The 72,089-nt window shown below is 45.3% G+C and overlaps 3 pseudogenes; all 3 read left to right on the top strand.

The window, feature by feature from the left end:
* Positions 1–30,652: 30,652 nt before the first annotated feature.
* LOC123935970 lies at positions 30,653–30,771 on the top strand (annotated as a pseudogene).
* Positions 30,772–32,760: 1,989 nt separating this feature from the next.
* On the top strand, positions 32,761–32,879 carry LOC123935952 (annotated as a pseudogene).
* A 1,874-nt stretch (positions 32,880–34,753) lies between these two features.
* On the top strand, positions 34,754–34,872 carry LOC123935961 (annotated as a pseudogene).
* The last annotated feature ends 37,217 nt before the right edge of the window (positions 34,873–72,089 follow it).

The raw sequence follows: 72,089 nt of genomic DNA on the forward strand, positions 1-72,089 counted from the left end.
ATATATATATATATCAAGCATCAGTCTCAACTAGATGTAGTTAACCCTGCTGAAGTGGTTGCACATATCCTAGATAGCCTCCTTGAGTTGAACCCTGGTAACTGGTGAAAATATTCATCCTGGCTGTTACCCGGACTTCTCCGTGTGTTCCTTACTCTTGTGTTCATATGGTGCATTGTACAGGTTTGTGCAGGACAGCAATGACTACGTGCCCAAACACAAATATATTTATCTTGACTTAGTTAAAAAGGAAGGGGGAGCTGTGGGAGGCCACGATAAGGCTTGAGGCGAGGACCAAACCAGACCCTGACTTGTGTCTCTTTTAGAGTCCGAAGAGCCTCACCAATTATTTAGGATGGAAAATTGGAGTAGCACTAAGACAGTGTCTGTGCTTTGAGTTGTGCGCTTGCCAACGTGACTTCCCACATGTTTCCTAGTTAGATGAGAGCCAGTTGGTGGGGGTCAAAAGCTGTTATGGTCCTTGCTGTTCCAGCACAGCTCCTAAATCACTCTCAGGTTTTACTTCTTATGAGACGATTGGACTAAAATCAGCCATTGCCTACAGGTGTTGATCTGAAGTGGGCAACACAGGCCTGGTTTGGAGGGCTTTTGTGCATGTAGCCAAGTCTTTTGTAACCAGCTGAAGAGCGTTCCTGTTGGCTATAGAATGCCTCACTGCCCTGAATCAAGTCGGCACTGTGGGACATCTTCCTCAGTGCTCCTCCTGCCCCCATCTCTATTCTGAGTTTTGTCATTTGCAATGGTTTTAATGATTTTGTACGATGAAGATTATACAGAAGAAATGAAAATTATAGCTACCTTGAAGGAAGGAGCGCTCTCCTTGCTACCTCGAATCCCCATTGCGCAAAATTAATTATCATGCCGTGGATGGAGACCAAGAACCCAGCTCTGAAAGGCACGAGAGGAACCAGAGGTTGTGGCTCTCCTGACGTATGTTGGGCCCAATTCATTTCTGCAGATAAACATTACTTGACTCGGATCATTCAGGGCTGAGCCTTTCTCGGGTTAGTCGACACAGGAGCGGATGTTTCAGTGATTGCTTCCCAATGCTGGCCTAAACATTGGCCTCTTGTGGATTCAGATACTTCTATTCGGGGCATGGGACAAGTTGGAGGCTCCTAGGCTAAGTGCTGATTGCTTCAATTGGCCCAGTGCTGAGCGCCATCAGGGAGTATTTCAGCCGTTCATGTTCCAAGTTGACCTAATCTGTGGGGCTGGGATGTTTTTACCGATATGGCTGCTTTCTTTCACGACAGCCCCTATTCCCAGGCCCAAACCATGTTTGTCGTCGCCATGGCCCTTATGGAAGTATTGAGATGCAAACGGGCCAAGGGTTTAGGGAAGGATTTACAGGGAGAACCCAATCCGCTCCAGAGACAATCGCAGCATTCCAAGGCTGGTTTGGGTTTTCCACAGGGCCAATGAAATCCCCTCATGCACTGCCTATCAAAGGGAAATCTAATGACCCTGTATGGGTGGATCAGTGGCCCTTGCCTGCAGAGAAATTGGCAGCAGCAGTGACTCGAATGGAAGATCAGCTTATTTGGGGTCATCTAAAGGAATCTTTTAGACCTTGGAATGCTCCTATCTTTGTAACTGATGAGAAATCAGGAAAATGGAGACTTTTGCAGGGTCTAAGGGCAGGAAATGCCACCATGCAACCGATGAGGGCCCTTCAACCTGGACTACCTCCACCATCGGCTATCCTTCTTCAACACTAATGAATTATCTTCGATGTAAAGCATTGATTGATTGATTGATTGATTTTTTTAACATTCCTTTAGCTGCCCCAAGACTGAACGATTTACCTTTACCATTCCTGGACTCCATCCACCATCGCCAATCATCTTCAATAGTAATGAATTATCTTCGTTGTAAAGCATTGATTGATTGATTGATTGATTGATTGATTTTAACATTCCTTTAGCTTGATTTAACAGTCCTTTATCTCCCCCATGACTGTGAACGATTTGCCTACTCCTTTCCCAGTTCTAACCCTAAAGAACATGCTAAACGGTATCAATGGTAGGTTGGACCTCAAAGTCTGGCTAATAGTCCCACTCTGTGCCAGGAGTTTGGTTCTCCTGCAATTTCTCCATTTCCAGCACAATTTGAACCCATGGTCTATTGCATACACTGTATGGATGATATCCTATGAACAGCTGAAACGGAGCAGATTTTACAATGATCCTCTCCCTATTTCATTACTCAATTACAACAATAAAATTGGGTAGTCTCCCCTGAAAAGGTGCAGAAATTGGAACCTTGTGAATCACTGGGATATGTCATTGAGAATCCAAGAATCCGTCCTCCAAAAGTTTCCTTACGGACACAATCTTTGCACCCCCTGAACGATTTTCAACAATTATGAGGAGATATGCACTGAATTAGACCCTATTTACATCGAACGACTGCTGCCATGAAGCCCTTGTTTGATATCCTACAAGGGGATCGTTCCCCATTCTCTCCTGGAACTTTGAACCAGAGCACTAAAACAGCATTACAACTAGTCCATGATAAACTATCACAAGCCTAGCTCTGTCAGTATGATCCTGCCATGACAAGATATCGAATCTTATTAATGCCATTCAGATGACCTTTAGCAGCGATAGGGCAAGTTCCTTGGCCTTTGGAGTGGATTCATTTAGCTTGACACCGACTCCTTCTCATCACTGGGCAGGTAGAGTTATTAACACAACTAATTCCACGGGCTCGGCAGAGGATTATTCATAGTACGGGAAAGGAAACTGAATTCTTGGTCCTACCCATGCAAACAACTGAGGGTGTGCAAACGTTATTTACGTCTCAAGGTTTTCAAACATTTGGCGCTACCTTTCGAAATGCGCACTCTACAAGTATTGCATATAACACTCAGGGAAAGTCCATCGTTGAGTATGGAAATAATAGTCTTAAATCTTACCTTAAAAGATTACAAGAGGGGGAGATACTAGAGAGAATAGTTAAATGTTCCCCGCAGATGCATTTGAATTTAAGCTTCTAGGTTTTAAATTTTCTTGAAAGATTTTATTTATTTCTTTGACAGATGAGATCACAGGTAGGCAGAGAGGCAGCCAGAGAAAGAGGACGGGAAGCAGTCTCCCCACTGAGGAGAGAGCCAGATGCCGGTCTCGATCTCAGGACCCTGGGATCATGATCTGAGCTGAAAGCAGAGGCTTTAACCCACTGAGATACCCAGGTGCCCCTATGTTTTAAATGTACTGTATGTTGATGAAGTAGGTCGCACACCATCTGAATGCTTTGGCGTCCAGACTTCTCTTCTCTCCCTTACGCTAGGTGGAGGGACCCCATGACGGGCACTTGGAAGGTCCTGATCCTATCCTTCGCTGAGTGTGCAGTTTGGTTTGGGTTTTTCCTCAGGATGAAGATACACTGTGCTGGCTCCCAGAAAGGTGGTGCCAACTCCTTGCCTCTCCACCAGAGGATGGCTCACCTCACGTTGAACCACAAGAACAGACGGAGAAGAAGAAGACACCTTCCCCCCTTACAGCCCCATTTGGACAGAAGGTCTCCAAGAAAAGCCCTTGATCATCTCTCCTCATGGCGTCCCTGATTTCTCTATGACTGACTGGTCAATGAAGGATAGAGAAGAACCTCTGCCAGATCTTGCCTTCCCTCCTAGCTTCCCAATGTATCATGTTACCATTCCACGAGGGATCTTCTCTATGGCTGGAGGAATGTTCCATAGAGAACTTTGGAAGCTGGTTGCTGCCCTGGGACCATTTGGAGTGTCAATAGCTAAGAGCGGTTAGACTACCACAACAGACTTCAACCTAACCTCATGGGCCTGTGTTCCTAGACATTTTGGATGGGTAGTGGGCTCGGGAACAAGAGTTCTCACCTCTTTTCCGTGGGAACACCTAGTATATAACTTCCATTGTAATTACGGTGTGCAACTAATTGTTATCATACTTATGTCAGCCTTGATTTAGTGGATCTACAAAAGGATATATGAAGCATCAGTCAGTCTTGAGTGGAAGCATAAAGGCCTTTGCCTGTACTTAACTCAGAGTTTCCAACCTACCTTGAGTCTGTCCTTGGTGAAACTTCTTTCTTCAACTGGGAAAACATTGCCATTTATGAGTGTTCACCTTAAGAGCGTTTATAGGTTTTGGAAGCATAAGACCCTTGGTGTGCACTTATTTCAGAGTATCCAACCTGCCAAGAGTCCGTCCTTGTTCTAACTTCTTTCCTCAACTGGTAAAACGCTGTCATTTATGGGTGTTTGCATTAAGCAGGATTATAAGCAAATATAAGTTTTGGGAGCATAAGGGCCTTGCATGAGCTTAACTCAGATTATCCAACATGCATATAGTCCACCTTTGTTCTAAGTTCTTTCCATTGCCACTTATGAGTGTCTGCCTTAAATACCATTATACGTTTTGGAAGCATAAGGGTCTTGGCTTGCACTTAGCTCAGAGTTTCCAACCTGCATAGAGTCCGTCCTTCTAATTTCTTTCCGGGAACACACTGCCACTTATGGGTGTCTGCCTGAATTGCCATTCTACATTGTGGAAGCATAAACGTTTTGGCAAGCACTTATCTCAGAGTATCCAATCAGCCTAGAGTCCATCCTTGTTCTAACTTCTTTCTTCAGCTTGGATGTCACTGCTAATTATGAATATTTGCCTTGAAAGCCATTATATGTTTTGGAAGCAGAAGGGCATTGACGTGCACTTATCTCAGATTTTCCAGCCAGCATAGAATCCGTGCTTCTTCTAAGTTCTTTCCTCAACTGGGAATACACTGCCACTTAAGAGTGTCTGCCTTAAGTGGGATTATAAGTTTTGGAAGACTAAGGGCCTTGGCATGCACTTAACTCAGAGTATTCAACCTGACTCGAGTCCCTCCTTGTATCTTCTTTCCTCAACTGGGAACACACTGCCACATATGGGTGTCTGCCTGAATTGCCATTCCACGTTGTGGAAGCATAAACACTTTGGCAGGATCTTATCTCAGAGTTTCCCATCTGCCTAGCGTCCGTCCTTGTTCTAACTTCGTTCCTCAACTGGAAAGACAATGCCACTTATGAGTGTCCGCCTAGAGAGCAATTATATGTTTTGGAAGTATAAGGCCTTGTGGTGCAATTAACTCAGAGTATCCAACATGCTTATAGTCTGCCCTTGTTGTAAGTTCTTTCCTCAACTGGGAATACACTGCCAATTATGAGTGTTCATTCGCCTTAAGTGGGTTTATAAGTTTTGGAAGCATAAGGGTCTTGCCGTGCACATAACTCAGAGTTTCCAACCTGCCTAGATTCTGTCCTTGTTCTATCCTCTTTCCTCAACTGGGAACACTCTGCCCATTATGGGTGTCCGCCTGAATTGCCATTCCACGTTGTGAAAGCAGAAGGGCTGTGGCAGCCGCTTATCTCAGAGTATCCAATCAGCCTAGCGGCCGTCCTTTTTCTTCTTTCCTCAACTGGGATCACTCTGCCCCTTATGAGTATCCACCTTAAGAGCGAATATAAGTTGTGGAAGCATAAGGGCCTTGGCGTGCACTTTTACTTAGAGTATCCAACATGCTTATAGTCCGCCCTTGTTCTAAGTTCTTTCCTCAACTGGGAATACACTGCCACTTATAAGTGTCTGCCTTAAATGTCATTATACGTTTTGGAAGCATAAGGGCCTTGGTGTGCACTGAGCTCAGAATTTCCAACCTGTGTAGAGTCCATCCTTCTTGTTTTTTTTTTTTTTTTAGAAAAGATAGAAGTTTTTTTTTCTGCTCACATAAGTGTAGGCAGCTCCCTAGTCATAAGGGGCCCATTTCCTCCGTACCTCATTCTGACTTGAAATTTCCACCTCAGTGTCCAGGATTAATGTATCTGGCTGCAGCCATCATGTAAATATGCCATCTGATAACAAAGGCAAATAGGGAAAGAAGAAAAAGATACTTTCCAAAATTTCCCATACTATTGTCAATCTTCTACTGGCAAGAATCTAATTATACGACCTTAAAGGAAAGGCTGGGAAGTTCAGGTTTTGTTTTGTTTTTTTTTTAACTTTTATTTATTTGTATATTTTTTAATTTGTTTATTTTCAGCGTAACAATATTCATTGTTTTTACACCATACACAGTCCTCCATGCAATATGTACCATTTCTATTACCCACCACCTGATTCCCTAACCTCCCACCCCCCGCCCCTTCAAAACCCTCAGGTTGTTTTTCAGAGGACATAGTCTCTCATGGTTCATCTCCCCTTCCAATTTCTCTCAACTCCCTTCTCCTCTCCATCTCCCCATGTCCTCCATGTTTGTTATTTTGCTCCACAAATAAGTGAAACCATATGATACTTGACTCTCTCTGCTTGACTTCTTTTGTTCAGCATAATCTCTTCCTGTCCCGTCCATGTTGCTACAAAGGTAGGGTATTCATCCTTTCTGATGGAGGTATAATACTCCATCATGTATATGTACCACATCTTCCTTATCCATTCATCCGTTGAAGGGCATCTTGGTTCTTTCCACACTTTGGTGACCGTGGCCATTGCTGCGATGAACATTGGAGTAGAGATGGCTCTTATTTTCACGACGTCTGTATCTTTGGGGTAAATACCCAGCAGTGCAATTGCAGGGTCATAGGGAAGCTCTATTTTTAAATTCTTGAGGAATCTCCACACTGTTCTCCAAAGTGGCTGCACCAACTTTCATTCCCACCAAAAGTGTAAGACGGTTCCTCTTTCTCCACATCCTCTCCAACACACGTTGTTTCCTGTCTTGCTAATTTTGGCCATTCTAACTGGTGAAAGGTTGTATCTCAATGTGGTTTTACTTTGAATCTCCCTGATGGCTAGTGATGATGAGCATTTTTTCATGTGTCTAATAGCCATTTGTATGTCTTCATTGGAGAAGTGTCTGTTCATATCTTCTGCCCATTTTTTGAAATGATTATCTGTTTGTGTGTGTGTGTGTGTGTTGAGTTTGAGGAGTTCTTTATAAATCCTGGATATCAACCTTTTGTCTGTACTGTCATTTGCAAATATCTTCTCCCATTCCGTGGGTTGCCTCTTTGTTTTGTTGACTGTTTCCTTTGCTGTGCAGAAGCTTTTGATCTTGATGAAGTCCCAAAAGTTCATTTTTGCTTTTGTTTCCTTGGCCTTTGGAGACATATCTTGAAAGAAGTTGCTGTGGCTGATATCGAAGAGGTTACTGCCTATGTTCTCCTCTAGGATTCTGATTTATTCCTGTCTTATGTTGAGATCTTTTATCCATTTCGAGTTTATATTTGTGTGCGGTGTAAGAGAATGGTTGAGTTTCATTCTTCTACATATCGCTGCCCAGTTTTCCCAATACTATTTATTGAAGAGACTCTCTCTTTTCCATTGTATATTTTTTCCTGTTTTGTCGAAGATTATTTCACCATAGAGTTGAGGGTCCATGTCTCTCCTCTCCACTCTGTTCCACTAGTCAATGTGTCTGTTTTTATGCCAGTACCATGCTGACTTGGTGATCACAGCTTTGCAGTAAAACTTGAAATCAGGTAACGTGATGCCGCCAGTTTTGTTTTAGTTTTTCAACATTTCCTGAGCAATTCGGGGTCTCTTCTGATTCCATACAAATTGTAGGATTATTTGCTCTAGTTCTTTGAAAGATACCTGTGGAATTTTGATCGGAATGGCATTAAAAGCATAGATTGCTCTAGGCAGTATAGACATTTTAACAATGTTTAATCTTCCGATCCAAGAGCATGGAACAGTCTTCCATCTTTTCGTGTCTTCTTCAATTTCTTTCAGGACTGTTCCATAGTTCCTTGAGTACAGGTCCTTTACCTCTTTAGTTAGGTTTATTCCCAGGTATCTGATGGATCTTGGTGCTATAATAAATGGAATCGATTCTCTAATTTCCCTTTCTGTATTTTCATTGTTAGTATATAAGAAAGCCACTGATTTCTGTACATTGACTTTGTATCCTGCCACGTTACTGAATTGCTGTATGAGTTCTAGAAGTTTGGGGGTGGAGTCTTTGGGGTATTTCATATAAAGAATCATGTCATCTGCAAAGGGAGAGAGTTTGACTTCTTCCTTGCCAATTTGGATACCTTTTATTTCTCTTTGTTGTCTGATTGCCGTTGCTAGGACTTCTAATACTATGTTGAACAAGAGTGGTGAGAGTGGGCATCTTTGTCGTGTCCCCAATCTCAACGGGAAGGCTGCAAGCTTTTTCCCATTGAGGATGATATTTGCTGTTTGTCTTTCATAGATAGATTTTATGAAGTTCAGGAATTGTTCCCTCTATCCCTATATTTTGAAGCATTTTAATCAGGAACGGATGGCGGACTTTGTCAAATGCTTTTTTTGCATCAATTTAGAGGACCATGTGGTTCTTCTCTCCTCTATTATTGATTCGTTCTATCACATTGATTGATTTGCGAATGTTGAAGCATCCTTGTAACCCAGGGATGAATCCCACCTGGTCATGGTGGAAAATCTTTTTAATGTTTTGCTGGATCCTGTTTGCTAGGATCTTGTTAAAAATCTTAGCATCCATATTCATCAATTATATTGGTCTGAAATTCTCCTTTTTGATAGGGTCTTTGCCTGGTTTGGGAATCAGGGTAATGCTGATTCAGAAAAAGTGTCTGGAAGTTCTGCTTCAGCTTTTTGGAAGAGCTTCAGGAGAATTGGTGTTATTTCTTCTTTGAAAGTTTGGAAGAATACCTCAGGGAATCCGTCAGGTCCTGGGCTCTTGTTTTTTGGGAGGTTTTTGATCACTGCTTCAATCTCATTACTAGATATCGTTCTATTCAGGTTCTCAATTTCTTCCTGGTTGAATTTTGGGAGTTTATAGTTTTCCAGGAATGCATCCATTTCATCTAGATTGCTTATCTTATTGGCATATAAGTGTTGGTAATAATTTCTGATGATTGTTTCTATTTCCCTGGTGTTAGTTGTGATCTCTCCCTTTATTAAGTTGGGCTTTCTCTCTTTTCTTTTGGATTAGTGTGGTCAATGGTTTATCGATCTTATTGATTCTTTCAAAAAACCAGCTTCTAGTTTCATTGATACATTCTACTGTGTCTCTGGTGTCTACCTCATGATCTCTGCTCTAATCTTGATTATCTCCTTTCTTGCATGTGGAGTTGGTTTGATTTGTTGTTGATTCTCCAGTTCTTTAAGGTGTAGAGACAGCTGGTGTATTCTGGATTTTTCAATGTTTTTGAGGGAGGCTTGGATGGCTATGAATTTCCCCCTTAGAACCGCCTTTGCTGTATCCCATAGGTTTTGGACCAAAGTGTCTTTATTCTCATGGGTTTCCATGAATTGTTTAAGCTCTTCTTTGATCTCCTGGTTGATCCAAGCATTCTTAAGCAAGGTGGTCTTTAGCTTCCAAGTGTTTGAGTTCCTTCTGAACTTTTCCTTGTGATTGATCTCCAGTTTCAAAGCATTGTGATCAAGAATATGCAGGGAATAATGTCAGTCTTTTGGTATCGGTTGAGTCCTGCTTTGTGACCCAGTATGTGGTCTATTCTGGAGAAGGTTCCATGTGCACTTGAGAAGAATGTGTATTCTCTTGTTTTAGGGTGGAATGTTCTGTATTTGTCTATGAGGTCCATCTGGTCCAATGTTTCATTCAATGCTCATTCAATTAATTAATAATTAATTCATTCAATTAATGCTTTATTAATTTTCTGCTTCGACAATCTGTCAATTACTGAGAGAGGTATTAAGGTCTCCTACCATTAGTGTATTCATATCAATATGACTCTTTATCTTGATTAATAGTTTTCTTATGTAATTGGCTGCTCCCATGTTGGGGGCATAGATAATTACAATTGTTAGACCATCTTGGTGGATAGTCCCTTTAAGAATTATGGAGTGTCCTTCTGTATCTCTGACTACAGTCTTTAGCTTAAAATCTAATTTATCTGATATGAGAATCACTACCCCGGCCTTCTTTTGAGGCCCATTGGCATGAAGGATTCTCTTCCATCCCTTCACTTTCAGTCTGGGTGTATCCTTATTTTCAAAATGGGTCTCTTGTAGACAATATATGGATGGGTCCTCTTGTTTTACCCAATCCGCAAACCTGTGTCGTTTTATGGGGACATTCAGGCCATTCACATTGAGAATTATTATTGATAGATATGTTTTGATTGACATCATGTTACCTTTGAAGTTTTTCTGTCAGTCGATTGACTGTATATTTCTGTTCCATGATATTCTTAGGACTTTTCTCTTTTATAGGACCCCCTTTAGTATTTCCTGCAGTGTCGGCTTGGTGGCTGCATAGTCTTTTAAGCTTTGCCGGTCTTGGAAACTCTTTATCTCTCCATCCATTTTGAATGTCAGTCTTGCTGGATAGAGTATTCTTGGCTGCATATTCTTCTCATTTAGTGCTCTGAATATATTTTGCCAGGCCTTCCTGGCTTGCCAGGTCTCTGTGGACAGGTCTGACGTTATTCTAATGGGCTTTCCTCTGTATGTAAGGAGCTTTTTGTCCTAGCTGCTTTTAAGATGGTCTGTCTTTAATGATAATTCTTCACTTTAGCTATAAGGTGTTGAGAGGACTTTCAAGCATCTAAAACCTTGTGGGGAAACCTCTCTGCCTCTGGTACATGAAGGCTGTTTCCATTCGTGAGATTGGGAAAATTTTCATAGACAACTTGTTCCACTATATCTTCTAGACTTCTTTATTTTTCCTTCCCTTCAGGGATTCCTATAATTCTGATGTTGGAACGTTTCATGGCATCATTTATTACCCTGATTCCCTTTTTGTGGCTTCTGATCTGTTTGTTCCAGGCTTCCTCCTGATCCTTTCTCTCTATTCGTTTGTCCTCCAGATCACTAATTCTATCTTCTGTCTAAAGCTAGTTACCCTAGCTTTTAGAGAATTCTGATTAGATTGGAACTCATTGAGAGCATTTTGAACATCATCCCTGGTGGCTTTCAGTTCTGCCCTAAAATTATGTACATCATCCCTGGTGGCTTTCAGTTCTGCCCTAATGAATTCCGTTTGGTCATCCATGGCTTTCTCCAACCTAGCTACTGCCTGGATAATTGTTAGCCTGAATTCCTTTTCCGACATATTGTGTATGTCGATACCCATTAGCTCTGTTGCAGAAGGTCCATCCTCTGTATTTTTCTTCTGTTGGGCATTCTAGTCATTTTGGTAAGAGATAACTGAACGGATGCAGCTGGATGTATCAATTGTGGTGCAGTCAAGGTGCACCCTGGAACGCTTCTGTCCAATTAGGATTCCCCAACCAAATGAGAGAAAAAAGAAAAGAAAAAGAAATAGAGAACAAGAAAAAAAAAAGAAAAGAAAAGAGAGAGAGAGAGAGAGAAAGAGAGAGAGAGGAAATAAAGGGAAAATAAAAGAGAAGACTCAGACCAAATGGGCCCCAAGGTAAGATTTATGAAGTATACAAACAAGAACAGACTAATGAAAAGATTGATAAAACTATATGACAAGAGAAAATATATATATATAAATATATAACTATATATATAACTATATATAAAAGCAAAAAAAAAAAAAGGAAGAACCTCATCAGAAAGAACCCCAAGTACAAGTTTTATATACTATCAGGACAAACATAAATACACAGAAACACTGGAGGAAGGAAACAATGGGAGAGTGGTTATAATTCTCAATGTTGTAGAGGAATATTATTTTGATTCTTCCTGGATGTATCTTGATGTTTTTGTTAAGGGACTCAACTTTCCTAAGATAAAGGGGGATTAAAAATTGGTTTGCCTATAGGGGTAGCATTGATTGGGGAAAGGGGATTACCTTGAAGTTTAACTCTATATGTATATTAGAAAATAAAATTTAAAAAAGAATAGACTAGACTAAACTAAATTAAAAACAAAAAAATTTTTAAAAATAGAAAAGCGAAAGAAAAACACGGGTGTATGTATCAAAAAGTTCAGGTTAGAAGGTTATTAAGGGATTTGATGTACTAGACATCTCACTGTGATGGTAAATAGGTTAAAAAATTATCTATATGTATTAAAAAAAAAGAACCAGAATAGTGGTAGAAATAAAAATAAAAGTTGTATTTATGAAGTAGTGGTGGTTGTTCTCTTGTCGTCATCTTTTTTTTTCTTCCTTCAGAGTTGATTTTCTGGGGGAGGGGCCTGCCACGTGGGTTTTCTGACAATGATGTTCCCTGAGTTAGGTCCTCCGCCCCGCTAAAGGGGTGGGCAATGAGGAAAACATTTTTTTTCTTCAGGCTTTTGTCCACTGGAGGTTTTTATGTTCTTTCATCTGTTTCATCTCGCCTTGACAGCTTTTGATGGTTTTTAGAGGTTTAGAGGATAGGAAACTTCACCCAGACCTCTTTCTCAGAGAGAACCCTCAGAATGCTCTGAAGAGCTGCTAGCAGAGTAGGTTCTGAGTCACAGTCCTTGGGGATGCAGGATCTCCTCCTTGTACCCAATACCACAGTAGCTGTGGCTGTCTGGGCAACTCCAGACAGTCAGAGAGGTTCCAAGCAGTGATCTCACACTGAGATTTTCCCACTGGCCCCAGCTGGGAATGCCTGGTTTTTCAGGATGCCAAGCTCCCTGCTAGCACCTGTGAGCACCTCTCCCAGGGGAGTGTGTAGGATGCGTGAGTTTCAGGAATGCCTTCTGGCCATGCTCCCAGCCCCTCACAGGACCCGGACCCCACGAATTCTCAGACGCGCTGACTGCTCAGGGCGCTGGGTGTTCAGGGACCAAGACCTGGTTTCACCCCAGCACTCTCTCTGGCTCAGCGCCAGGGGAGGCTGTCCTGAGTCCGGGAACTTAAGCCCTGTCCCGAACTGCTCCGATTCCCACAATTTCCCTACAGGATGCTTTGCTCTTTTTTTTTTTTTTTTTTTTTTTGACTGCTTTCAGCAAGACACCAAGCTAATGCTGGACCCTAGATGCAGGGCACTCTCGTATTGGGTATTACTTTCCAATCGGTCGCCTCTAGTGGCTCCCTCCCCCTTTTGTTTATCTTCTAATATCAAGTCTGATGTTCCCACCCTGCTTTACCTGCCACTGGCGCCTTCTGCAACTGTAGAGATCCAGAGGAGTGAAATTCTGATCTCGGGCTGATTTCTTCGGTAGGTAAACAGCTCACTTTAGGGTACAGGTTGAAACGGCGCCTCCTACTTCCCCAGCAACTTGACTCTTGAGTCCATAAATCTTCTAAGTTCTTTCCTCAATTAGGAAGACACTGACTAATGCGTGGCTGCCTGAATTGCCATTTCTTGTTGTGGAAGCATAAACACTTTGGTAGGCACTTATCTCAGAGTATCCAATCAGCCTAGCGTCTGTCCTTGTTCTAACTACTTTCGTCAGCTGGGAAGTCACTGCTACTTATGAATGTTTGCCTTAAAAGCCATTATAGGTTTTGGAAACATAAGGGCCTTGGCGTGCACTTAGCTCAGAGTATTCAACCTGCCTCAATTCCATCCTTGCTGTATCTTCTTTCCTCAACTGGGAACATACTGCCATTTATGGGTGTCCACCTGATTGCCATTCCACGTTGTTGAAGCATAAACAATTTGGCAGGCACTTATCTCAGAGTATCCCATCAGCCTAGCATCCATCCTTGTTCTAACTTCTTTCCTCAAATGGGAACATACTGCCACTTATGAGTGTCCACCTTAAGAGCGATTATATGTCTTGGAAGCATAAGGGCCTTGGAGTGCACTTAACTGAGAGTATCCAACTTGCCTAGCATCTGTCCTTGTTCTAACTTCTTTCCTCAACTGGGAAAACACTGACATTTAATCGGTTTTTGTATTAAGCGGGATTATAAATTTTGGAAGCACAAGGGCCTTGGCATGCACGTAACTCAGAGTATCCAACCAGCCTAGAGTCCGTCTTTTTTCTAACTTCTTTTCTCAACTGGGAACATTCTGTCACATATGAGTGTTTGCCTTAAGAGCGATTGTATGTTTTGAAGCATAAGGGCCTTGGCGTGTACTTAGAGTATCCAACCTGCCCAGTGTCTGTCCTTTTTCTAACTTCTTTCCTCAACTGGGAAAACACTGCCATTTATGAGTGTTCGCCTTAAGAGCGTTTATACGTTTTTTGAAGCAAAAGAGCCTTGGCGTGTACTTAACTCAGAATAAAAAATGGGCCTAGAGTCCGTTCTTGTTCTAAATTCTTTCCTCAACTGGGAACACTCTGCCACATAAGAGTGTTAGACTTTGAACAATTATATGTTTTGGAAGCATAAGGGACTTGGCCTGCACTTAACTCACAGTATCCAAACAGCCTAGAGTCCATCTTTGTTCTAACTTCTTTTCTCAACTGGGAACATTCTGCCACATGTGAGTACTAGCCTTAAGAGTCATGATGTTTTGGAAGCATGAGGGTCTTGGTGTGCACTTATCACAGAATATCCAACCTTCCTTAACATCTGTCCTTATTCTAACTTCTTTCCTCAACTGGGCACACTAGCCACATAAGAGTGTTAGCCTTCAGAACGAATATATATTTTGGAAGCATAAGGGCCTTGGCATGAACTTAACTGAGAGTATCCAACCTGCCTAGAGTCTGTCCTGGTTCTAACTTTTTCCTCAACTGGGAAAACACTGCCATTTATGAGTGTTGGCATTAAGAGCCTTTATGCGTTTTGGAAGCATAAGGGCCTTGGCATGCCCTTAACTCAGAGTATCCAAACATCCTAGTGTCCGTCCTTGTTCTAACTTCTTTTCTTAACTAGGAACACTCTGCCACATAGGAGTGTTAGCCTTAAGAGCGATGATATGTTTTGGAATCATAAGGGCCTTGTCGTGCACTTATCTGAGAGTATCCAACCTGCCTAGCATCTGTCCTTGTTCTAACTTCTTTCCTCAACTGGGAAAACACTGCATTTAATGAGTTTTTGTATTAAGTGGGATTATACATTTTGGAAGCATAAGGGCCTTGGCGTACACTTAACTCAGAGTATCCAACCTATCTAGAGTCCATCCTTGTTCTAACTTCTTTCCTCAACTGGGAAAACACTGCCATTTATGAATGTTCCCCATAAGAGCATTTATACATTTTGGAAGCATAAGCGCCTGGCATGCACTTAACTCAGAATATCCAAACAGCCTAGAGTTCGTCCTTGTTCCAACTTACTTTCTCAACTGGGAACATTAGCCACAAAAGAGTGTTAGCCTTCAGTACAATTATATGTTTTGGAAGCATAAGGGCCTTGGCGTGCACTCTACTCAGAGTATCACACCTGCCTAGCATCTGTCCTTGTTCTAACTTCTTTCCTCAACTGAGAACACTCTGCCACAAAGATCTTAGCCTTTAGAACGATTATATGTTTTGGAAGCATAAGGGCTTTGGTGTGTACTTACCGCAGAGTATCCAACCTGCCTAACGTCTGTCCTTGCTCTAACTTCTTCCTCAACAGGAAAAACACAGCCTTTTCATGGGATTATAAGTTTGGAAGCATAAGGGAGTTGGCTTGCACTTACCTCAGGGTATTCAACCTGCCTAGAGTCCGTCCTTGTTCTAACTTCTTTTCTCAACTGGGAACTCACGGCCACATATGAGTGTTAGCTTTTAGAGTGATTATACGTTTTGAAAGCATAAGGGCCTTGGCGTGCACTTAACTCAGAGTATCCATCCTGCCTATGTTCCGTCCTTGTACTTACTTCTTTCCTTTACTGGGAACAATCTGCTACATATGAGTGTTCACCTTAAGAGTGCTTATAGGTTTGGGAAGCATAAGGTCTTTGGCGTGCACTTAACTCAGAGTATCCAACCGGCCTAGAGTCCGTCCATGTTCTATCTTCTTTTGTCAACTGGGAACACATGCCATTTATGAGTATTTGCCTTAAGAGCGATTATACATTATCAAGACATAAGGGCCTTGGAGTTCACTTAACTCAGAGTATCCAAGCGTTCTAGACACCGTACTTGTTCTAAATTTTTTCCTCTACTGGGATCTCAGTGCCACATATGAGTGTTAGCCTTTAGAATGATTATATGTTTTAGAAGCATAAGGGCCTTGGCGTGCTCTTAACTCAGAGTATCCAACTGGCCTAGAGTTGTTAGAGTATGGAGTTGACAACCCCTTAGTGAGACAGAGAACACTCTCAATAATTCAAGTCAGACTGCGAGGTTTATTTCCAGCTATTTGGGGTCCAAGTATCTGCCCGGAAAGGCGTATTCAAACAAGGATCCTGAGCACTCAAATCAAAGGGCTTATATTACATTTTCAAGGAACTTTTTCATAGCTACATACATATCTTGTGCCACACTTTGACAGTTTAGCTTTCTTTAACTTCTTGCCACCCCGGCGTCACCCTAGCAATTAAGTGAGATTTAGGTTCAGAAGAAATTTAACTTTATTTACCCTTCCCTCCTCCTCAAGCTCCTTCAGTTTAATGGTGGCGAGGGCGACCTTAGGCCTCAAGGAACTGAGCTATTTGTCTCTGGAAACTGGGCTATTGAGAAGATGGCTTCTTTGTTGTAAATCACTAGGACATTTGTAAACCGAGGGAGACTCCTGTCTTGCTGGTTTGTGATCTCTGCAAGTTAACTATTTGTTTTTTATTAACATCTGGTCCCTGTGGCGCCACCACCTAACCGCCCTATTGGTATATGATTTAGTTGTTTTCCCAGGTGTTAGCTAGTTTCTTTCATCTCAAGTCACATACCCAGTATTGGCCTGTTAGGGATGCTTAGTAAAATGGCCTCCCAGCCTTTGGATGGCCATTCTTTTTTTAATATTTTATCTATTTGACAGAGAGAAATCACAACAAGGCAGAGAGGCAGGCAGAGAGAGAGGAGGAAGCAGACTACCCGTGGAGCAGAGATCCCAATGCAGGGGCTCAATCACAGGACCATGGGATAATGACCTGAGCTGAAGGCAGAGGCTTTAACCCACTGAGCCACCCAGGTGCCCCCAGGATGGCCATTCTTATGCTAACCCACTCTTACAGTGCAAGGTGCCAGCTTTTGCTTTGTCAAGATGGCTGTACGTATGTCAGGGCTAGAGTCAGGTGGGTACAGCCTTGTTTTCCTTGGCCTCCACACCTGGAGCTGGTTTCCAGGACTTGTTTTTAAGTTCCCTGAGGGAAGAGGAGCAGGGACAGTTTAAGGATTAAACATCAGATTTATTGTTTAACCTCAATGGAAGCCTCTAGCTAAAATAGAAATATAAAATAGGTCCTACATTCACCACTTTTCTTTGGAGATTAAAGAAATCTTTGACTCTTCTGCCAGTTCTATACTCCCTTTTAACAACTGTTAGGCTGTTTTAATGACTTCAGTGTTATTTACCCAGGAACAGTATTTCTCTCCTAGGGTTATGCAGAGCTCCCCTCTTCCTTTTATTAGAACCAGTAAGTTAAGCCCCACTTTTTATTTTGCAATTGCTTATACCTCCCACCTATATCTTAACAACAAGGGTAACCATGAATTTAATGAACTCATTGTTTTTTTTTGAGTCTTAGTTTTAGTCCAGGATCAGCGGGGTCCATTGGCAGTGGCATCCACCTCTGGGGGGCGTTCTTGTACTCGGCTCATGTGATGTGACCCGCCTGAATCCAGGCCCTGATGCCTTCTCCTATAATTGCTGTGTCAGGATGACAGTAAACGGTGCCTTCTAGTGGGGCTCCACTTGGTATCCAAACCAAATATCCGGATTGGTAGGGATGTGGCTCCACCTCCGTCTCCGTCCCAGTGTGGGCAGTCCAGATCCCTGCAGGGGCTCCCTTTAAGACAGACTGTCATGCCTGCAGTGACTGGAGTACAGACTAATCAGTCATTTCTGCTATAGCAACCTCTTGTAATTGAGGCCGGGGGGTGTCTCCCGAACATTATTTCAAATGGGGTCACCTTATTTAAGTAGGGTGTACATCGCACCCTGAGGAGGGCGAAGGGAAAGAGATCTACCCATCCACCGCCAGTCTCCAGAATTAACTTTGTCAAAGTTTCTTTAAGAGTCCGATTCATTCTTTCTATTTACCCAGGGCTGGTAGGCACAATGTAGTTTCCAATTAGTGCCTATAGCTTTGGCCAATACCTATGAGACCCAGCTCACAAATGCAGCGTCATTGTCTGATCTGATCGCAAGAGGTGACCCAAACCTCTAGCAGCTTTTTGGTTACCATTCCTGCCATCTCATGTTCGGCAGAAAAAAAGCCTTTACTCAGCCTGAAACGGTATCTACAAAAACGAACTTATACTTGTGCCCATATTTTCCCAGTTTCATCTCTGTAAAGTCTATTTCCCAATAAATTCCTGGTTCCTTACCTCTTCCTCTTTTCCCTCTTCCCATTCTAGTTCCTCCAGCACTGACCGCCTGACATTGAGCACATCTATCAACCATATCTTGAGCCAAACGCCCTAATTGAGAAACCTGAAACTTCTTGCCCATAAGCTCCTTAAGCTTGTGTGTCCCCAGATGAGTGTCCTGATGTACTTGGCTTAGCCCAATCTCCTTCATAGTCTAATTTAGTCCACTTCTGTAAATATACCTGCATCTCTGACCAGGAGGGCCATGGCAGCAATTATGCAGAGGCAAGGGGGAACCCAGCTGCTACTGGATCTAGTTTCTTGATAAGATAGGCTACTGGCCTTTGCCAAGGCCCCAGAGCCTGAGTCAAAACTCCTTTAGTCACCCCTGCTTTCCATCCACATGCAAGTGGAAGGGCTTGGTAATGTCTGGGATGGCCAATACTGGGGCACTCAGGAAGGCTGTTTATCTAGGGCTGACTGACTGGCAAAGGCAAGATTCTTTACACGAGTTATCGTGTAACTGCTCAGAAGTTTACTTTAAGCTGTTTAGTTTAGGTAAACAAACCTTTAATAACAATCCACTTTGGGATTTAACACCCGTAAAGGCATGGTATTAAAACATAATTTTTCTCTTTAAAATAACCCTCATTTCCAGAGATAGCCAAATCAGGACTAATTTACTTGAAAAACAAGTCCAGTTTTCACAAACCTGGTTTAATTATTTACATAAGCTCAGCAAGAACAGTGAGTGTGACCGTATAGATCTTTTAGAATCTGCTTTGCTGGAACGTTTTAGAAGGAATCTCTAGGTTGAACTTTTAGTAGCCTCTCCAGGTCAGAAACCAAGCCACGTACTTGCCATCAGAAATGCCTGTAATCCCTGTCCACTTGGGCGACCTGAGGCCCTGCCCCTGCCAGGGAGTGACATTCTTTACTCAGCTGGTAAGGCTGCTGGGAACTCTGTAAGCAAGGTATCAGGCCAACAGTTCCAAAGGGCTTTATGGCTCCAGGTTTCATAAAGTCAACCTTCATTCCTTTAAACTGTGTGGTCATATCTGAGTCTTTTCAAATGTGACATCCCAGTCAAAGCCTTGGTAAAATAACCAGTTTCCAATGCTGTCCTGTTACAAGGAGAATAGATTCCTATTGAACTTAAGCAAATGACTGATTGTTGAGGAAGAAAGAATACTTGCAGAGACCTTTTGGTTTCAGAGAGTCCAGACTGAGAGAACAGTTGAATGCCTTGATTTGTTTACAAATGAGTACTTTTAAATCTCTATAAGTTATAGGTAACTTAAGGAAAAAGTATGCCTAGTCTAGAGGAGCAAATGTTACAGAACCAGTAATGATTAAAATAAGACAAAACATTAAGAGACACAACACTTTAACCTTTCAGTTCATCTAGTCCCATGTTACTAATTCTGGTTTAGTCCGAATGTAGCCCTTACTTCTGTAAATCTTTACACATTTCAGTTCCCATGATTTTAACATATCAAAGACCTGTATTTGTCCTGAAAGTCTTCCCATAGGAATTTCCTTTAAGGTGGAATTCATCTTAGAAGAGAACTAAAACAATTACAAATGACAAAAACTCAGAATAGATAGGGTTAAATATGAAGTGATGACCCTTATCAAAACATTAAACTCTAGTAAATGTATAGAACATCTAGAGTAGCTACAGCCTTTACCCAAGGTTTATCATTGGTTTAGCAGCCCTTACTGAGTAACTTAGTATATCAAGGGAAAGTCTTAGGAGTCAAAGAGACCTCATGTACAATTTAGATCTTGTCGACAATTGCTAAAACCTTAGAAAGTTTTAAAACACATGCCTAAATATAATTAGGGATGTTAAACACCTGATAAAACATAGAGACTGAATTTTCTGGGCAGGCAAAAAGAGAAAACCATAACATTCTTTTTTTTTTTTTTTAACAGATCAATTAACCTAAGAACCTTTGCCCTTTTAAACAGAGAGAAAACCAGCTTTTTTAGACCAGTGTCTTTCCTTTTTTTTCCCCCTAAGGTAGTGAGTTCTCAGGGTTTCCCTCCCATGTTAATGATGTCGCAGACAAAGGAAGGGGGATCTTTCAGATGCTGTCCTGCTCGCGTCCCTCAGGGAATTTGGGAGCATCTTAGCTAAGGTCTGTCTGTAGAAACCCCGGACCAGTCTAATCCGCAGATTAGATGACCATTATGCCCTATGACACCCCGCGAGACTCAGGGTGCAGCCCACTCAGACTCTGTAGCCAAAGAGGTGGAGCCATACAGACACATTCACACAGTCAGGCACTCTTCAGATTCAAACAGGTTGGACACCCTCCCCTTTGGGTATCCCTGGCTAATGGAAGGTGATCAGTCTTCCTTTCCATTCTTTAGGAATGGGTCTGGCTCCGACAGTGACCTCAGGGCTGTTTTTCTCCCTTTTTACATATCTCCTACTTTTTGCACACAGAGTTGCTTTTCCTATTTCCATCAGTCTTAATTACACTTAACAGAATTTTGTACTTTTAGAAATACCTTAACCTCTACTGAAGATTAAATATGAACCCATTGTGAACTGTTACAACAGGATTCTTTAGATGGCAAATTTATCAGTCCGTTAAGCACAAAACATGTTTACCAACAGATTTCAAAAGCAAAAACTTAGTTCCAGCAACCAGTGCTCTAGCATTTTATCCCATTTGGTTTAAAGTTTCAGGTTAGCAAAGACTTTGAAAGCTATTTTAACAATTACCCATTCAACTTTGAGACAGACAATGAACCATCAGTTTAGTCATCTCTTTGCTAACAGATTTCAACAGATTTTAACCCAGATTTTAACAAATAACACGAGCTTATTTGACCTTCAGTAAACTTTGAATTTCCACATCTACTGCTGATATCTTAAAAGACATGTATATCTTAATTAGACCAACAAGCTTAACTTAGTTCAAATACTGATTTACATTCCTCCTGGGGCCACTCCACTTGGAATGTTTACCTGCGACACGGGTGGGAAGATCTGGAGTGGGGGGTGTTAAGTCCAGGGGTGCTCTTTTTGCTCCTTGACAGTGAAGAGAGAAGGGGCCATGGTGCATGATCGAGAGGCTAGTCATGCAGGCTGCACGCACGTTGGGATGCCGAAACATCAGAAGCGGGAGACAGAAGAAACAAAGTGCTGCCAGGAGGCAGAGAAAGGCTTCCTAGTTTTAGAGCTTATCAACTCCAACAGAGGAGCAGACATCATGCTTTCCCACCAGCAAGGAGTAGGGGGTAGGCGGTCTCCATCAGGCCAGAGAGGGCAAGGAATGTCCCCCAAACAATGTTGCTTCAGAAGCTGATTGGGAATATTCCTTAAAGTCTCTGTCACGAGTTAGACTAACCCCAGTTGGCTCCAGTTATAGCCCTTAAGAGTAGGAGTTCCCTTACTCTCTGTTTGCCCCATTCCTTCAAACACAACAAACAGCACAGCAGACTACAAAGAGACAAGACAAAGACAACTGCACACCCATTGGACCTTACTCAGAGCTGCTGGTGGGGGAGTCCTAGCCCCTTACAGAGGAGGGTGTTAGGTAAAAGGTTTAAGCCAGGAGGGGGGGATCTTCGATCATATCTTGCCAGACCAAAATGTAAGGTATTTGGTCAGGGTGGCCATGTGGTTTTTCTCTGAAAATGATGGCCTTAACCTGTAATATAATAGGTAGTTGAAAAGTTCCCTCCCGGGGCCATCCGACATTAAGGGATGGCCATTCAGACATGAAGTCCGAAACTTTGCCTTTTGTACGTCAGTGCTCAGGTTGTGAGCTCTTTCCCTGATGTCCGAGAAGTGGTCAATCATCAGAGACAGAGGATTTGTCCACGTCTGTCCCATCATGTCCTCAGTCCACAGCAAGACAAATACACTTAGAACAATTAACAAGAACACACTCACAAGGACAAATGATCCGGCACAGCCGCGAAGACAAAACTGGAAGGAAGCTAAGGGAGAATCCAGCCAAACTGGCAGCCGGCTCTCTTCACAGATGAGGACCTTGTCCTCTGAACGAGAATAGGAGATGCCCCTCCCAAAAGCCCCCATGCACTTCTAACGCCCACTGGCCGGTCAGTCACACCACATCCACAGGTGCCGTTCCACTCACACACTCCTCAGGATCCTTACCTAGCCCTCCAAATGGCGTCCACTGCGGACATCGTCGGGGCCCTTTCCGTCGGGGAAGTCTCCCGCGACTACCAGCAATGGAGCCTCCGGGGCCTTAACCCGCTCCTTCCTGCTGCGAGAATTCTTTGTTTGGGACTTGGCAGAGGCCTGTTTCAGCCTCCCCGGCAGAGGACCTGTTTCAGTCCTCCCCTCTTTGGAGACATATTTCAATCTCTCTGGTCGAGGACTGTTTTCAGTCATCCCCTCTCGGAGCTGGCCAAAGCTCCTGCCGCGGTTCCCTTAGTTAAACCCCGGGATTGGGGTCATCCGTCTCCCTGAGGAGGGGTCTTAAGATCTCAGTGGAATCTCCACAGGTTAAGGTACAGAATCCACCACCCCTCAATGAGACAGAGAACACTCTCGATAATGCAAGTCACACAGCAAGGTGTATTTCCAGCAGGTGTTTCAACAGATTTCAGCAAGTATCTGCCTGGCGCAGCGGGTTTCTACAAGGACCCTGAGCACTCAAAGCCAAGGTTTTATATAGCATTTTCAAGGAACTTTTTCATAACTACATACATATCTTGTGCCGCACTTTGACAGTTTAACTTTGTTTAACTTCTTGCCACCCCAGCATCACCCTGGCGGTTAAGTGAGATTTAGGTTCAGAAGAAATTTAACTTTATTTACCCTTCCCTCCGCCTCAAGCTCCTTCACTTTTATGGTGGCGAGGGCGACCTTAGGCCTCAAGGAACTGAGCTATTTGTCTCTGGAAATTGGGCTATTGAGAAGATGGCTTCTTTGTTGTAAATCACTAGGACATTTGTAAACCGAGGGAGACTCGTCTTGCAGGTTTGTGATCTCTGCAATTTAACTATTTGTTTTTTATTAACATCTGGTCCCTGTGGCGCCACCACCTAATCGCCCTGGTGGTATGTGATTAAGTTCTTTTCCCAGGTGTTAGCTAGTTTCTCTCATCTCAAGTCACGTACCCAGTATCAGCCTGTTAGGAATGTTCAGTAAAATGGCCTTTCGGACTTCAGGATGGCCATTCTTATGCTAACCCACTCTTACAGAGCAAGGTGCCAGCTTTTGCTTTGTCAAGATGGCTGTACTTTTGTCAGGGCTACACTCAGGTGGGTAGAGCCATGTTTTTCTTGGCCTCCACACCTGGAGCTGGTTTCCAGGAATTGTTTTTAAGTGCCCTGGGGAGAAGGAGAGCAGGAACAGTTAAAGGTTTAAACAACAAAGTTATTGTTTAACCTCAATGGAGGCCTCTGGCTAAAATATAAATATAATAGAGGTCTACTTATGAATCTTCAACTTAAGATCGTGTTTATATTTTGGAAGCATCAGCGTCTTTGCGTGTCCTTAACTCAGAGTATCCAACAAGCCTCTAGTCTGCCATTGTTCTAAATTCTTTCCTTCACTGGGAACACACTGCCACTTATGACTTAAGCTTAAGTGCGATTATACGCTTTGGAAGCACAAGGGACTGGAGTATCCAACTGGCTTTTAGTCTGCCCTTGTTCTATGTTCTTTCCTGAACTGGGAACACATGGCTGCATATGCCTCTTCGCCTTCAGAGCGTTTATACGTTTGGAAAGATAAGGGGCTTAGCCTGCATTTTATTTAGAGCTTCCAACTTGCTTAGAGTCTGCCTTTGTTCTAAGTTCTTTCCTGAACTGGGAACACACTGCCACTTATGAGACTTCACCTTAAGAGCGATAATACATTTTGGAAGTCTAAGGGACTTGGTGTGCACTTCATTCAGAATATCCAACTTGCCTATAATCCGTCCTTATTCTAACTTCTATCCTCAATTGAGAAAAATTGGCCAGAATGGGTTTTCGTATTAAACGGGATTTTTGGAAGCAGAAGCGCATTGGCGAGCACTGAACTCAGACTCTCCAACCTGCCTAGAGTCCGCCCTTGTTCTAACATCTTTCCTCAACTGGGAAAACACTGCCATCTCTGAGTGTTCATCTTCAGTGCGTTTGCAGGTTTTGGAAGCATAAGGGCCTTCCCTTCAACTTAACTCATTGTATCCAACAAGCTTATTATCTGCCCTTGTTCTAAGATCTTTCCTCACCTGGGAAATCACTGCCACTTAGGAGACTTCACCTTAAGAGCAATGATACGTTTTGGAAGCATAAGGGACTTTGCGTGTACTTCCCTTAGAGTATACAACTTGCCTATAGTGCGTCCTTGTTCTAACTTCTTTCCACAACTGGGAACACACTGCCACATATGAATCCTCACTTCAGATCGAGTTTCCATTTGGGAAGCATAAGGGTCTTGGCGTGCACTTAACTCTGAGTATGCCGCTTGCCTCTAGTGCGCCCAGGTTCTGACTTCTTTCCACAGCTGGGAACACACTGCCACGTATGAATCTTCACTTCAGATCGAGTTCACCTTTTGGAAGCATAAGTGTCTTGGCCTGTACTTAATTAGAGTATGCAACTTGCCTAGAGTACGCCCATGTTCTAACTTATTTCCACAACTGGGAACAAACTGCCATTTATGAATCTTCAATTTAAGATCACGTTAATGTTTTGGAAGCATAAGCGTCTTTGTGTGAACTTAACTCAGAGTATCCAACAGGCTTATAGTCCACCCTTGTTCTAAATTCTTTCCTGAACTGGGAACACATGGCCGCATAAGCCTCTTCACCTTCAGAGCGTTTATACATTTTGGAAACATAAGGGCCTTAGCCTGCATTTTATTTAGAGCTTACTACTGGCTTATAGTCTGCCTTTGTTCTAAGTTCTTTCCTGAACTGCGAACACACTGCCACTTATGAGACTTCACCTTAAGAGCGATGATAAGTTTTGGAAGTCTAAGGGACTTGGTGTGCACTTCATTCTGAGTATCCAACTTGCCTACAGTCCGTCCTTGTTCTTACTTCTTTCCTCACCTGGGAAAACACTGCCTGAATGGGTTTTCGTACTAAGCGGGATTTTAGGTTTTGGAAGCCAGAGCGCATTGAGAGCATTTCACTCAGAGTCTCCAACCTGCCTAGAGTCCGCCTTTGTTCTAACACCTTTCCTCAACTGGGAAAACACTGCCATTTATGAGTGTTCATCTTCAGTGTGTTTGTAGGTTTTGGAAGCATAAGGGCCTTCACTTGAACTTAACTCAGAGTATCCAACATGCTTATACTCTGCCCTTGTTCTAAGATCTTTTCTCACTTGGGAACTCCCTGCCACTTAGGAGATTTCACCTTAAGAGCGATTATCCATTTTGGAAGCATAAGGGACTTGGCGTGCACTTACCTTAGAGTATCCAACTTGCCTATAATGTGGCCTTGTTCTAACTTCGTTCCACAACTGGGAACAAACTGCCACATATGAATATCACTTCAGATCAAGTTTATGGTTTGGAAGCATAAGCGTCTTTGCGTGCCCTTAGCTCAGAATTTCCAACAAGCTTATAGTCTGCCCTTGTTCTAAATTCTTTCCTTAACTGGGAACACACTGCCACTTATGAGACTTCACCTTAAGTGTGATTATACGTTTTGGAAGCATAAGGGAATGGACGTGCACTTAACTCAGAGTATCCAACTGGCTTATAGGCTCCCCTTGTTTTAAGTTCTTTCGTGAACTGGGAACAGATGGCTGCTTATGTCTCTTCGCCTTCAGAGCATTTATACGTTTTGGAAGGATAAGGGCCTTAGTTTGCATTTTACTTAGAGCTTCCAACTTGCTTAGAGTCCGCCTTTGTTCTAAGTTCTTCCCTGAACTGCGAACATACTGCCACTTATGAGACTTCACCTTAAGAGTGATGAATCGTTTTGGAATTCGAAGGGACTTGGTGTGCACTTTATTCAGAGTATCCAGCTTGCCTACAGTCCGTTCTTGTTCTAACTTCATTCCTCAACTGGGAAAACACGGTCAGAATGGGTTTTCAAATTAAGCGGGATTTTATGTTTTGCGTCCAATCCAGTGCATATCTCCCCATAATTGTTGAAAATCGTTCAGTGTGCACAAAGTTTGCGTCCATAAAGAAACATTTTGAGAACGGAATCTTTGATTCACACAATGACACATCGCAGTGATTCACAAGGTTCCAATTTCTGACCTTTTCATGGGCGACTACCAAATTTTATTGTTGTAATTGAGTAATGAAACAGGGAGAGGCTCGTTGTAAAATCTTCTCCATTTCAGCTGTTAATAGGATATCATCCATACAGTGTATGCTATACATCATGGGTTCAATTTGTGCTCGAAACGGAGAATTTGCATGAGAACCAAATTCCTGGCACAGAGTGGGACTATTAGCCATACCTTGAGGTCCAACCTGCCATTGATACCATTTAGCAGGTTCTTTAGGGTTAGTACTGGGAATGGTAAAGGCAAATCTTTCACAGTCTTGGGGGCGCTAAAGGAATGGTAATAAATAAATAAATAAATAAATAAATAAATACTTTATATCTAAGATAATTCTTTAGAAATGAAGAAGGATAAGCGATGGTGGAGGTAGTCCAGTTTGAAGGGTCCTCATCGGTTTCATGGTGGCATTTCCTACCCTTAGATCTTGCAAAGTCTCCATTTTCCTGATTTTTGGTCAGTTACAAAGATAGGAGTATTCCAAGGGCTAAAAGATTCCTTTAGATGACCCCAAAGCAGCTGATCTTCCATTCGACTTGCTGCTGCTGCCAATTTCTCAGCAGGCAAGGGTCACTAGTCCACCCATTCAGGTTTATTAGATTTCCCTTTGATAGGCAGCACATGAGGGGATTTCAAGTGGCCCTGAGGAAAACCCAAACAAGCCTTGGAATGCTGTGATTGTCTCTGGAGCAGATTTGGTTCTCCCTGTAAATCCTTCCCTAAGCCCTTGCCCGTTTGCATCTCAATTACTCCAGAAGGGCCATTGGGACAACAAACATGGTTTGGGCCTAGGAATAGGGGCTGTCCTGAAAGAAAGCAGCCATAAGGGTTAAAACATCATAGCCCCACAGATTAAAGTCAGCTTGTAACAGGAAGGGCTGAAATACTCCCTGCTGGTGCTCATCAGTGGGCCAATTCAAGCAATCAGCACTTAGCCTAGGAGCCTCCAACTTGTGCCATGCCCCTAATAGAAGTATCGGAATCCACAAGAGGATAATGTTTAGGCCAGCTTTGGGAAGCAATCACTGAAACATCCACTCCTGTGTCGACTAGCCCGAGAAAGGCTCAGCCCTGAATGATCCGAGTCAAGTAAGGTTTATCTGCAGAAATGAATTGGGACCAACATACGTCAGTAGAGCCACTCCACTAGTTCCTCTCCTGCCTTTCAGAGTTGGGTTATTGGTCTCCATCCACGGCATGATATTTATTTGCACAGAGGGGATTCGTGGTTGCAAGGAGAGCACTCCTTCCTTCAAGGTAGCCATAATTTTCATTTCTCCTGTATAATCTTCATCTTACAAAATCATTAAAACCATTGCAAACGACAAAACTCAGAATAGAGATGGGGGCAAGAGGAGCACTGAGAAGGATTCCAACAGTGCCGATTTGATTCAGGGCAGTGAGGGATTCTATAGCCAACATGAACTCTCTACAGCTGGTTACAAAAGACTTTGCTACCTGCACAAAATCCTCCAGACCAGGTCTGTGTTGCCCACTTCAGATAAACACCTGTAGGCAATGGCTGATGTTAGTCCATCGTCTCATAAGAAGTAAAACCTGAGAGTGATTTAGGAGCTGTGCTGGAATAGCAAGGACCAGTTAAGAGCTTATGACCCCAACCAACTGGCTTTCATCTAACTAGGAAATGTGGGAAGTCACATTGGTGAGCACACAACACAAAGCACAGACGCTGTATCAGTGCATATCCAATTTTTCATCCTAAATCTTTGGTGAGGCTCTTCGGACTCTAAAGCAGACACAAGTCAGGGTACAGTTTATTCCTCGTCTCAAGCCTTATCGTGGTCTCCCCCACTCCCCTTCTTTTTAAAGTAAGTCGAGATAAATATATTTGTGTTCAGACACATAGTCATTGCTGTCTCGCACAAACCTATACAATGCACCATATGAACACAAGAGTAAGTAACATATGGTGAAGTCCGGGAAACTGCCAGAAAGAATGTCTTCACCAGTTACAAGGGATCAACCCATGGAGGCTATCTAGGATATGTGCAACCACTTTAGCAGGGGTAAGTACATCCAGTCTAGACTGACAGATGCTTGATATATATATTTGTAGTACCACTCCATTAAGGCGAACATTCGAATGATAAACAAGTAGTTCACACACAGTCGTTACAATGGATAAGATATTAGGTGTCCCTCTGCAAAGGATGTGAGAACTCTTGTTCCTGAGCCCACTACCCGTCCAAAAGTTCTAGGAAGTCAGGCCCATGTGGTTAGGTTGAAGTCTTTTGTGGTAGTCTAACCGCTCTTAGCTATTGGCACCCCAATTTGTCCCAGAGCAGCAACCAGCTTCCAAAGATCTGTATGCTACATCCCTCCAGCCATAGACACGATCCCTCAAGGAATGGTCACATGATGCATTGCCAATCAGGAGGGAAGATAAGGTCTCACAGAGGATCGTCTCTATCCTTCCTTGAGCAGTCAGTCATAGAGAAATCAGGGATGTCATGAGGCGAGATGATCAAGGGCTTTACTTGGAGACCTTCTATCCAATTGGGGCTGTAAAGGGGGAAGGCGTGTTCTTCTTCTCCCTCTGTTCTTGCCGTTCAACGTGAGGTGAGCCATCCTCTGGTGGAGAGGTGAGGAGTCGGCACCACCTTTATGGGATCTAGTGCAGTGTATTCATCCCGAGGACAAACCTGCACAAAACCGCACCCTCAGCGAAGGACAGGATCAGGACCCTTCCAAGTGCCCGTCAGGGGTTCCCCCAACCTAGTGTTCATATGATGCATTGTACAGGTTTGTGCGGAACAGCAACGACTAACCACCCAAGCACAAAAATATCTATCTTGACTTAGTTAAAAAGGAAAGGGGAGTTGTGGAAGGCCACGGTAAGGCTTGAAACGAGGACCAAATCAGACCCTTACTTGTGTCTCCTTTAGAGTCCGAAGAGCCTCACCAAAGATTTAGGATGGAAAATTTGAGTAGCACTGAGAAAGTGTCTGTGATTTGTGTTGTGCATTCGCCAACGTGACTTCCCACATGTTTCCTAGTTAGATGCGAGATCTAGTTAGATACGAGTTAGATCGTGCTACTGCCCTGGGCTTCCCGCGGTGCTGTGGGCACCCGGCACCACGCTCCTTCTCAGGGACACAGCAATGGCCACAGGGAGGCTCTCTCGTTTTGCAAGACCAGCGGTGCCCCACACCGGGCCAAGAGAGGTCCCCAGGCCCCCTACACTCCACCCCCCACACCAAAGGACCAGACCAGAGAAAGAAACCCTCACAGGCCCCCAGGCCTGACGGGTGCTAGGCCAGAATGGCAGCGGAGCGGGACGCCTGACACCTGGGTTGCAAGTCCTCGGGCTCCCCGGACTCCTCCAGCAGCTCCAGGGTGCCACCACCTAGGCCAAAGCCCCGTCCCAGCACCTTGAGCCTCCCGCCTGGGACAGGTGCCTGGCCTCCGCAGACTTGCGGACGTGTGGTATCTTGTCCGGGTGGGTTTGGGTGGCTCTGTGTGTGTGTCAAGTGTGTCAGTGTTGCGAGCACCCGTGTCTCTGTCCGCATCCCAGTCAGGGTCACCGTGTCTGTCTGGGGGATGGGAGGGCTGATGGGAGGCTGTAGGGTCGGTCTCTCTGGCTCTGCGTTCTTCCTGTCTGTCCAGAGGTCCCTCTGTCTGAGTCTGTCCCTGTGTTTCCCTGGGTGTCCGTGTGTGTGTAGGTGAGCAGGGCACTCGCGTCTCTGGGTCAGAGCCTGGTGTGCGTGGCTGGAGAGGGGAAAGTGGGCGGAGCAAGGGCCATGGGTCAGGGCATCGGCTTCTGGGCTGGTGTGTGGCGTCAGCCTTGTCCTTGGATGGGCTGGGAATGACGTTGGGTTTAGCGGATGGGAGCGGAGCAGAGGAGAGAAAAGCAGAAGAGGAGTTAAGGCCAGGTGGCCGGCTGCACCAGGCCTAGTGCGGCGGACGGGCACTGGTGGGGCGCTGAGCACACCGTGCCTGCACCCCGATGCAGCCCCATGCCATCTGGGGAGCCACACGGTGCCGGGGCTGGAGAGTCCCGGAATGTGAAGGTACCCGTACATTGGTGACGCCAGGGTGTCACAGGCTTCTGGAATCCTGGCCACGTAGGGGTGGGGGTGGGCGGGAGGCAGGCGTCAGGCCCATGCCTAGGGCAGGTGGAGGGAGGATCCGCGGCACCCCCCGGGGCCAGGGAAGCGCTCAGCAGTCACTTAGGGCACAGAGCTGCAACAGGAGGCCTCTAAGGCCATACCACCCTCAACACGCCCGATGTCCTCTGATCTCGGAAGCTAAGCAGGGTCGGGCCTGGTTAGTACTTGGATGGGAGACGGCCTGGGAAAACAGGGTGCTGTAGGCTTTTTCTTCTTGGGCCTTCTTCTTTTCTTTCCCCCTTCGGCCTCCTTCCCTGGCACTTGGCCACCACCGCCGGGCGCCCTGCCCTAGGCGGCTGCCTCCAAACAGTCCCTGAATGCCCCAGCCCCTGACCCCAGTGCCCTCACCACACTGACCCCCTGACCCCTGACTACCCCAGCCCCAGCACCGCGGGTCCCTGGCCCCAAAATGGTGGCAAGCTGCACGGGCGGGCATCCACAATGCAGCCTTTCCACCTCCATGCCACAAGGCCCAACCCCGCCTCAGCCAGGATTGGGGGTGTGCTGGCAGGGAGGGGCAATGTTGGAGGGGGGCAGGGGCCAGAGGCAGGGTAAGGGGTGTGGACCTGGGTGAGGACTTCAGCTGTGCATGCGGGGAGGGGCTTATGGGCCAGGCTGTGGGAGGAGGGCTGGCGGTGGGGGGCGGGGTGTATGGGGCAGGAAGCCAGAGGGAGGAGCAGGCCTCAAACCAGGGCTTGGGCTCCTTCTGTGGGCATGAGCTTCCAAGGCCCTGGGTCCCGGGCCTGGGCCCAGGCCCTGGTCCCTCTTTCCCCTGGCCAGGCCCTAGGGCTGTCCCCAGCTCCCAAGCCAGCCTTCAGCAGCCCCGCCACCCTCCCTCAGGGCGCCCTGGAGACCTGGGCTCCGCCCCATTCCCCACACGCTGCCCCACCCCCACCCCAGCTGGCCACCACCACTTCTCTCCTTGGGGCCTGGGCTCCACTAGCCCAGAAGGGCATTCCCTTCCTTCTCACTGACAACCTCCCCTTTGCCCCTGGGGCAACGTGCCGGGCTCTGGTCCCCCGGACGCCAGAAGGCCGACCGCCCTGGGCTTCACACGGTGCCATGGGCACCCGGCTCCACACTCCTTCTCAGGGGCACAGCGATGGCCACAGCGAGGCTCTCTCACTCTGCAAGACCGGCGGTGCCCCATAATGTGCCAAGAGAAGTCCCCAGGCCCCCTACACCCCACCCCCCACACCAAAGGACCAGAACAGAGAAAGAAACCCTCGCAGGCCCCCAGGCCTGACGGGGTGCTGGGCAGGAATGGCAGCAGAGCGGGACGCCTGTCACCTGGGCTGCAGTTTCTCGGCCTCCCCGGGCTCCTCCGGCAGCTCTAGGGCGCCACCACCTAGGCCAAAGCCCCGCCCCAGCACCACGAGCCTCCCGCCTGGGACAGGTGTCGGGCCACCGAAGCCTCGCGGGCGTGTGGTGTGTTGTCTGGGTGGGTGTGGGTGGCTCTGTGTGTGTGTCGAGTGTGTCAGTGTTGCAAGCACCCGTGTCTCTGTCCGCATCCCGGTCCGGGTCACCATGTCTGTCTGGGGGTGGGGGGGCTTTGGGGGGATGGAGTGTCTGTCTCTCTGGCTCTGTGTTCTTCCTGTGTCTCCAGAGGTCCCTCCATCTGAGTCTGTCCCTGTGTTTCCCTGGGTGTCTATGTGTGTGGGTGAGCCAGCCCATCGCGTCTCTGGGTCAGAGCCTGGTGTGGGTGGCTGGAGAGGGGAAAGTTGGCCGAGGAAGGGCCGCGGGTGGGGGCATCAGCTTCTGGACTGGTGTGTGGCATTGGCCTTGTCCTCAGGTGGGCTAGGAGCGTTGTTGGGTTTAGCGGATGGGAGCAAAGCAGAGGAGAGAACAGCAGAGAAGAGGAGGGAAGGCCAGATGGCCTGCTGTCCCAGGCCTAGGGTGGCGGTTGGACGCTGGGAGGCGCTGAGCACACCGCGCATGCACCCCGAAGCACCCCAATGCCATCTGGGGAATCACGCGTTGCCGGGGCTGGGGAGTCCCGGAATGGGAGGATGCCTGTACATTCTTGACACCTGGGTGCCACAGGCTTCTGGAACCCTGGCTGGGTGGGGGTGGGGGCTGGGCGGAGGCAGGCCCCAGGCCCAGGCCCAGTGCAGGTGGAGGGAGGAGCCGCAGAGCCCACTGGAGCCAGGGAAGCGCTCAGCAGTCTCTTATGGCGCCCAGCTGCAGTGGCAGGCGTCTATGGCCATACTACCCTGAACGCGCCCGATCTCCTCTGATCTCTGAAGCTAAGCAGGGTCGGGCCTGGTTAGTACTTGGGTGAGAGATGGCCTGGGAAAACCGGGTGCTGTAGGCTTTTCCTTCTTGGGCCTTCTTTTCTTTCCCCCTTCAGCCTCCTTCCCTGGCCCTTGGCCGCCACCGCCAGGCGCCCTGCCCAAGGCGGCTGCCTCCAAACAGTCCCTGAATGCCTCAGCCCCTGACCCCGGTCCCCTCACCACACTGACCCCTGACCTGTGGCTACCCCAGCCCCAGCACCGCGGGCCCCTGGCCCCCAAACGGTGGCCCACTGTGCGGTCTGTCGGCCACAATGCAGCCTTTCCACCTCCATGTCACAAGGACCCCTGCGTCTCAGCTGGGATTGGGGGCCTGCTGGCATGGGGGGGCAATGTTGGAGGGTGCCAGGGGCCAGAGGCAGGGTAAGGGGTGAGGACCCGTGTTGGAACTTGGGCTGTGCACGCGGGGAGGGGCTTGGGGGCCGGGATGTGGGAGGAGGGCTGGGGGCAGGGAGCGGTGTGTATGGGGCAGGAAGCCAGATGGAGGAGCCGGCCTCGACCCCCGGGCTCAGGCTCCTTCCATGGGCATGAGCTTCCAAGGCCCTGGGTCCCAGCCCTGGTCCCGGGCCCTGTTCCCTGCTTCCCCTAGCCAGGCCCTCCGGCTGTCCCCAGCTCCCAAGCCAGCCTGCAGCTGCTCCACCACCATCACTAAGGGTGACCTGGAGACCTGGGCTCCGCCCCATCCTCCACACACTCCCCCACCCCACCCCATCTGGACACCACTTCTATCCTTGGGGCCTGGTCTTCACTCAGCCCAGAAGGACATTCCCTTCCTTCTCACGGACAACCTCCCCTTTGCCCCTGGGGCAGCGAGACCGGGCTCAGGTGCCCCGGACGCCAGAAAGCCGACCACACTGGGCTTCCACGGAACCGTGGACACCTGGCTCCACGCTCCTTCTCAGGGGCACAGCGATGGCCACAGCGAGGCTATCTCACTGTGCAAGACTGGCAGTTCCCCACACCTGACCAAGAGGTCCCCAGGCCCCCTTAACCCCACCCCCCACACAAAGGACCAGACCACAGAAAGAAACCCTAGCAGGCCCCCAGGCCTGACGGGATACTGGGCAGGAATGGCAGCAGAGCAGGACGCCTGACACCTGGGCTGCAAGTCCTCGGGCTCCCCGGGCTCCTCCGATAGCTCCAGGGCGCCACCACCTAGGACAAAGCCCCGCCCCAGCACCAGGAGCCTCCCGCCTGGACAGGTGTCGGGTCACCGCAGCATCGCGGGCGTGTGGTGTCTTGTCCGGGTGGGTGTGGGTGGCTCTGTGTGTGTGTAGAGTGTGTCAGTGTTGCGAGCACCCGTGTCTCTGCCGCATCCCGGTCAGGGTCACCGTGTCTGTCTGGGGGATGGGGGGGTGTTGGGGGTATGGAGGGTCTGTCTCTCTGGCTCTGCGTTCTTCCTGTCTGTCCAGAGGTCCCTCTGTCTGAGTCTGTCCCTGTGTTTCCCTGGGTGTCCGTGTGTCTGTGTAGGTGAGCCAGCCCCTCGCGTCTCTGGGTCAGAGCCTGGTGTGCGTGGCTGGAGAGGGGAATGTTGGCGGAGGAAGGGCCACGGGTCGGGGGATCAGTGTCTGGGCTGGTGTGTGTCGGCGGCCTTGTCCTGGGATGGGCTGGGAGCGAGTTTAGGGGATGGCAGCAGAGTGGAGGAGAGAACAGCAGAGAAGAGGAGTTAAAGCCAGGTGGCCGGCTGCGCCAGGCCTAGGGCTGCCGACGGGCGCTGTGGGGGCGCTGAGCATACCATGCATGCACCCCGACGCAGCCCCATGCCATCTGGGGAGCCACACGGTGCCGGTGCTGGGGAGTCCTGGAATTGGAAGGTGCCGCAGGCTCTGTAACGCTGGCCACCGAGGCCAGGGAAGCGCTCAGCAGTGTTTTAGGGCGCTGAGCTTCAGCAGCAGGCGTCTATGGCCATACTACCCTGAACGCGCCAGATCTCCTCTGATCTCTGAAGCTAAGCAGGGTCGGGCCTGGTTAGTACTTGGATGGGAGACGGCATGGGAAAAACGGATGCTGTAGGCTTTTTCTTCTTGGGCCTTCTTCTTTTCTTTCCCCCTTCGGCCTCCTTCCCTGGCCATTGGTTGCCACCGCCGGGCGCCCTGCCCAAGGCGGGTGCCTCCAAACAGTCCCTGAATGCCTCAGCCCCTGACCCTGATCCCCTCACCACACTGACCCCTGACCTGTGGCTACCCCAGCCCCAGCACAGCGGGCCCCTGGCCCCAAAACGGTGACCCACTGCACGGTCTGTCGGCCACAATGCAGCATTTCCACCTCCATGTCACAAGGCCCCCCTGCGCCTCAGCTGGGATTGGGGGCCTCCTGGCATGGAGGGGCAATGTTGGAGGGTGCCAGGGGCTGGAGGCAGGGTAAGGGGTGAGGACTGGTGTGAGAACGTGGGCTGTGCACACGGAGAGGGGCTTGGGGGCCGGGCTGTGGGAGGAGGCCTGGGGGCGGGGGGTGGTGTGTATGGGGCAGGAAGCCAGAGGGAAGAACGGGCCTCGACCCTGGGCTCGGACTCCTTCCACGGCATAAGCTTCCAAGGCCAGGGTTCCCAGCACTGGGCCCGGGACCTGGTCCCTGTTTCCCCTGGCCAGGCCCTCGGGCTGCCCCCATCTCCCAAACCAGCCTGTAGCCGCCCCCCACCCTCCCTCCAGGTGCCCTGGAGACCTGGGCTCCACCCCATCCTCCACACGCTGCCCCATTCCCACCCCAGCTGGCCACCACCACTTCTCTCCTTGGGGCCTGGGCTCCACTCAGCCCAGAAGGGCATTCCCTTCCTTCTCACGGACAACCTCCCCTTTGCCCCTGGGGCCGCGCGCCCGGGCTCAGGTTCTCCGGACCCCAGAAGGCCCACCGCCCTGGGCTTCCCGCGGTGCCATGGGCACCGGGCTCCGAGCTCCTTCTCAGGGGCACAGCGATGGCCACAGCGAGGCTTTCTTGCTCTGCAAGACCGGCAGTGCCCCACACCGGGCCAAGAGAGGTCCCCAAGCCCCCTACACCCCACCCCCACACCAAAGGACCAGACCAGAGAAAGAAACCCTCGCAACCCCCCAGGCCTGAGGGGGTGCTGGGCAGGAATGGCAGCAGAGCAGGACGCCTGACACCTGGGCTGCAAGTCCTCAGACTCCCCGGGCTCCTCCGGTAGCTCCAGGGCACCACCACCTAGGCAAAAGCCCTGCCCCAGCACCATGAGCCTCCTGCCTGGGACAGGTGCCGGGCCACCGGAGACTCGCGGGCATGTGGTGTGTTGTCTGGGTGGGTGTGGGTGGCTCTGTGTGCTTGTAGAGTGTGTCAGTGTTGCGAGCACCCGTGTCTCTGTCAGCATCCCGCTCAGGGTCACCGTGTCTTTCTGGGGGATGGGGGTGGTTGAGGGGATGGAGGGTCTGTTTCTCTGGCTCTGCATTCTTCCTGTCTGTTCAGAGGTCCCTCCATCTGAGTCTGTCCCTTTGTTTCCCTGGGTGTCCGTGTGTCTGTGTAGGTCTGCCGGGCCCTCACGTCTCTGGGTCACAGCCTGTTGTGGGTGGGTGGAGAGGGGATGCCTGGCGGAGGAAGGGCCACGGGTTTGGGCGGCTGCCTGTGGGCTGGTGTGTGGCATCGCCCTTGTCCTCGGGCGTGTTGGGAGCGAGGTTGGTTTGAGCAGAGCGGAGGGGACCGGAGCAGAGTGAGGAGTGGGCTTTAGAAGGAAGTGAATGACCACTTAAGAAGCAAGCATGTATCTCGGGCCCCTGGGTGGCTCAGTGGTTTAAAGCCTCTGCCTTCAGCTCGGGTCATGATCTCAGGGTCCTGGGATCGTGCCCCACATCTGGCCCAATGCCTGGCTGGGAGCCTGCTTCCCCCTCTCTCTCTGCCTGCCTCTCTGCCTACCCCTTATTTCTCTCTGTCAAATCAATAAATTAAAAAAAAAAAAAAAGAAACAAGCATGTGTCTCTCCCTCTCCCAAGAATCAGAGCAGGTGTGTAGGCTTTAGGTGGGAGGTGCCTACTGATCCAACCCTTCTTAGCTCTGGCTCCACGAGACCTGACGTTTTGAAATCAGCGTCTGAATCCATCATGCAGCGTGTCCCAGGACGTCAGCGTTCAGAGAAAACAGCAGGCCCATGTGGCACAGTGGCACCTCCACGCCAGCATGGGAGGTATAACTTCTCTTTCACCCCAAACATCCTGGGTTTTCTCTCATCTGCACTGGAGCCAAAAAGTCACAGGAACACAGCTGTCAGCCAAGGAGAGTGGGTGCTAGGGTTCCTGAGTTTCCTTGCAGGGAGCACCTGGCAGGGGATCTCATTTTCTCAGCTTCCTTCTGGTTCACAGAGATATTGGGAACATCTCTTTCCTAGGAAATCCCTTGGATTCAAACCAGAAGTTGAGATGGACTTGGTGTGTGTTTGGGACCTAGAATGTGTTCCTTCCTCGAACAGTGTTGATTCCATGGGTCCTCGGCTGTGGTGGAATGCTGGCATCTAGAGTAAGGTGGCTGTTTGCGGTCAGATAGAGTCTTGGAGGATGGCTTCTCCTTTTTCCAAGGGGATGGATCCTAATGGATTCGACTTTTTTATCCAAAGAGTTCTGACAAGGGCAGAGTGAACATTCAAAAGGATTCCAAGGAGCCTTGGACAATTGAAAAGGGAAGCTTGACTTTCTAGTTTCCCTCAGTGGACCATCTAGAGAATTGGACATGTCATTCGTTCTCTGCAGTTTCATGGGTGGTGAAGTCAGAAGGACATTCTTTGGGAATTCCCCTGGATAGAGGCATTCTGATGGCTTCCCAGGGCATGGCGTCAGGAACCCTGGGGTGAACTTCTGGGGCTGCTTGCCGGATGCTGTCTGAGTCATGTTATTATCCCCAGGTTTTCTGTTTCCTCCTCGGAAATTGCTGGCAGGGAATATTCTTCCAGCGGAACTGTCCTGCACTGTCGGTGGGCATGCGGGTTGTTGCAGCCACTCTGGAAAGGAACATCGTGGTTCCTCCAAAAGCTAAGAACTGAACAACCCTTGGGTCCAGTAGTTGCCCTCCTAGGAATTTCCCTAAAGGGCACAAAAAGGCACAGTCAATGGGGTACAGGCACCGTGATATGGACAACAACATTATCAACCAAAGGAAAACGATGGAGGGAGTCCCAATGTCCATTTGCTGATGCGCGAGATAGATAGATGGATAAATAGATAGAAAGAAATATCTAATCTCCCACATATTCTCAATGGAAAAGGAGCCAGGTTCAGAACGAATAAAATCTTACCATTTGCAAGGATGTGGATGGATCTAGAGTGGATTTAGCTAAGCAAAATCAGTAAGAAATGACCAAGAGCCTGTAATTTGACTTCTATGGAATTTCAGAAAGAAAACATGAACGTAGAGAGGTGAGAAAGATAGGGTCAATGAGGAAAGAGACTCCAACTTAGAGCACCAACCGAGGGCGGCTAGAGAGCAGTGATGTGGAGGGGAAGGTTTCAATGGGTGACGGCTACTAGGGATGGCACTTGTGATGAGCTCTGGGTATTCTGTGCAGGCAAGGAATCACAAAATCCTACCCCTGAAGCAAAGGCATGAACACTGCATGGAAACAAATTGGAATGGAGGTCACGGAAGGAAAGAAGGACACCGTGTTCTACTTCATGACGAGTGAGGTAAAAATGGAGTGATTTTCACTCTCTTGTTCTCTGGATGATCATTTGCAAGCACACCATGGTACGATACACTAGTTTCTGTTTGCCAGGAAGATTCAGATGTCAGAGCATGCCCATGTTCCATGTATATGTTGCTCCAGTCTGCCCAAGTACAAAGGTAAGTGGGGAGAAATAAGGCAGAAGCGGAAAGGAGGTGTGAAGCAGTCAGGAGGTAGCCTTCCCCAATTGTCAAGAAAGCCTTGGGCCGATGTCCATTGAGAAGAAGGAGAGGGGCTCCCAGAGCATTTAGGCAGGCAGGGGCGGTCCAGTTCTGCCTAGAGATGACAGGGGTCCCTGAGGAGAACTGAGGTACAGGTGTGGGATGCCCAAACTGCAGGTCTGGAGGTTGGTTCCCCGAGGAGCCAAGTTGAGGATGGCGGTCAGTCAGTGCAGTGCAGATCTGGAGGGCAGCAGAACGTGGGGAAGTACTCATGGGGACACACAAATTTTCACTGGCTTTGATGGCCCTGTGCAGCTCCAAAGAGACTGGTTACCTGCTAAGTAGGAGGCAGACTCCTACAGTGTGACTTCAGGGTTCCCAAGCCAGAGAGTCTGCGGGACAGACCCTGTAGAAGGAAGCATGAAAACGCAACTTAGGTTTAGGTTTATGGCCTTGGGAAAGGCTGCTCCGATCTACCAGCGCCGAGTGGACTCCCCCTTGGGGTTATGTTGAGGAAAGGTGTCCCACAGAGTGGCAGAATCTGGGATTCTGGCCAGGAAGAACAATGATCGTGGGAGTGGTTTACAATGGAGACAAGATTACTTCTGCTCCAAAATCGGATTAACATGAAGAGAACACTCCTGAGAACTGGACTGTGCTGGACGGACTAGGGACCACCCAGGACCACGTGGCCGAGGGCCCTTTCTCACTCAGGGCATGTCGCGGCCAGCCAGAAATCACGCCAAGACGACGTGGCCCTGCCGGGGGCCCAGGACCAGTGTAGCGTCCCGAAGCAGAGTTGAGGGAAGTGTTGTGGCCGGACGTCCGCCTCCGCCTTTTCGGGCGGCCAGGGCATGCAGTGATGGGGCTGGCCTCTGTGGGGGAATGAATGGATCTCTCGCTCGATGGCTGGGGTGCAGCCACGACAGGTACTGTTGGCGCTGTGATGGTCGGGGGACTCGTGGCGCGGGACAGAGTGTTCCCCAGGCAGAGGGCCCCCATTACAGGACCCTGGCAATGGTGCCCGGAGCGAGTTTGCCAGGAGTTTTCCGGTCAAATCTCACGAGGGTTCTGCCCAAATCACGACTGATTTGGGCAGAATGCTCGTGAGAATTGGTCGGCATTGGGCATCCCTGGGGACTGCCTTGTTCCCCATGGCCCAGGGTCCTTTCTCTCTCAGGGCATGTCACGGCCACTGGGAAAATGTGCCATGGTGACTGGCCCAGCCGTCTGATCCGGCGCAGGGGAGCTTTCCCCGGGCAGAGTTGATGGAGGGGTACTGGCCGGGCGTCCACCTCTGCTTTTTCAGGTGGCCGGGGCACCCGGGGATGGGCCTGGCCTCTGTGGGGGAACGAATGGATCTCTCCCTCAATGGCTGGGACGTATCCGCGAAAAGCATTGTTTGCACCGGAACGGTTGGGGGACTCGAAGTGCGGGACTCAGGATTCCCCAGGTGGAGGCCCCCAGGGACAGGACCCTGGCAATGGTAGGTTGAGCAAGCAGGCCAGAGCCCGGGCCTCGCTTTCGGGGCAGGCCCGCCCGATCTGCCAGCGCCAGGGAGGGGAACCCCGGAGGCTGAGGAGCATAAGGGGTCGGCCTGGCCGGCACCTGCATCATGGAAGTCTTTCTGGCCGTGCTGGGACAGGACACCTCGGGCCCCCAGCCATGCCCAGGGGTCAGCCCTGCAGACGTGGAGTGCCCGAATTGAGTTTGCTGGGCGTTTTCCAGCCAATTCTCATGAGCATTCTGCCCAAATGATTTGGGCAGAAAACTCGTGAGAATTGGCGGGCATTGGGCAGCCCTGGGGACCGTCCTGTTCCCCGTGGCCCAAGGTTCTTTCTTCCTTGGGGCATGTCGCAGCCACCCGGAAAACACACCGAGATGAAGTGGCCAACCAGGGGCACCGGCACAAGGGAGCTTTCCCAAAGCAGAGTGATGGAGAGGTTGGGGCTGGGCTTCCGCCTCCACCTTTAGGCATGGCTGGGGCACCCGGGGATGGGGCTGTTCTCTGTGGGGGAATGAATGGATCTCTCGCTTGACGACTGGGACGCAGCCGCGAAAGGCACCATTTGCGCCAGAACGGTCATGGGACTCGTGGCGCAGGATTCAGGGATCCCCAGGCGGAGGTCCCCTGGTACAGGACCCTGGCAACGGAAGGCTGAGCAAGCAGGCCAGGGCCTGTATCTTCTTTCCTTGACTGGGAACACACTGCCACATATGGGTGTCTGCCTGAATTGCCATTCCATGTTGTGGAAGCATAAACGCTTTGGCAGGAACTTATCTCAGAGTTTCCCATCTGCCTAGCATCCCGTCCTTGTTCTAACTTTGTTCCTCAACTTAGAATACAATGCCACTTATGAGTGTCCGCCTATAGAGCAATTATATGTTTTGGAAGTATAAGGCCTTGTGGTGCACTTAACTCAGAGTATCCAACATGCTTATAGTCTGCCCTTATTGTAAGTTTTTTCCTCAACTGGGAATACACTGCCAATTATGAGTGTTCGCCTTAAGTGGGATTATAAGTTTTGGAAGCCAAGGGCCATGGCGTTCACTTTTCTCAGAGTTTCCAACCTGCATAGAGTCCATCCTAATTCTATTTCTTTCCTCAACTGGGAACGCACTGCCACTTATGGGTGTCCGCCTGAATTGCCATTCCATGTTGTGTAAGCATAAGCGCTTTGGCAGAGGCTTATCTCAGAGTTGCCAATCAGCCTAGCATCCTTCCTTGTTCTAACTTCATTCCTTAACTGGGAACACACTGCCACTTGTGAGTGTCTGCCTTAAGAGCAATTATACGTTTTGGAAGCATAAGGGCCTTGGCGTGAACTTAACTCAGAATATCCAACATGCTTATAGACCACCCTTGTTCTAAGTTCTTTCCTCAACTGGGAACACACTGCCAATTATGAGTGTCCGCCTTAAATGCCATTACACGTTTTGGAAGCATAAGGGCCTTGGTGTGCACTGAGCTCAGAATTTACAATCTGCATAGAGTCCATTCTTCTTCTTATTATTTTTTTTTAAGAAAAGATAGAAGTTTATTTCCTGATCACATAAATGTAGGCAGCTCCTTGGTCATAAGGGGCCCATTTCCTCCTGACCTTATTCTGACTTGAAATTTCCACCTCAGTGTCCAGGATTAATGTGTCTGGCTGCAGCTGTCATGTAAATATTCCATCTGATAACAAAGGCAAATAGGGAAAGAAGAAAAAGATACTTTCCAAAATTTCCTATACTATTGTCAATCTTCTTTTGGCAAGAATCTAATTATACGACCTTAAAGGAAAGGCTGGGAAGTTCAGGTTTTTTTTTTTTTTTAAACTTTTATTTATTTATATATTTTAAATTACTTTATTTTCAGCATAACAATATTCATTGTTTTTGCACCATACACAATGCTCCATGCAATATGTGCCCTTTCTATTACCCACCATCTGATTCCCCAACCTCCCATCCCCAGCCCCTTCAAAACCCTCAGGTTGTTTATCAGAGGCCATAGTCTCTCATGGTTCATCTCCCCTTCCAATTTCCCTCAACTGCCTTCTCCTCTCCATCCCATAGGTTTTGGATCGAAGTGTCTTCATTCTCATTGGTTTCCATGAATTGTTTAAGTTCATCTTTGATCTCCTGGCTGATTCAAGTATTCTTAAGCAAGGCGGTCTTTAGCTTCCATGTGTTTGAGATCCTTCTGAACTTTTCCTTGTGACTGAGTTCCAGATTCAAAGCATTGTGATCTGAAAATATGCAGGGAATAATGTCAGTCTTTTGGTATCGTTTGAGTCCTGCTTTGTGACCCAGTATGTGATCTATTCTGGAGAAGGTTCCATGTGCACTTGAGAAGAATGTGTATTCTGTTGTTTTAGGGTGGAATGTTCTGTATATGTCTATGAGGTCCATCTGGTCCAATGTTTCATTCAATGCTCTTATTTCTTTATTAATTTTCTGCTTCAATGATCTGTCTATTTCTGAGAGAGGCATATTAAGATCTCCTACTATTATTGTATTCATATCAATATGACTCTTTATCTTGATTAATAGTTTTCTTATGTAATTGGCTGCTCCCATGTTGGGGGCGTAGATAATTACAATTGTTAGACCGTCTTGGTGGATAGTCCCTTTAAGAATTATATAGTGTCCTTCTGTATTTCTGACTACAGTCTTTAGCTTAAAATCTAATTTATCTGATATGAGAATCGCTACCCCGGCCTTCTTTTGAGGCCCATTGGCATGAAAGATGCTTCTCCATCCCTTCACTTTCAGTCTGGGTGTATCTTTAGGTTCAAAATGGGTCTCTTGTAGACAACATATGGATGGGTCCTATCTTTTTATCGAATCTGCAACCCTGTGTCATTTTATGGGCGCATTTAGGCCATTCACATTGAGAGTGATTATTGAGAGATAGGTTTTTATTGACATCGTGTTACCTTTGAAGTCATTCTGTCTGTAGATTGTCTCTATATTTCTGTTCAATGATATTCTTAAATTTTTTTTCTCTTTTATAAGACCCCCCTTAATATTTCCTGCAGTGTCGGCTTGGTGGTTGCATAGTCTTTTAAGCCTTGCCGGTCTTGGAAACTCTTTATCTCTCCATCCATTTTAAATGTCAGTCTTGCTGGATAGAGTATTCTTGGCTGCATATTCTTCTCATTTAGTGCTCTGAATATATTTTGCCAGGCCTTCCTGGCTTGCCAGGTCTCTGTGGACAGGTCTGACGTTATTCTAATGGGCTTTCCTCTGTATGTAAGGAGCTTCTTTGTCCTAGCTGCTTTTTTTTTTTTTTTTTTTTTCTTTTTTTTTTTTCTCATTTTATTTATTTTTTCAGCGTAACAGTATTCATTCTTTTTGCACAACACCCAGTGCTCCATGCAAAACGTGCCCTCCCCATTACCCACCACCTGTTCCCCCAACCTCCCACCCCTGACCCTTCAAAACCCTCAGGTTGCCCCAACCTCCCACCCCTGACCCTTCAAAACCCTCAGGTTGTTTTTCAGAGTCCATAGTCTCTTATGGTTCGCTTCCCCTCCCCAATGTCCATAGCCCGCTCCACCTCCCCCAATCCCACCTCCCCGCAGCAACCCCCAGTTTGTTTTGTGAGATTAAGAGTCATTTATGGTTTGTCTCCCTCCCAATCCCATCTTGTTTCATTTATTCTTCTCCTATCTCCTACCCCCCCATGTTGCTTCTCCATGTCCTCATATCAGGGAGATCATATGATAGTTGTCTTTCTCCGATTGACTTATTTCACTAAGCATGATATGCTCTAGTTCCATCCACGTCGTCGCAAATGGCAAGATTTCATTTCTTTTGATGGCTGCATAGTATTCCATTGTGTATATATACCACATCTTCTTGATCCATTCATCTGTTGATGGACATCTAGGTTCTTTCCATAGTCTGGCTATTGTAGACATTGCTGCTATAAACATTCGGGTACACGTGCCCCTTCGGATCACTATGTTTGTATCTTTAGGGTAAATACCCAGTAGTGCAATTGCTGGGTCATAGGGTAGTTCTATTTTCAACATTTTGAGGAACCTCCATGCTGTTTTCCAGAGTGGTTGCACCAGCTTGCATTCCCACCAACAGTGGAGGAGGGTTCCCCTTTCTCCACATCCTCACCAGCATCTGTCATTTCCTGACTTGTTAATTTTCGCCATTCTGACTGGTGTGAGGTGATATCTCATTGTGGTTTTGATTTGTATTTCCCTGATGGCGAGTGACGTGGAGCATTTTTTCATGTGTCTGTTGGCCATCTGGATGTCTTCTTTGCAGAAATGTCTGTTCATGTCCTCTGCCCATTTCTTGATTGGATTGTTTGTTCTTTGGGTGTTGAGTTTGCTAAGTTCCTTATAGATTTTGGATACTAGCCCTTTATCTGATATGTCGTTTGCAAATATCTTCTCCCATTCTGTCAGTTGTCTTTTGGTTTTGTTAACTGTTTCCTTTGCTGTGCAAAAGCTTTTGATCTTGATGAAATCCCAATAGTTCATTTTTGCCCTTGCTTCCCTTGCCTTTGCCGTTGTTCCTAGGAAGATGTTGCTACGGCTGAGGTCAAAGAGGTTGCTGCCTGCATTCTCCTCAAGGATTTTGATGGATTCCTTTCTCACATTGAGGTCCTTCATCCATTTGGAGTCTATTTTTGTGTGTGGTGTAAGGAAGTGGTCCAATTTCATTTTTCTGCATGTGGCTGTCCAATTTTCCCAGCACCATTTATTGAAGAGGCTGTCTTTTTTCCATTGGACATTCTTTCCTGCTTTGTCGAAGATTAGTTGACCATAGAGTTGAGGGTCGATTTCTGGGCTCTCTGTTCTGTTCCACTGATCTATGTGTCTGTTTTTGTGCCAGTACCATGCTGTCTTGATGATGACAGCTTTGTAATAGAGCTTGAAGTCCGGAATTGTAATGCCACCAACTTTGGCTTTGTTCTTCAATATTCCTTTGGCTATTCGAGGTCTTTTCTGGTTCCATATAAATTTGAGGATTATTTGTTCCATTTCTTTGAAAAAAATGGATGGTATTTTGATAGGGATTGCATTAAATGTGTAGATTGCTTTAGGTAGCATAGACATTTTCACAATATTTATTCTTCCAATCCAGGAGCATGGAACATTTTTCCATTTTTTTGTGTCTTCCTCAATTTCTTTCATGAGTACTTTATAATTTTCTGTGTATAGATTCTTAGTCTCTTTGGTTAGGTTTATTCCTAGGTATCTTATAGTTTTGGGTACAATTGTAAATGGGATTGACTCCTTAATTTCTCTTTCTTCAGTCTTGTTGTTGGTGTACAGAAATGCAACTGATTTCTGTGCATTGATTTTATATCCTGACACTTTACTGAATTCCTGAACAAGTTCTAGCAGTTTTGGAGTGGAGTCTTTTGGGTTTTCCACATATAGTATCATATCATCTGCGAAGAGTGATAGTTTGACTTCTTCTTTACCAATTTGGATGCCTTTAATTTCTTTTTGTTGTCTGATTGCTGAGGCTAGGACTTCTAGTACTATGTTGAATAGCAGTGGTGATAATGGACATCCCTGCCGTGTTCCTGACCTTAACGGAAAAGCTTTCAGATTTTCTCCATTGAGAATGATATTTGCGGTGGGTTTTTCATAGATGGCTTTGATAATATTGAGGTATGTGCCCTCTATCCCCACACTTTGAAGAGTTTTGATCAGGAAGGGATGCTGTACTTTGTCAAATGCTTTTTCAGCATCTATTGAGAGTATCATATGGTTCTTGTTCTTTCTTTTATTAATGTGTTCTATCACATTGATTGATTTGCGGATGTTGAACCAACCCTGCAGCCCTGGAATAAATCCCACTTGATCGTGGTGAATAATCCTTTTAATGTACTGTTGAATCCTATTGGCTAGTATTTTGGCGAGAATTTTTGCGTCTGTGTTCATCAAGGATATTGGTCTGTAGTTCTCTTTTTTGGTGGGATCCTTGTCTGGTTTTGGGATCAAGGTGATGCTGGCCTCATAAAATGAGTTTGGAAGTTTTCCTTCCGTTTCTATTTTTTGGAACAGTTTCAGGAGAATAGGAATGAGTTCTTCTTTAAATGTTTGGTAGAATTCCCCTGGGAAGCCGTCTGGCCCTGGGCTTTTGTTTGTTTGGAGATTTTTGATGACTGTTTCAATCTCCTTACTGGTTATGGGCCTGTTCAGGTTTTCTATTTCTTTCTGGTTCAGTTGTGGTAGTTTATATGTCTCTAGGAATGCATCCATTTCTTCCAGATTGTCCAATTTGTTGGCGTAAAGTTGCTCATAGTATGTTCTTATAATTGTCTGTATTTCTTTGGTGTTAGTTGTGATCTCTCCTCTTTCATTCATGATTTTATTGATTTGGGTCCTTTCTCTTTTCTTTTTGATGAGTCTGGCCAGGGGTTTATCAATCTTATTGATTCTTTCAAAGAACCAGCTCCTAGTTTCATTGATTTTTTCTATTGTTTTTTTGGTTTCTATTTCATTGATTTCTGCTCTGATCTTTATGATTTCTCTTCTCCTGCTGGGTTTAGGGTTTCTTTCTTGTTCTTTCTCCAGCTCCTTTACGTGTAGGGTTAGGTTGTGTACTTGAGACCTTTCTTGTTTCTTGAGAAAGGCTTGTACCGCTATATATTTTCCTCTCAGGACTGCCTTTGCTGTGTCCCACAGATTTTGAACTGTTGTGTTTTCATTATCATTTGTTTCCATGAATTTTTTCAATTCTTCTTTAATTTCCTGGTTAACCCATTCATTCTTTAGAAGGATGCTGTTTAGTCTCCATGTATTTGGGTTCTTTCCAGCTTTCCTCTTGTGATTGAGTTCTAGCTTCAGAGCATTGTGGTCTGAAAATATGCAGGGAATGATCCTAATCTTTTGATACCGGTTGAGACCTGATTTGTGACCCAGGATGTGATCTATTCTGGAGAAGGTTCCATGTGCACTAGAGAAGAATGTGTATTCTGTTGCTTTGGGATGAAATGTTCTGAATATATCTGTGATGTCCATCTGGTCCAGTGTGTCATTTAAGGCCTTTATTTCCTTGTTGATCTTTTGCTTGGATGATCTGTCCATTTCAGTGAGGGGAGTGTTCAAGTCCCCTACTATTATTGTATTATTATTGATGTGTTTCTTTGATTTTGTTATTAATTGGTTGATATAGTTGGCTGCTCCCACGTTAGGGGCATAGATATTTAAAATGGTTAGATCTTCTTGTTGGACAGACCCTTTGAGTAGGATATAGTGTCCTTCCTCATCTCTTATTATAGTCTTTGGCTTAAAATCTAATTGATCTGATATAAGGATTGCCACTCCAGCTTTCTTCTGATGCCCATTAGCATGGTAAATTGTTTTCCACCCCCTCACTTTAAATCTGGAGGTGTCTTCGCGTCTAAAATGAGTTTCTTGTAGGCAACATACTGATGGGTTTTGTTTTTTTATCCATTCTGATACCCTGTGTCTTTTGATTGGGGCATTTAGCCCATTAACATTCAGGGTAACTATTGAGAGATATGAATTTAGTGCCATTATTAGCCTGTAAGGTGACTGTTACTGTATATTGTCTCTGTACCTTTCTGATCTACTACTTTTAGCTCTCTCTTTGCTTAGAGGACCCCTTTCAATATTTCCTGTAGAGCTGGTTTGGTGTTTGCAAATTCTTTCAGTTTTTGTTTGTCCTGGAAGCTTTTTATCTCTCCTTCTATTTTCAATGATAGCCTAGCTGGATAGAGTATTCTTGGCTGCATGTTTTTCTCGTTGAGTGCTCTGAATATATCATGCCAGCTCTTTCTGGCCTGCCAGGTCTCTGTGGATAAGTCTGCCGCCAATCTAATATTTTTACCATTGTATGTTACAGACTTCTTTTCTCGGGCTGCTTTCAGGATTTTCTCTTTGTCACTAAGACTTGTAAATTTTACTATTAGGTGACGGGGTGTGGATCTATTCTTGTTGACTTTGAGGGGGGTTCTCTGCATCTCCTGGATTTTGATGCTTGTTCCCTTTGCCATATTAGGGAAATTCTCTCCAATGATTCTCTCCAATAGACCTTCTGCTCCCCTCTCTGTTTCTTCTTCTTCTGGAATCCCAATTATTCTAATGTTGTTTCGTCTTATGGTGTCACTTATCTCTCGAATTCTCCCCTCATGGTCCAGTAGCTGTTTGTCCCTCTTTTGCTCGGCTTCCTTATTCTCTGTCATTTGGTCTTCTATATCACTAATTCTTTCTTCTGCCTCATTGATCCTAGCAGTGAGAGCCTCCATTTTTGATTGCACCTCATTAATAGCTTTTTTGATTTCAACTTGGTTAGATTTTAGTTCTTTAATTTCTCCAGAAAGGGCTTTAATATCTCCAGAGAGGGTTTCTCTAATATCTTCCATGCCTTTTTCGAGCCCGGCTAGAATGTTCAGAATCGTCATTCTGAACTCTTGATCTGACATATTACCCATGTCTGTGTTGATTAGGTCCCTAGCCTTCGGTACTGTCTCTTGTTCTTTTGTTTGTGGTGATTTTTTCCGCCTTGTCATTTTGTCCAGATAAGAGGATATGAAGGAGCAAATAAACTACTAAAAGGGTGGCAAAGACCCCGGAAAAATGCGCTGTAACCAAATGAGAAGAGACCCCAAATTGTGGGGGGGAGAAAGGGGATAAAACAGCTTCTGAAAAAAAAAGAAAAAAAAAAAAAGAAAGAAAAGAATTTAAAAAATAAAACAAATAAAAAAATACAAAAAAGAAAGAAAAAGTATATATATTTAGATGAACTAGTCAAAAAATGTTAAAAAAGAAAAGGGTAAAAGTTTTAAAAAATTTAGCAGAAGAAGAAAAAAGAAAAAAGAAAAAAAAATTGAAAAAAGAAAAAAAATTGAAAAAAGAAAAAAAAATTGAAGTAGCCGCAAGACTAAAGAATCATGGGGAGAAAGCCATGAGTTCCGTGCTTTGCTTTCTCCTCCTCTGGAATTGCTCTGCTGTCTTAGGAATTGAATCTGCTTTCTTCTTGATAGATGAACTTCGTCCTGGCTGGATATTTTGTTGATCTTCTGGGGGAGGGGCCTGTTGTAGTGACTCTCAAGTGTCTTTGCCCGAGGCGGGATTGCACCGCCCTTACCGGCGGCCGGACTAAGTAATCGGCTCGGGTTCGCTTTTGGGAGCTTCTGTTCCCTGAACGCTTTCCGTAGAGTTCCGGAGGACGGGAATGAAAATGGCGGCCTCCCAGTCTCCGGCCCGGAGGAGCCAAGAGCCTGGGGCCCCACTCCTCAGTGCGCCCCCAGAGGACAGCACCCAATCACTCCCGTATCCCCAGCCTCTAGCCGCGCTCGGAGCTCACCCAGCCCGCGACCAGTTCAAGGTAACCCCGAGCTGAGAGTTCAGTCCTCGGCTCTGTCTTGGCAGCCGGCTTCTCCGTTCTAATAGCTGTGAGCTCTCCGACACTCCGACACCCCCGATCCTTCTGTGACCCCGCGTGGGCTTCACCCCGGTTTAGCCCCTGGAGCAATGTCCCTCAGTGGAACAGACTTTTAAAAGTCCTGATTTTGTGCTCCGTTCCTCCGCCGCTTGCCGGGAGCCGGCCCCTCCCCCCGCGGTCTATCTTCCCGTCGTTTTAGATTCACTTCTCCGCCAGTCCTACCTTTCAGAAAGTGGTTGATTTTCTGTTTCTAGAGTTGCTGTTCTTCTTCTCTTCGCTCTCCCGTTGGATTTGTAGGTGTTTGCAATGTTTAGATAAGCTATCGAGCTGATCTCCTGCTACCTGATGTAGTCTCAGGCTGCTACTTCTCCGCCATCTTGACTCCTCCCCCCTGTCCTAGCTGCTTTTAAGAGGGTCTGTCTTGAATGATAATTCTTCATTTTAACTATAAGGTGTAGCGAGGACTTTCAAGTATCTAAAATCTTGGGGGGAAACCTCTCTGCTTCTGGTACCTGAATGTTGTTTCCATTTGTGAGATTGGGAAAAATTTCATAGAAAACTTGTTCCACTATATCTTCTAGACTTCTTTCTTTTTCCTCCCCTTCAGGGATTCCAATAATTCTGATGTTGGAAGGTTTCATGGCATCGTTTATTTACCTGATTCTGTTTTTGTGGCTTCTGAACTGTTTGTTCCAGGCTTCCTCCTGATCCTTTATCTCTATCCGTTTGTCATCAAGATCACTAATTCTATCTTCTGCCTCAGTTACCCTAGCTTTTAGAGAATTTAGATTAGATTGGAATTCATTGAGAGCATTTTGAACATCATCCCTGGTGGCTTTCAGTTCTGCCCTAACATTGTGAACATCATCCCTGGTGGCTTTCAGTTCTGCCGTAATCAATTCCGTTTGGTCATCCATGGCTTTCTCCAACCTAGCTATTGCCTGAATAATTGTTAGCCTGAATTCCTTTTCCGACATATTGTCTATGTCGATAGCCATTAGCTCTGTTGCAGACGGTCCATCCTCTTTATTTTTCTTCTTTTGGGCGTTCCTCCTCCTAGTCATTTTGGTAAGAGATGACTGAACGGATGCAGCTGGATGTATTGATTGTGGTACAGTCATGGTGCACCCTGGAGCGCTTCTGTACAATCAGGATTCCCCACCCAAATGAGAGAAAAAAGAAAAGAAAAAGAAATAGAATAGAAGAAAAAGAAATAAAAGTAAAGAGAGAGAGAGAGAGAGAGAAAGGGAAAATAAAAGAGAAGGCTCCGCCCAAATGGGCCCCAAAGTAAGACTTATGAAGTATGCAAACAAGAACAGACAAATGAAAAGATTGATAAAGCTATATGACAAGAGAAAAATCTCTCTCTCTCTCTCTCTCTCTCTCTATATATATATATATATATATATATATAAGCAAATAAAGGAAGAACCTCATCAGAAAGAACCCCAAGTATAAGTTTTATATAAAACAGAAATACACACAAACACTGGCAGAAGGAAACAATGGGAGAATGGTTATAAATTCTCAGTGTGGGAGAGGAAGGTTATTTTTATTCTTCCTGGATGTATCTTTATGTTTTTGTTAAGGGACTCAACTTTCCTTAGATAAAGGGGGATTAAAAATTGGTTTGCCTATAGGGGTAGCATTGATTGGGGAAAGGGGATTACCTTGAATTTTAACTCTATATGGATATTAGAAAATAAAAATTAAAAAAGAATAAACTAGGCTAAACTAATTTAAAAACAAAAAAAATTAAAAAAATAGAAAAGCAATTCGGGGTCTTTTCTGATTCCACACAAATTTTAGGATTATTTGCTCCAGCTCTTTGAAAAATACCGGTGGAATTTTGATTGGAATGGCGTTAAAAGTATAGATTGCTCTAAGCAGTATAGACATTTTTACAATGTTTATCCTTCCAATCCAAGAGCATGCAACGGTCTTACATCTTTTTGTGTCTTCAATTTCTTTCATGAGTGTTCTGTAGTTCCTCGAGTACAGGTCCTTTATCTCTTTGGTTAGGTTTATTCCCAGGTATCTTATGGTTCTTGGTGCTATAGTAATGGAATCGATTCTCTAATTTCCCTTTCTGTATTTTCATTGTTAGTGTATAAGAAAGCCACTGATTTCTGTACATTGACTTTTTATCCTGCCACGTTACTGAATTGCTGTTTGAGTTCTAGTCATTTGGGGGTGGAGCCTTTGGGGTTTTTCATATAAAGAATCACGTCATCTGCGAAGAGAGAGAGTTTGACTTCTTCCTTGCCAATTTGGATACCTTTTATTTCTCTTTGTTTTCTGATTTCCGTGGCTAGGACTTCTAACACTATGTTGAACAAGAGTGGTGAGAGTGGGCATCCATGTCGTGTTCCTGATCTCAACGGGAAGGCTGAAAGCTTTTTCCCATTGAAGATGATATTTGCTGTAAGTCTTTCATAGATAGATTTTATGAAGTTCATGAATGTTCCCTCTATCCCTATACTTTGAAGCATTTTCATTAGGAACGGATGCTGGATTTTGTCAAATGCTTTTTCTGCATCAATTGAGAGGACCATGTGGTTCTTCTCTCTTCTCTTATTGATTTGTTCTATCACATTGATTGATTTGCGAATGTTGAACCATCCTTGTAACCCAGGGATGAATCCATCTGGTCATGGTGGATAATCTTTTGAATGTGCTGCTGGATCCTGTTTGCTAGGATCTTGTTGAGAATCTTTGCATCCATATTCATCAGTGATATTGGTCTGAAATTCTCCTTTTTGATAGGGTCTTTGCCTGGTTTGGGGATCAGGGTAATGCTGGCTTCATAAAAAGAGTCTGGAAGTTTTCCTTCTGCTTCAATTTTTTGGAACAGCTTCAGGAGAATGGTGTTATTTCTTCTTTGAAAGTTTGGTAGAATTCCCCAGGGAATCCATCAGGTCCTGGGCTCCTGTTTTTTGGGAGGTTTTTGATCACTACTTCAATCTCATTACTAGATATCGGTCTATTCAGGTTGTCAATTTCTTCCAGTAGAGACCCCGAATTGCTAAGGAAATGTTGAAATACAAAACAATACGGGTGGCATCACGTTACACAATTTCAAGCTTTAATACAAAGCTGTGATCACCAAGACAGCGTGGTACTGGCATAAAAACAGACACATTGACCAGTGGAACAGAGTGGAGAGCCCAGATATGGAACCTCAACTCTATGGTCAAATAATCTTTGACAAAACAGGAAAAAATATACAATGGAAAAAAGACAGTCTCTTCAATGAATGGTGCTGGGAAAACTGGACAGCGATATGTAGAAGAATGAAACTCGACCATTCTCTTACACCGTACACAAAGATAAACTCGAAATGGATAAAAGACCTCAACGTGAGGCAAGAGTCCATCAGAATCCTAGAGGAGAACATAGGCAGTAACCTCTTCTATATCAGCCACAGCAACTTCTTTCAAGATATGTCTCCAAAGGCCAAGGAAACAAAAGCGAAAATGAACTTTTGGGACTTCATCAAAATCAAAAGCTTCTGCACAGCAAACGAAACAACCAACAAAACAGAGGAAACCCACGGAATGGGAGAAGATAATTGCAAATGACAGTACAGACAAAAGGTTGATATCCAGGATCTATAAATAATTCCTCAAACTCAACACACACAAAACAGATAATGATATCAAAAAATGGGCAGAAGATATGAACAGACACTTCTCCAATGAAGACATCCAAATGGCTATCAGACACATGAAAAAAATGTTCATCATCACTAGCCATCAGGGAGATTCAAATTAAAATTACATCGAGATACCACCTGACACCAGTTAGAATGGCCAAAATTAGCAAGACAGGAAACAACGTGTGTTGGAGAGGATGTGGAGAAATGGGAACCCTCTTACACTGTTGGTGGGAATGGAAGTTGGTGCAGCCACTTTGGAGAACAGTGTAGAGACTCCTGAAGAAATTAAGAATACAGCTTCCCTATGACCCTGCAATTGCACTGCTGGGTATTTACCCCAAAGATACAGATGTAGTGAAAATAAGGGCCATCTGTACCCCAATGTTTACTGCAGCAATGGCCACAGTCACCAAACTGTGGAAAGAACCAAGATGCCCTTCAGCGGATGAATGGATAAGGAAAATGTGGTCCATATACACAATGGAGTATTATGCCTCCATCAGAAAGGATGAATACCCAACTTTTGTAGCAACATGGACGGGACTGGAAGAAATTATGCAGAGTGAAATAAGTCAAGCAGAGAGAGTCAAGTATCATATGGTCTCACTTATTTGTGGAGCGTAACAAAGAACACGGTGGACATGGGGAGATGAGAGGAGAGAGTTGAGGGAAACTGGAAGGGGAGATGAACCTTGAGAGACTGTGGACTCTGAAAAACAACCAGAGGGTTTTGAAGGGGCGGGGGGGTGGGAGGTTGAGGAACCAGGTGGTGGGTAACAGGGAGGGCACGTACTGCATGGAGCACTGGGTGTGGTGCAAAAACAATGAACACTGTTACACTGAAAATAAACAAATAAAAAAATAGAAAAACAAAAGAAAAACACGGTTGTATATCAAAAAGTTCAGGTTAGAAGGTTGTTAAGGGATTTGATGTACTGGACATCTCACTGTGATGGTAAATAGGTTAAAAAATTATCTGTATGTATAAAAAAAAAGAACCAGAATAGTGGTAAAGAGTTAAAAATAAAAGTTGTATTTATGAAGTAGTGGTGGTTGTTCACTTGTCGTCGTCTTTCATTTTTTCTTCCTTCTGAGTTGATTTTCTGGGGGAGGGGCCTGCCACTGGGTTTTCAGACAATGATGTTCCCTGAGTTAGGTCCTTCCGCTTCCCTCAATGGGGTGGGCGCTGAGGAAACCCCTTTTTTTTTCAGGCTTTTGTTCTCTGGAAGTTTTTATGTTATTTCATCTGTTTCCTCTTGCCTTGACAACTTTTGATGGTTTTTAGAGGTTTAGAGGAGAGCAAACTGAACCCTGACCTCTTTATCAGAGTGAAGCCTCAGAATGCTCTGCAGAGCTGCTGGCAGAGTCAGTTCTGAGTCACGGTCCCTGGGGATGCAGGAGCTCCTCCTTGTACCCAATACCATGGCAGCCGTGGCTTTCTGGGCAGGTCCAGACAGTCAGAGAGGTTCCAAGCATTGATCACACACTGAGATTTTTCCCACTGGCCCGGGCTGGGAATGTCTGGTTTTTCCGGATGCCACAGCTCCCCGCTAGCACCTGTGCACACCTCTCCCAGGGGAGGGTGTGGGACGCGCGTGTTTCAGGATTGCCGTCTAGCCATGCTCCCAGCCCCTCACAGGAGCCGGACCCCATGCGTTCTTGGATGCGCTGGGAGCTCAGGTACACTGGGGGCTCAGGGACCAAGACCTGGTCTCCCCGCAGCACTCTCTCTGGCTCAGGGCCAGAGGAGGCTGTCTTGGGTCCAGGGACTTAAGCCCTGTCACTAACTGCCCCGATTCCCACAATTTCCCCTCTTTTTTTTAACTTTTTAAAATTTTTTTTTATTTTTTTTATTTGAGTGCTTTCAGCGAGACTCCAAGCTAATGCTGGACCCCAGATGCAGGGCACTCTCATATTGGGTATTACTTTCCAATCGGTCGCCTCTAGTGGCTCCCTCCCCCTTTCGTTTATCTTCTGATATCAGTCCAATGTTCCCACACTGCTTTACCTGCCACTGGCGCCTTCTGCACATGTAGAGATCCAGACGAGTGAAATTCTGATCTCGGGCTGATTTCTTTGGTAGGTAAACAGCTCACTTTAGGGTACAGGTTGAAACGGCGCCTCCTACTTCCCCAGCAACTTGACTCTTGAGTCCATAAATCTTCTAAGTTCTTTCCTCAATTAGGAAGACACTGACTAATGCGTGGCTGCCTGAATTGCCATTTCTTGTTGTGGAAGCATAATCGCTTTGGCAGGCACTTATCTCAGAGTATCCAATCAACTTATCTCAGAGTATCCAATCCAATCCAAGTGTCCGTCCTTGTTCTAATTTCTTTCCACCTTAAGAGTGATTATATGTCTTGGAAACATAAGGGCCTTGGTGTGCACTTAGCTCAGAGTATACAACCAGCGTAGAATCCATCCTTCTTCTAAGTTCTTTCCTCAACTGGGAATACACTGCCACTTAAGAGTGTCCGCCTTAATTGGGATTAAATGTTTTGGAAGCATAATGGCCTTGGCGTGCACTTATCTCAGAGTATCCAACCTGCCTCGAGTCCGTCCTTGTTATATCTTCTTTCGTCAACTGGGAACACACTGCCATATATGGTGTCCGCCTGAATTGCCATTCCACGTTGCAGAAGCATAAACAATTTGGCAGGCACTTATCTCAGAGTATCCCATCAGCCTAGCATCCGTCCTTGTTCTAACTTCTTTCCTCAAATGGGAACACACTGCCACTTATGAGTGTCCACCTTAAGAGCCATTATATGTCTTGGAAACATGAGGGCCTTGGCGTGCACTTAACTGAGAGTATCCAATTTGCCTAGCGTCTGTCCTTGTTCTAACTTCTTTCCTCAACTGGGAAAACACTGCCATTTATGAGTGTTCACCTTAAGAACATTTATGTTTTTGGAAGCAAAAGAGCCTTGGCATGTACTTAACTCAGAGTAAAAAACAGACCTCGAGTCCGTTCTTGTTCTAAATTCTTTGCTCAACTGGGAACACTCTGCCACATAAGAGTGTTAGCCTTCAAACGATTATATGTTTTGGAAGCATAAGGGACTTGGCCTGCACTTAACTCACAGTATCCAACCAGCCTAGAGTCTGTCTTTGTTCGAACTTCTTTTATCAACTGGGAACACTCTGCCGCATATGAGTGTTAGCCTTAAGAGTGTTTATATGTTTTGGAAGCATCATGGCCTTGGCGTGCAATTAACTCAGAATATCCAACTGCCTAGGTCTGTCCTTGTTCTAACTTCTTTAATCAACTGGGAAAACACTGACATTTATGAGTGTTCGTCTTAAGAGCGTTGCCATGTTTTGGAAGCATAAGGGCCTTGGCGTTCACTTAACTCAGAGTAAACAACCAGCCTTGAGTCCGTTCTTGTTCTAACTTCTTTCCTCAACTGGGAATGCTAAAAACATAAGAGTGTTAGCCTTCAGAATGGTTATATGTTTTGAAAGCATAAGGGTCTTGGCGTGCACTTAACTCAGAGTATCCAACCTGCCTAGAGTCTGTCCTTGTTCTAACTTGTTTCCTCTACTGGGAAATCACTGCCTTTTATGATTGTTCGCCTTAAGAGCTATGATACATTTTGGAAGCATAAGGCCCTTGGAGTGCACTTAACTCAGAGTTTCCAACTAGCCTAGCGTCAGTCCTTGTTCTGACATTTTTCCTCACAGGGAACACACTGCCATTTGAGTATTCGCCTAAAGAGCCATGATACATTTTTGGAAGCATAAGGGCCTTGGAGTGCACTTATCTCCGAGTATCCAACGTGCTTAGAGTCCGTCCTTGCTCAAACTATTTTCCTCAACTGGGAAAACACTGTCATTTATGAATTTTCGCAAGAGCGTTAATTGCTTTTAAAGCATAAGGCCCTTGAATGCTCTTAACTCAGAGTATCCAACCTGCCGAGAGTCCGTCCTTGTTCTAACTTCTTTTCTCAAGTGGGAACTCACTGCCACATATGAATGTTAGCCTTTAGAGCAATTAAACGTTTTGAAAGCATAAGGGCCTTGGCGTACACTTAACACAGAGTATCCATCCTGCCTAGGTTCCATCCTTGTACTTACTTCTTTCCTTTACTGGGAACAATCTGGTACATATGAGTGTTCCCCTTAAGAGCGGTTATAGGTTTTGGAAGCATAAGGTCTTGGCGTGCACTTAACTCAGAGTATCCAACCGGCCTAGAGTCCGTTCATGTTCTATCTTCTTTCCTCAACAGGGAACATACAGCCATTTATGAGTATTTGCCTTAAGAGCGATTATACATTTTTGAAGCGTAAGGGCCTTGGCGTTCACTTAACTCAGAGTATCCAAGCGGTCTAGAGACAGTCCTTGTTCTAAATTTTTTCCTCAACTGGGAACTCACTGCCACATATGAGTGTTAGCCTTTAGAGCAATTATAAGTTTTAGAAGCATAAGGGGCTTGGCGTGCTCTTAACTCAGAGTATCCAACTGGCCTAGAGTTGTTAGGGTACGCAGTTGACCACCCCTCAGTGAGACAGAGAACACTCTCAATAATGCAAGTCACACAGCGAGGTTTATTTCCAGCAGATGTTTCAACAGATTTCAACAAGTATCTGCCCGGCGCAGCGGGTTTCAACAAGTACCCCGAGCACTCAAAGTCAAGGGTTTATATAGCATTTTCAAGGCTTTTTCATAACTACATACATATCTTGTGCCGCACTTTGACAGTTTAACATTGTTTAACTTCTTTCCACCCCGGCGTCACCCTGGCGGTTAAGTGAGATTTAGGTTCAGAAGAAATTTAACTTTATTTACCCTTCCCTCTGCCTCAAGCTCCTTCAGTTTAATGGTGGCGAGGGTGACCTTAGGCCTCAAGGAACTGAGCTATTTGTCTCTGGAAATTGGGCTATTGAGAAGATGGCTTCTTTGTTGTAAATCACTAGGACATGTGTAAACCAAGGGAGACTCCTGTCTTGCTGGTTTGTGATCTCTGCAAGTTAACTATTTGTTTTTTATTAACATCTGGTCCCTGTGGCGCCACCACCTAACCGCCCTGGTGGTATATGATTAATTTGTTTTCCCAGCTGTTAGCTAGTTTCTCTCATCTCAAGTCACGTACCCAGTATCAGCCTGTTAGGGATGTTCAGTAAAATGGCCTTCTGGCCTTCAGGATGGCCATTCTTATGCTAACCCACTCTTACAGAGCAAGGTGCCAGCTTTTGCTTTGTCAAGATGGCTGTACATATGCCAGGGCTACACTCAGGTGGGTGTAGCCTTGCTTTTCTTGACCTCCACACCTGGAGCTGGTTTCCAGGACTTGTTTTTAAGTCCCCTGGGGGAAGGGGGAGCAGGGACAGTTAAAGGGTTAAACAACAAAGTTATTATTTAACCTCAATGGAAGCCTCTGGCTAAAATAGAAATATAATATAGGTTCTACAGAGCCAGTCCTGGTTCTAACTTCTTTCCTCAACAGGGAACATACTGCCATTTATGAGTTTTCACCTTATGAGAGATGATACATTTTGGAAGCATAAGGGCCTTGGAGTGCACTTAACTCCGTGTATCCAACCTGCCTAGCATCCGTCCTTGTTCTAACTTCTTTCCCCAACTGGGAAAACACGGCAATTTATCAATATTTGCCTAATGAGCGATTATACTCTTGGAAGGATAAGGGCCTTGGCTTGCACTTAATTCAGAGTATTCAACCTGCCTAGAGTCCGTCCTTGTTCTAACTTCTTTCCCCAACTGGAAAACACTGTCATTTAATGAGTTTTTGTATTGAGCGGGATTTTAGGCTTTGGAAGCATTAAGGCCTTGGGTGCACTTAAATCAGAGTATCCAACCTGCTTAGAGTCCCTCCTTGTGATAACTTCTTTTCTCAACAGGGAAAACTCTGCCCCATATGAGTGTTAGCCATAAGAGCATTATAGGTTTGGGAAGCATAAGGGCTTTGGCGTGAACTTAACTCAGACTATCCAACCTGCCTCATGTCCCTCCTTGTTCTAACTTCTTTCCTCAACTGGGAAAACACTGCCAGAATGGGTTTTCGTATTAAGCGGGATTTTACGTTTTGGAAGCAGAAGCACATTGGCGAGCACTTAACTCAGAGTCTCCAACCTGTCTAGAGTCCGCCCTTGTTCTAACACCTTTCCTCACCTGGGAAACCACTGCCATTTATAAGTGTTCGCCTTAAGTGCAATTATAGGTTTTGAAAGCATAAGGGCCTTGACTTGAACTTAACTCAGAGTATCCAACATGCTCATAGTCTGCTTTTCCTCTAAGTTCTTTCCTCAAATGGGAACATACTTCCACTTATGAGTCTTCACCTAACAGTGATTTTATGGTTTGGAAGCATAAGAGACATGGCATTCCCAAAACTTAGAGTATCCAACTGGATTAAGTCTGCCCTTGTTCTAATTTCTTTCCTCAACTGGGAACACACTGCCACTTATGAGACTTAGCCTTAAGAACGATTATACTTTTCAGCAGGATAAGGGAGTTGGCGTGCACTTAACTTAGAGTATCCAACTTGCTTATAGTCCGCCTTTGTTCTAAGTTCTTTCCTCAAGTGGGAACACACTGCCAGTTATGTGACTTAACCTTAAGAGCGATTATATGGCGGGGGGAGGAGTCAAGATGGCAGAGAAGTACCATACTGAGACTACATCAGGTAACAGGAGATCAGCTAGATAGCTTATCTAAACATTGCAAACACCTACAAATCCAACAGGAGATCATAGAGAAGAAGAACAGCAATTCTAGAAACAGAAAATCAACCACTTTCTGAAAGGTAGGACTTGTGGAGAAGTGAATCCAAAATGACGTGAATATAGACCGCAGGGGGAAGGGCCGGCTCCCGGCAAGTGGCGCAGAAATGGAGCACAAAATCAGGACTTTTAAAAGTGTGTTCCACGGAGGGACATTGCTCCAGAGGCTAAACCGGGGTGAAGCCCACACGGGGTCAGCATGGCCCCAGGTCCCACAGGGTCACAGAAGGATCGGGGGTGTTGGAGTGTCTCAGAGCTCGCAGTTATTAGAAATGGAAACCAGCTACAGAGACAGAGACGAGGACTGAGCTCTCAGCTTGGGGTGTCCTTGAACTGGTCACAGGCTGGGTGAGCTCGGAGCACGGCTGGAGGCCGGGGATACGGGAGTGATTGGGTGCTCTTCTCTGGAGGTGCACTGAGGAGTGGGGTCCCAGGCTCTCGGCTCCTCTGGGCCGGAGACTGGGAAGCTGCCATTTTCATTCCCGTCCTCCGGAAATCTACGGAAAGCATGCAGGGAACAGAAGCTCCCAAAAACGAACCTGAGTGGATTACTTAGTCCGGCCCTGGTAAGGGCGGTGCAATTCCGACTCGGGCAAAGACACTTGAGCATCACTGCAACAGGCCCCTCCCCCAGAAGATCAACAAAATTCCAGCCAGGACAAAGTTCATCTACCAAGGAAAGCAGGTTCAATACCTAAGACAGAAGCTAAATTCCAGAGGAAGAGAAAGCAAAGCACGGAACTCATGGCTTTCTCCGCATGATTCTTTAGTCTTGCGGTTAATTCAGTTTTTTTTTTCAATTTTTTTCTTTCATTTTTCTTCTTCTGCTAATTTTTTTAAACTTTTACCTTTTCTTTTTTAACGTTTTGACTAGTTTATCGAATATATATATTTTTTCATTCTGTTTCATATTTTTTCTCTATTTGTTTTCCTTTAAAATTTTTTTTATTTTTTATTTTCTTCTGAACCTCTTTTTATCCCCTTTCTCCCCCCCCCCATGATTTGGGGTCTCTTCCGATTTGGTTAAAGTGCATTTTTCTGGATTCCTTGCCAGCCTTTTAGTATTTTATTGCTCCGTCACATCCTCTTATCTGAACAAAATGACAAAGCGGAAAAATTCACCACAAAAATAAGAACAAGAGGCAGTAGCAAAGGCAAGGGACCTAATCAACACAGACATTGGTAATATGTCAGATCTAGAGTTCAGAATGACGATTCTGAAGCTTCTAGCCGGGCTCGAAATAGGCATGGAAGATATTAGAGAAACCCTCTCTGGAGTATAAAAGCCCTTTCTGGAGAAATAAAAGAACTAAAATCTGACCAAGTTGAAATAAAAAAAGGTATTGATGAGATTCAATGAAAAATGGAGGCTCTCACTGCTAGGATCAATGAGGCAGAAGAAGGAATTAGTGATATAGAAGACCAAATGAGAGATAATAAAGAAGCCGAGCAAAAGAGGGACAAACAGCTACTGGACCATGAGGGGAGGATTCGAGAGATAAGTGACACCATAAGATGAAACAACATTAGAATAATTGGGATTCCAGAAGAAGACAGAGATAGGGGAGCAAAGGTCTTTTGGAGAGAATTATTGGAGAGAATTTCCCTAATATGGCAAAGGGAACAAGCATCAAAATCCAGGAGGTGCAGAGAACTCCCCTGAAAGTCAACAAGAATAGGTCCACACCCTATCACCTAATAGTAAAATTGACAAGTCTTAGAGACAAAGAGAAAATCCTGAAAGCAGCCCGGGAAAAGAAGTCTGTAACATACAATGGTAAAAATATTAGATTGGCGGCAGACTTATCCACAGAGACCTGGCAGGCCAGAAAGAGCTGGCATGATATATTCAGAGCACTAAACGAGGAAAACATACAGCCAAGAATACTCTATCCAGCTGGGTTATCATTGAAAATAGGAAAGATAAAAAGCTTCCAGGACAAACAAAAACTGAAAGAATTTGCAAACACCAAATGAGCTCTACAGAAAATATTGAATGGGGTCCTCTAAGCAAAGAGAGAGCCTAAAAGTAGTAGATCAGAAAGGTACAGAGACAATATACAGTAACAGTCACCTTACAGGCAATATAATGGCGCTAAATTCATATCTCTCAAAGTTACCCTGAATGTTAATGGGCTAAATGCCCCAATCAAAAGACACAGGGTATCAGAATGGATAAAAAAACAAAACCCATCTATATGTTGCCTACAAAAAACTCATTTTAGATGGGAAGACACCTCCAGATTTAAAGTCAGGGAGTGGAAAACAATTTACCATGCTAATGGGCATCAGAAGAAAACTGGGGTGGCAATCCTTATATCAGATCAACTAGATTTTAAGCCAAAGACTATAATAAGAGATGAAGAAAGACACTATATCCTACCCAAAGGGTCTGTCCAACAAGAAGATCTAACAATTTTCAATATCTATGCCCCTCACGTGGGAGCAGCCAACTATATCTAACAATTAATAACAACATCAAAGAAACACATCAATAATAATACAATAATAGTAGGGGACTTGAACACTCCCCTCACTGAAATGGACAGATCATCCAAGCAAAAGATCAACAAGGAAATAAAGGCCTTAAATGACACACTGGACCAGATGGACATCACAGATATATTCAGAACATTTCATCCCAAAGCAACAGAATACACATTCTTCTCTAGTACACATGGAACATTCTTCAGAATAGATCACATCCTGGGTCCTAAATCAGGTCTCAACTGGTATCAAAAGATTAGCATCATTCCCTGCATATTTTCAGTCCACAATGCTCTGAAGCTAGAACTCAATCACAAGAGGAAATTTGGAAAGAACCCAAATACATGGAGACTAAACAGCATCCTTCTAAAGAATGAATGGGTCAACCAGGAGATTAAAGAATTGAAAAAAATCATGGAAACAAATGATAATGAAAACACAACGGTTCAAAATCTGTGGGACACAGCAAAGGCAGTCCTGAGAGGAAACTATATAGCGGTACAAGCCTTTGTCAAGAAACAAGAAAGGTCTCAAGTACACGAACTAACCCTATACCTAAAGGAGCTGGAGAAAGTACAAGAAAGAAACCCTAAACCCAGCAGGAGAAGAGAAATCAGAAAGATCAGAGCAGAAATCAATGAAATAGAAACCAAAAAAAAAAAAAAAAACCAATAGAACAAATCAAAAAAACTAGGAGCTTGTTCTTTGAAAGAATCAATAAGATTGATAAACCCCTGGCCAGACTTATCAAAAAGAAAAGAGAAAGGACCCCAAAAAAATAAAATCATGAATGAAAGAGGAGAGATCACAACTAACACCAAAGAAATACAATTATAAGAACATACTCTGAGCAATGCTACACCAACAAATCTGACAATCTGGAAGAAATGGATGCATTCCTAGAGACATATAAACTACCACAACTGAAACAGGAAGAAATAAAAAACCTCAACAGGCCCATAACAAGTAAGGAGATTGAAACAGTCATCAAAAATCTCCAAACAAACAAAAGCCCAGGGCCAGACGGCTTCCCAGGGCAATTCTACCAAACATTTAAAGAAGAACTCATTCCTATTCTCCTGAAACTGTTCCAAAAAATAGAAACGGAAGGAAAACTTCCAAACTCATTTTATGAGGTCAGCATCACCTTGATCCCAAAACGAGACAAGGATCCCACCAAAAAAGAGAACTACAGACCAATATCCTTGATGAACACAGACGCAAAAATTCTCGCCAAAATACTAGCCAATAGGATTCAACAGTACATTAAATGGATTATTCACCACGATCAAGTGGGATTTATTCCAGAGCTGCAGGGTTGGTTCAACATCTGCAAATCAATCAATGTGATACAACACATTAATAAAAGAAAGAACAAGAACCATATGATATTCTCAATAGATGCTGAAAAAGCATTTGACAAAGTACAGCATCCCTTCCTGATCAAAACTCTTCAAAGTGTAGGGATACAGGGCACATACCTCAATATTATCAAAGCCATGTATGAAAAACCCACCACAAATATCATTCTCAATGGAGAAAACCTGAAAGCTTTTCCGCTAAGATCAGGAACACGGCAGGGATGTACGTTATCATCACTGCTATTCAACATAGTACTAGAAGTCCTAGCCTCAGCAATCAGACAACAAAAAGAAATTAAAGGCATCCAAATCAGCAAAGAAGAAGTCAAATTATCACTCTTGTGCAGATGATATGATACTATATGTGGAAAACCCAAAAGACTCCACTCCAAAACTGCTAGAACTTGTACAGGAATTCAGTAAAGTGTCAGGATATAAAATCAATGCACAGAAATCAGTTTCATTTCTTACACCAACAACAAGACAGAAGAAAGAGAAATTAAGGAGTAATCCCATTTACAATTGCACCCAAACTATAAGATAATTAGGAATAAACCCAACCAAAGAGGCTAAGAATCTACACTCAGAAAACTATAAAGTACTCATGAAAGAAACTGAGGAAGACACAAAGAAATGCAAAAATGTTCCATGCTCCTGGATTGGAAGAATAAATATTGGGAAAATGTCTATGCTACCTAAAGCAATCTACACATTTAATGCAATCCCTATCAAAATACCATCCATTTTTTCCCAAAGAAATGGAACAAATAATCCTAAAATTTATATGGAACCAGAAAAGACCTCGAATAGCCAAAGGAATATTGAAAAAGAAAGCCAAAGTTGGTGGCATCACAATTGCAGACTTTAAGCTCTATTACAAAGTTGTCATCATCAAGACAGCATGGTACTGGCACAAAAACAGACACATAGATAAATGGAAGAGAATAGAGAGACCAGAAATAGACCCTCAACTCTATGGTCAACTAATCTTCAACAAAGCAGGAAAGAATGTCCAATGGGAAAAGGACAGCCTCTTCAATAAATGGTCTTGGGAAAATTGGACAGCCACATGCAAAAAAAATGAAATTGGACCACTTCCTTACACCACACATGAAAATAGACTCAAAATGGATGAAGGACCTCAATGTGAGAAAGGAATCCATCCAAATCCTTGAGAAGAAAAAACAATGAATACTCTTACGCTGAAACAATAAATAAATAAATAAAAATTAAAAAAAAATAATATGGAGAGACTCTAGGCCGGTTGGATAATCTAAGTTAAGTGCACACCAAAGTGCTTATGCTCACACTTAAAGAAATATTTTAGAACATGGGCGGTCTAGAAGCTTGTTGGATACTCTGAGTTAGGGACACACAAAGACCCTTATGCTTCGAAAACGGAAACACGATCTGAAAGTGAAGATTCACAAATGGCAGTTTGTTCCCAGTTGTGGAAAGAAGTTAGAACCTGCGTGCACTCTAGGCTAGTTGCGTTCTCTAAGGTAAGTGCAGGCCAAGACCCTTATGCTTCCAAAACGGAAACTCGATCTTTAGTGAAGATTCATGTGTGGTTGTGTGTTCCCATTTGTGGAAAGGTGTTAGGACCTGGGCGCAATAGAGGCAAGTTGAATACCTAAGGTAAGTGCACCCAAGACCCTTTTGCGTCCCAAATGTATAATCGTTCTTAAGGTTAATTCCCATAAGTGGCAGTGAGTTCCCAGGAGAGGAAAGATCTTAGAACAAGGGCAGACTAGAAGCCAGTTGGATACTCTGACTTAAGTGCACGTCCAGTCCCTTATGCCTCCAAAACTTATAAACGCTCTTATGGTGAACAGGCCTGTGGGGCCATGTTTTCCCAGTTCAGGAAAGAACTTAGAACAAGGGCAGATGAAAAGCCAGTGGATAATCTCAGTGAGGGGCACACAAAGAAGCGTATGCTTCCAAAACAGAAACGCGATCTTAAAGTGGAATCTTCACTTTATTCACTAAACTAGAACTTTAGTGAAGATTCATATGTGGCTGTGTGTTCCCATTTGTGGAAAGGTGTTAGAACCTGGGCGCAATAGAGGCAAGTTGAATACTCTAAGGTAAGTGCACCCAAGTCCCTTTTCATCCAAAACGTATCATCGCTCTTAAGGTTAGTTCCCATAAGTGGCAGTGAGTTCCCAGGAGAGGAAAGATCTTAGAACAAGGGCAGACTAGAAACATGTTGGGCACTCTGAGTTCAATTCAAGGGAAGGCCTTTCTGCTTCCAAACCCTACAAATGCAATGAAGAGGAACACTTCTAAATGACAGTGTTTTCCCAGTTGAGGAAAGGTGTTAGAACAAGGGCAGTCTCTAGGCAGGTAGGAGACCCTGAGTTAAGTGCTCGCCAAAGCGCTTCTGTTCCCAAAACGGAAAATATCGCTTAATACTAAAACCCATTCTGGCAGTGTTTTCCCAGTTGAGGAAAGAAGTTAGAACAAAGACGGACTGAAGCCAACCTGTAAAATCTTGAGTGAAGTGCACACCACGTCCCTTAGACTTCCAAAACGTATCACTGCTCCTTAGGTGAAGTTTCATTAATGGCAGTGTGTTTGCAGTTCGGGAAAGAACTTAGAACAATGCCGGACGATAAGCAAGTTGGAAGCTCTAAGTAAAATGCAGGCTAAGGCCAGTAGGTTTCCAAAAGTTATAAAGGATCTTAATGCGAGGAGGCGTATTCTGCCGTGTGTTCCCAGTTCAGGTAAGAACTTAGAACAAGGGTAGACTAGAAGCCAGTTGGATCGCTGACTTAAGTGCACGTCCATTCCCTTATGCTTCCAAAACGTATAAACGCTCTTAAGGCCAAGAGACCTATAGGCTGTGTGTTGCCAGATCAGGAAATAACTTAGAACAAGGGCAGACTAGAAGCCAGTTGGATGCTATGAGTTAAGTGTACGTACAGTCCCTTATGCTTCCAAAAGTTATAAACGCTCTTAAGGTGAACAGGCTTATGGGTCCTTGTTCCCAGTTTAGGAAAGAACTTAGAACAATTGCCCACTAGAAGCCTGTGTGATTCTCTGACTTAAGTGCTCCTCCAGTCCCTAATACTTCCAAAACATATAAACGCTCTGAAGGATAAGAAGCGTATGTGGCCGTGTGTTCCCAGGTCAGGAAAGAACTTAGAACAAGGGCAGAATAGAAGACAGTTGGATACTCTGAGTTAAGTGCACGTCCTGTCCCTTGTGCTTCCAAAAAATATAAACGCACTTAAGGTTAAGTCTCCGACTGGCAGTGTGTTCCCAGTTAAGGAAAGAATTTAGAACAAGGGCGGACTAGAAGCTTGTTGGATACTCTGAATTAGGGGGACACAAAGACGCTTATGCTTTCAAAACGTAAACGCGGTCTTAAAGTGAAGATTCACAAATGGCAGTTTGTTCCCAGTTTTGGAAAGACGTTAGAACCAGCGTGCACTCTAGGCAAGTTGCATTCTTGAAGTTAAGTGCAGGCCAAGACACTTATGCTTCCAAAACGGAAACTCGATCTTTAGTGAAGGTTCATATGTGGCTGTGTGTTGCCATTTGTGGAAATAAGTTAGAACCTGGGCGCACTAGAGGCAAGTTGAATACTCTAAGGTAAGTGCACCCAATTCCCTTTTGCGTCCAAAACGTATAATCACTCTTAAGATTAAATCCCTTACGTGGCAGTGAGTTCCCAGGAGAGGAAAGTTCTTAGAACAAGGGCTGACGAGAAACATGTTTGACACTCTGAGTTCAATTCAAGGGAAGTCCCTTATGCTTCCAAAACCTACAAACGCACTGAAGATGAAAACTCCTAAATGGCCGTGTTTTCCCAGTTGAGGAAAGTGTTAGAACAAGGGCGGTCGCTAGGCAGGTAGGAGACCCTGAGTTAAGTGCTTGCCAATGCGCTTCTACTTCCAAAATGTATTATCCCGCTTAATACGAAAACCCATTTGGCAGTGTTTTCCCAGTTGAGGAAAGAAGTTAGAACAAAGACGGACTGAAGCCACCTTGTAATCTCTTGAGTGAAGTGCACACCAGGTCCCTTAGACTTCCAAAATGTATCATTGCTCTTTAGGTGAAGTTTCATTAGTGGCTGTGTGTTTGCAGTTCAGGAAAGAACTTAGAACAAAGGCGGAAGATAAGCAAGTTGGAAGCTCTAAGTAAAATGTAGGCTAAGGCCCATAGGCTTCCAAAAGTTATAAATGCGCTTAATGCGAGGAGGCATATTCTGCCGTGTGTTCCCATTTCAGGAAAGAACTTAGATCAAGGGTAGCCTAGAAGCCCGTTGGATACTCTGATTTAAGTGCATGTCCAGTCCCTTATGCCTCCAAAACATATAAATGCTCTTAAGGCGAACAGGCCTATGGGGCTGTGTGTTAAGGAAAGAACTTAGAACAAGGGCAGACTAAAAGCCAATTGGATACTCTGAGTTAGGGGCACACAGAGACGCTTATGCTTCCAAATCCTAAACGCGATCTTAAAGTGAAGAATCACAAATGGCAGTTTGCTCCCAGTTGTGGATAGAAGTTAGAACCTGCGTGCACTCTAGGCAAGTTACATTCTCTAAGGTAAGTGCAGGCCAAGACCCTTATGCTTCCAAAACTGAAACTCGATCTTTAGTGAAGATTCATATGTGGCTGTATGTTACCATTTGTGGAAAAAAGTTAGAACCTAGGCGTACTAGAGGCAAGTTGAATACTCTAAGGTAAGTGCACCCAATTCCCTTTTGCGTCCAAAACGTATAATCGCTCTTAAGTTTAATTCCCATAAGTGGCAGTGAGTTCCCAGGAGAGGAAAGATCTTAGAACAAGAGCAGATTAGAAACATGTTGGACACTCTGATTTCAATTCAAGGGAAGGCCCTTCCAAAACCTCAAACGCAGAGAAGATGAACACTCCTAAATGGCAGTGATTTCCCAGTTGAGGAAAGGTGATAGAACTAGGGCGGTCTCTAGGCAGGTAGGAGACTCTGAGTTAAGTGCTCGACAATGCGCTTCTGCTTCCAAAACGTAAAATGCCCCTTATTACAAAAACCCATTCTGGCAGTGTTTTCCCAGTTGAGGAAAGTAGTTAGAAGAAGGACGGACTGAAGCTACCTTGTATACTCTGAGTGCAGTACACACCACGTCCCTTAGACTTCGAAAACCTATCATCGCTCTTTAGGTGAAGTTTCATTAGTGGCAGTGTGTTCGCAGTTCAGGAAAGAACTTAGAACAATGGCGGACGATAAGCAAGTTGGAAGCTCTAACTAAAATGCAGGCTAAGGCCCGTAGGTTCCAAAAGGTATAAAGGCTCTTAATACGAGGAGGCCTAATCTGCCGTGTGTTCCCAGTGCAGGAAAGAACTTAGAACAAGGGTTGACTAGAAGCCCTTTGGATACTCCGACTTAAGTGGACGTCCAGACCTTTATGCCTCCAAAACGTATAAACACTCTTAAGGCGAACAGCCCTGTGGGGCCGTGTGTTCCCTGTTCAGGAAAGAATTTAGAACAAGGGCAGAATAAAAGCCAGTTGGATACTCTGAGTGAAGTGCAGGTCCAGTCCCTTATGCTTCTAAAATGTATAAACGCTCTGAAGGCGAAGAGGCCTATGAGGCCCTGTGTTCCAAGTTTACGAAAGAACTTAGAACAAGCGCAGACTTTAAACCAGTTGGATATTCTGAATTAAGTCCACGTCCAGTCCTTTATGCTTCCAAAACGTATAAACGCTCTTAAGGCGAAGAGGCCTATGTGAACGTGTGTTGCCAGATCAGGAAATAACTTAGAACAAGGGCAGACTAGATGCCCGTTGGATGCTATGAGTTAAGTGAACGTACAGTCCCTTATGCTTCCAAAAGGTATAAAAGCTCTTAAGGCGAACAGGCTTATTGGGCCCCATTCCCAGTTTAGGAAAGAACTTAGAACAATTGCCAACTAGAAGGCATTGCGATACTCTGAATTAAGTGCTCATTCAGTCCATAATGCTTCCAAAACCTATAAACGCTCTGAAGGCGAAGAGGCCTATGTGGCGGTGTGTTCCCAGTTCAGAAAGAACTTAGAATAAGGGCGTACTAGAAGCCCATTGGATACCCTGAGTTAAGTGCACGTCCTGTCCCTTAGGCTTCCAAACGTATAATCGCACTTAAGGTTAAGTCTCCTAAGTGGCAGTGTCTTCCCACTTAAGGAAAGAATTTAGTTCAAGGGTGGACTAGAAGCTTGTTGGATACTCTGAGTTAGGGGCACACAAAGATGCGTATGCTTCCAAAACGTAAACGCGATCTTTTTTTTTTCCCATTTTATTTATTTTTTCAGTGTAACAGTATTCATTCTTTTTGCACAACACCCAGTGCTCCAGGCAAAACGTGCCCTCCCCATTACCCACCACCTGTTCCCCCAACATCCCACCCTTGACCCTTTAAAAACCTCAGGTTGCCCCAACCTCCCACCCCTGACCCTTCAAAACCCTCAGGTTGTTTTGCAGAGTCCATAGTTCTCATGGTTCGCCTCCCCTCCCCAATGTCCATAGCCCGCTCCCCCTCTCCCAATCCCACCTCCCCCCAGCAACCCCCAGTTTGTTTTGTGAGATTAAGAGTCATTTATGGTTTTAAACACGATCTTAAAGTGAAGATTCACAAATGGCAGAGTGTTCCCAGTTGTAGAAAGAAGTTAGAACCTGCGTGCACTCTAGGAAAGTTGCATTCTCTAAGGGAAGTTCAGGCCAAGACCCTTATGCTTCCAAAACGGAAACTCGATCTTTAGTGAAGATTCATATGTGGCTGTGTGTTCCCCTTTGTGGAAAGAATTAGAACCTGGGTGCGCTAGAGGCTAGTTGAATACTCTAAGGTAAGTGCACCCAAGTCCCTTTTGCGTCCCAAAGGTATAATCGCTCTTAAGGTTAATTCCCATAAGTGGCAGTGAGTTCCCAGGAGAGGAAAGATCTTAGAACAAGGGCAGACTAGAAACATGTTGGACACTCTGAGTTCAATTCAAGGGAAGGCCCTTAGGCTTCCAAAACCTACAAACGCACTAAAGATGAACACTCTTAAATGGCAGTGTTTTCCCAGTTGAGGAAAGGTGTTAGAGCAAGGGCGGTCTCTAGGCAGGTAGGAGACCCTGAGTTAAGTGCTCGCTAATGTGCTTCTGCTTCCAAAACATAAAATCATGTTTAATCCTAGAACCCATTCTGGCAGTGTTTTCCCATTTGAGGTTAGAAGTTAGAATTAGGACGCACTGAAGCCACCTTGCATACTATGAGTGAAGTGCACACCACGTCCCTTAGACTTCCAAAACGTATCATCGCTCTTTAGGTGAAGTTTCATTAGTAGCTGTGTGTTTGTAGTTCAGGAAAGGACTTAGAACAAAGGCAGACGATATGCAAGTTGGAAGCTCTAAGTAAAATGCAGGCTAAGGCCCGTAGGCTTCCAAAAGGTATGAAGGCTCTTAATGCGAGGAGGCCTATTCTGCCATGTGTTCCCAGTTCAGGTAAGAACTTATAACAAGGGTAGTCTAGAAGCCAGTTGGATACTCTGACTTAAGTGCACGTCCAGTCCCTTATGCGTCCAAAACGTATAAACGCTCTTAAGGCAAACAGGCCTGTGGGGCCGTGTGTTCCCAGTTCAGGGAAGAACTTAGAACAAGGGCAGAATAAAAGCCAGTTGGATACTCTGATATAAGTGCACGTCCAGGCCCTTATGCTTCCCAAACGTATAAACGCTCTTAAGAGAAGAGACCTATGCAGACTAGAAGCCCATTGGATTCTCTGAATCCAAGTTAAGTGTACGTCCTGTCCCTTATGTTTCCAAAACGTATAATCGCATTTAAGTTTAAGTCTCCTAAATGGCATTTCTTCCCAGTTAAGGAAATAATTTAGAACAAGGGTGGTCTAGAAGCTTGTTGGAGACTCTGAGTTAAGGCCACACAAACACGCTTATGCTTCCAAAACATAAACGCGATCTTAAAGTGAAGATTCACAAATGGCTTGTGCTCCCAGTTGTGGAAAGAAGTTAGAACCTGCGTGCACTCTAGGCACCTTCCAAAACTTAAAATCCCGCTTAATACTAAAACCCATTCTGGCAGTGTTTTCCCAGTTGAGGAAAGAAGTTAGAACAAGGACGGACTGAAGCCACATTGTATATGTTGAGTGAAGCCCACACCAAGTCCCTTAGACTTCTAAAACGTATCATCGCACGTTAGGTGAAGTTTCATTAGTGGCAGTGTATTCGCAGTTCAGGAAAGGACTTAGAACAAAGGCGGACGATAAGCAAGTGGGAAGCTCTATGTAAAATGAAGGCTAATGCCCATAGGCTTCCAAAAGTTATAAAGGCTCTTAATGC

The sequence above is a fragment of the Meles meles genome, chromosome Y (genome assembly GCF_922984935.1).
Source record: "Meles meles chromosome Y, mMelMel3.1 paternal haplotype, whole genome shotgun sequence".
Lineage (NCBI taxonomy): Eukaryota > Metazoa > Chordata > Mammalia > Carnivora > Mustelidae > Meles > Meles meles.